Source organism: Martes martes (genome assembly GCF_963455335.1).
Source record: "Martes martes genome assembly, chromosome: 3".
Lineage (NCBI taxonomy): Eukaryota > Metazoa > Chordata > Mammalia > Carnivora > Mustelidae > Martes > Martes martes.
Window position 1 is genome coordinate 57,480,212 of NC_137890.1, and position 72,089 is coordinate 57,552,300.

Sequence of the window (72,089 nt, forward strand, 5' to 3'; positions counted from 1 at the left end):
ATAGTAGAATAAGCCTTACTACCTGTCATTTAATCTTTAACTTCAGAAGGCAGACACTCTTTTCTCATTTAACAGATGAAGAAACTGAGGCAAAAAGAGATTAAGTGATCTGTTCAGGGTCATATAGATAGTGACAAAGGTGGATTTCAAACACTGGCTCCGGAGCCCACAATTTAACTGCTATGCGATAAGTGTCTCTTTGTCCATTATACTAATGTTATTATGTTATTATTATGAAATATATTATTACTTGGAGAAATATAATTTCTGTAACATACCATGACAGAATAATTAGAGTTTTATTCTCTTAAAATATACAAACACACATGAGATCTATCATACCCTGTCCTAAGTGATTAGCTACAATTTTATTTAAAAAAAAAAAAAAAAAAAGAATGATTTGGGAGCACCTGGGTGGCTCAGTGGGTTAAAGCCTCTGCCTTTGGCTCGGGTCGTGATCTCAGGGTCCTGGGATGGAGCCCCGCATCAGGCTCTCTGCTCAGCAGGGAGCCTGCTTCCTCCTCTCTCCTCTCTCTCTGCCTGCCTCTCTGCCTACTTGTGATCTCTGTCTGTCAAATAAATAAATAAAATCTTTAAAAAAAAAAAGAATGATTTGTAAGCTATGTGTCTATCACTAAACAGGAAATAGTATTTTTAAGTTCTGTATTAGTTTAGTAGAACTGCCATAAAAAATCACCCCAGGGGTGCTTGGGTGGCTCTGCTGGTTAAGAATCCAACTCTTGATTTTGGCCCAGGTCATGACCTCAGGGTTGTAAGATGGAGCCTAACTTCAGGTTCATGCTCAGTGCTGAATCTGCTTCTCTTCCTCGCCCTCTAACCCTCGCTACATTTGTGCGTGCTCTCTCTCAAACAAATCTTAAAATCACAAACTGGGTGGCATAAAACAACAGAAATTTTATTTCCTCGCAGTTCTGAAGGTAAGAAGCCCAAAATCAAGATGTTGGCAGGAGTGGTTCATTCTAGAGGTTGTGAGGCAGAATCTGTTCCATCTGTCTGTCATAGCTTCTGAGGGTTAACAGCAATCTATAGTGTTCCTTTGTGGTAGTTAAATCACTCCAGTTATTGCCTCTGTCTTCACATAGGTTGTTTCTGTATGTTCCTCTATGTCCAAATTTCTTTCTTCTTATAAGTGTACCAATCTTTAGCCTAGGCCTTACTCTGATCCAGTATGATTTCATCTTAATCTGATTACATCTGGGAAGACCGTATTTTCAAATAAGGTCATGTTCAAAGATACTGGGGGTTAGGATTTTAATGTGTCTTTTTGGGGAACACAGTTCAACCCCAAATAAGCACCTCTGACCAACTTAAGAGTTTCCAAGTAGTAAGCTTACGATGAGGCTTAGTCTAGGAGCTTAGTGCTGCTGCTTTTAAAAAGCAGCCCATTTAATACCAAACTGTGAAGGAGTAAAAGGTTTCCTTTTTAGTTTGTGGCTTAGTGTGCTTGTGTCTCAGATTTTAAAAGTATCACCTGTTAAGGAGGGCACTTGTATAGATGAGTGCTGTGTATTATATGTAAGTGATGAATCACTGCATTCTGCTCAAGAAAAATGAATGAATGAATGAATGAATGATCTAGGAGCAAGCTAAACCCAAAAGGAGTACTAACCACCATTTTCCTTGTGCTAGCAAATGTCTACTGTGTGCAAACAGTGTTTGTGAAGAATGTACATGTTCTTCAGTCCTCGCTTTGGCCTAACATATATCTAATATTAACTTAGTCCTTATCTAGTGGTTTGCTGAGCACATTTCCATCCATGACTGCTTTTGACCTCAAAATGTAACATATCTCACGAAAAGGAAATTATCCCACTTCACTGTATCTTTAATTATATTGGGTTTTCACAGCATCTATTATTTTACTCTGTTCTCTTCCCCAGTTTTCAAGTCTATTCCTTTCCACTACTAATAATCATTTACCCATTTTTACTTTTTTTCTAAGTGATTACAATTTAGGAAGTCAAATATTTATTCCCACAATTGTCACAGTAAAAAAAAAAAGTAATTTACAAAAATATAGAAAGGACATGACAGTACTAAAGATATTGTCTTGATATATTGCTGTATCTTCTGTGACTATGTATTTTTACATAACTGCGATTCAACTGAATGTAGATGTCTATATCATATACTTATTTAATTTTATCAGCATATCATAACTTGCTACATTTTTAAAAACTCTTAAAAATAATTTTAAGAGCTGAATAGTATTTTTTCATGTAGCTTCACTATTATTTTTTTTTTTAAATGAATAATGAAATAGAAATCTATTCAGCTTTTTTTTTTTTTTTTTTTTTTTTTTAAGATTTATTTATTTATTTATTTGTCAGAGAGAGAGAGAGAGGAGCGAGAGTGAGCACAAGCAGACAGAGTGGCAGGCAAAGGGAGAAGCAGGACCCCTGCTGAGCAAGGAGCCCGATGTGGGACTCGATCCCAGGGCACTGGGATCATGACCTGAGCCGAAGGCAGCTGCTTAACCAACTGAGCCACCCAGGCGTCCCTAGCTTCACTATTATTAAGCATTCTTCCTCTGTTGATGATTTGGAGGGTTTCCAATTTTTATTATAAATACTACTGTGATTACCAGTTTTGAACATAAATAATTGGCTATAATTGTGATTATTTCCCTAATACTTATGCTTAAATGGGGAAATAATCAAAAGGCATGAAAATTTTAGAAGTTCTTGATATATAGTAACTTAGTAAAAGATAGATTTCACCAATTTATATAACCTCAAAAATGAATGAGAGTGTCTCTTTACTACAGCTTCACCTTCATTTAAACCAGTTGTGCAGATGAACAATGCTTTTCATTAACTTTGAGTTAGGATATTAGAAGATGAAAAACATCTTTGCTTCTAAGGGAAAAACAAGGGGAAAAAAAGTAAAATAAACATCATACTTTGTATTAGATTGTCAAAGAGCTGAGGTCTCAAGGAAACGGTGGTGAACGGAATTCTTGAGAAGGAAGAGCACATCATAGCTGAGCAGAGAGCTATGTGAGCACCCATACATGCGATCAGTCACCTGGTCTGAGTAGGTAAAGAAACAAACGCACAATAGGTGCCATTGCAGGAAAAAAATAAAACATACTGAACTTTGAGAATAAGGGTAAGATGGAAGAACAGATTGATATCTAGAAGACCCCAAATGCAAAATATAAATCACTCAGCTTAATAATTCTTTTTCATCTACAAAATTTTACAGAGAAGGCAACAATAAAAAAGATGGCCAAAAGCAGAGAGAATGAATGGTTCTAATGTGCTTAGGTTCTAGAATTCTGCTGGGGTTGAATCCAAAAATTGATCCAACCTATCTGAAACTGCAGCACAATCCCCTTATAGCTCAAATACTCTAGAGAATAAAAAGATCAAAACTTGATATAGTGACGGGAGAGGTTGGAAACTGTGTTAACCAGAGTTGAATCAAATATATTAAAGCTGTGGACTAGTACCAGCTAAACTTGATCCTTTTTGTAATCTTAATAAGCCCTAGTAGTCAGAGAACACAGGTGTACTCTCTAGGAAAAACAAAGCAAAATGAAAACAAACAATTAGAAGTCTAAACTATTCCTTAAAACACAATATCCAGAACAAAACCTAAAAACTGTTGATACACATTTAAAGAAAAAAACAGGAAAATGTAATCCATTACCAAGAGAAAAACAAAAACAAAAACAAAAACAAAACCAGGAAGGAGACATGAACATAATCCAGGTACTGACATTGACAGGTAAATATTTTGAACTATTATGTTTAGGGGTGCCTGGGTGGCTCATTCAGTTGAGCTTCTGACCCTTGGTTTTGGCTCAGGTCATGATTTCAGGATCTTAAGACTGATCCCTGCACCAGGCTCTGCACTCAGCATGGAGTCTGCTGTCCCTCTCCCTGCACCTCTGTTCATCCCCTTGATCACACATGTATGTGTACACACACTCTCTCTCTCAAATAAATAAATAAGGAAAATCTTTAAAAAAATGGGAAAAAAACTATTATGTCTACCAATTTAAAGGAAGATGGAAATAATAGGTAAAAAGGTGGTGATTTTCAAGAGAGAAATAAAAACTTGTAAAAAATGGAAATTACTACTCAACCATAGGAAAGAATGAAACCTTGCCATTTGCAACAACATGGTCTGACCTAGAAGGTATTGTGATAAGTTAAATATGTTAGAGAAAGACAAATACGTGATTTCATTCATGTGGAATTTATGAAACAAAATGAGTGAACAAAGAATAAAAGAGATTAAAAAAAATCAGGGGAGACTTTGTGGCTCAGTTGTTAAGCATCTGCCTTTGGCTCAGGTCATGATTCCAAGGTCCTGGGATCGAGCTCCACATCAGGCTCCCTGCTCAGCAGGAAGCCTGCTTCTCCCTCTCCCACTCCCCTGCCTGTGTTTCCTCTCTTGCTGTGTCTCTGTCAAATAAATAAATAAAGTCTTTAAAAAAAAAAAATCAAACTCTTAAATACAGAGAAAAACTGATGGTTGCCAGAGGGGAGCTGAGTGAGGGATGGGTGAAACAGATAAATGAGATTAAGAGTGCACTTATCTTGATGACACTGAGAAATGTATAGAATTATTGAATCATTATGTTGTACACCTTGACCTAATATAAAACTGTATGTTAATTGTACTCTGATAAAAAAAAGAAACAGGAAAATTGGAAGTTTGAGAACTGAAAATACAATATCTAAAACAAGTGTGCTAAGAGAACAAAATAAAAAATAAAACCAATGTGCTAGATGTCTGCAATGATTACAAAACATGACTGAGACAAACTCAGCAAGATATAAATAAATGAAGATATAAAGTATGTTTATGGATCAGATTACTTATTTTTAAGATATCAATTTTTTTCAAATTGCTGAATGAGAATGAATAAAAATTCCTTAACAAATAGATGAACAACTCAAATTTTGTTTAAAGATTTTATTTGACAGAGCACAAGTAGGCAAGACAGCAGGCACAACAGTGGCCAGAGGGAGAAGGAGAAGCAGACTCCCTGCTGAGCAGAGGGCAAAAGTGGGGCTCAATCCCAGGACCCTGAGCCAAACACAGATGCTTAACCAACTGAGCCACCTAGGTGCCTCTTAACAACTCAATTTTTAAAATGAAATTGGATTCTGTTTTAGAACAGATGTAATAAATGAATTCCTCTTATTCCTCCCACTAAGTTCCACTGGAAAACCTGGACATTACATATAGGAAAATGTTACAGTACTCTAAAAGAGGCCAAGAAGGAGGCACACTGACCAGGGACTTCAGACCTTGAGTAACAACATAGCTGTGAATTCCCAGGGTTTTCTCTCTGCTTCATATACCACAGAATGTGTACTTAAATACTGGAAATGCCAATAGATTCAGTCAGAAAAGACTTAAGAAAAGTGTACTCTTTTAAATCAAAGGATCAAGAGAAATTCAGTGTAGCAAGAGAGGAAATTTTCAGACAATAACTGTCCTATTTTAAGCAAACACTACAGAAAAAACTGTGACTTTGACTAATCACAATCAGCAAAGACCAAGTGAGAAGAACTTGACTTCTATTCTTGTCTGGCTGTGCCTCATTACAGCCAGAGTTGAGTGAGAGAAGTTTGAAGGCAGGGGCGGGGGGTGGACAGGACTTTCATGCTTACTGGGCAGTAACAAGTACTGTCCTCACCTTTCCATATCAGTGAAGGCAATGTGGAGAGAAGTTGTAAGTTGTAATCACTCTCAGGATATAAAAAGGGACCATGTGAGGAACCTGGATTCTTCTCCAAGCCTGACAATAATGAGACAGCAAGGAAAAAAATTGAAGGCAGCAAGAGAAACAATGCCATAACTATAGAGAAAAAATGATTTGAATAACAGGATATCTCATAAGAAATTATTGAGGCCAAAAGAAAGTGACATAAGACTTTTTTTTTTTTTTTAGGATTTATTTATTTATTTGAGAGAGAGAGAAAGAGAGAACAGATAAGTGGGGGGAAGGGCAAAGGGTGAGGGAGAGAATCTTTTTTTTATTATTATGTTCAGTTAACCACTGTATAGTACATGATAAGTTTTTGATGTAGAGAGAGAGAGAGAATCTAAGGCAGACTCCCCATTGAGCAGAGAGCCTTATGTGGGGCTCAGTCCCATGACCCTGAGATCATGACCTGAACCAAAATCAGGAGTTGGATACTTAACTGACTGAGCCCCCCAGGCACCTGGTACAAGATTTTTAAAGGGCTGGAAGCAAGGAACTATCAACCCAGAATTCTGTACCCAATGAAAATACCCTTCAGAAATGAAGAGTAAATCAAGATAATCTCAGATGAAAGAAAATTAAGACAATTTGCATCCAGCACAACTGTCCTAATATAATTGCTAAAGGAAATTCTTGAATATTTATTTTTTTATTTATGTAAGAGAGAGAATGAGTGGGGAGGAGGGGTAGGAAGAGAAGCAGGCTCCCCAATGAGCAGGGAGCCTGATGTGGAACTTGATCCTGGGACTCTGGAATCTTGACCTGAGCAGGTGTTCAACCAACTGAGCCACCTAGGTACCCCAAGAAAATTCTTGAAACAGATAAAATGATGAAAGAATCTTGGAATATCATAAAAAGAGGGGAAAAGAAGAAAAGAGGAAAAACATGGGTGAATATGATGTAATTTTATTGTCATCTTGTATTTCTAAATTATCTTTGATAGTTAAAACAAAAATGGTAACACTGAAATATTTTCAGTGTATGTAGAGAAAATATATAAGATATAAATGGGGAAGAGTAAAAAGACTTTAAAAGGAAGTATGACCTCTAAATTCCATTTAAATTGGTAAAGTGTCAATACAAATAGACTGTAATAAGTTGCATATGCATAACATAACACCTATAGCAACCACTAAAAATGTGTATACAAAAAGATCCAGATATTACAGAAAAAAGTCTACAGAAAAATAAAAATGAAATTCCAAAAATATTCAAGTAACCCACAGGAAGGTAGGAAAAAGAAAAGAGAAGGAAAAATGGAACAAACAGGAAAACAACATAATGTTAGATATGTTATTACATTAAATGTAAATGATTTAAATACAACAATTAAAAGACAAAGATTGTCAGAGTGGGGGGGAAATTATGTCAACAAGAAACTCATCTCAAATATAACAGTATAGGTTAGTTGAAAGTAAGATCATGTAAATATAATGTAAACAGTAAGCAGAAGGAAGCTGAAGCCTCCACAATAATACCAGGTAAAGTGGAATTCATAGCAAAAGAAATTATCAGGAAAGGAAAAGACATTACCTAGTAAGATCAATCTGTGAAGAAATAGAGTTGTAAAATATGTAAAACAAAAACAAAAAACTAAAAGGAGAAATTGATAAGTTTATAACCATAGTTGGAAAAGAGACTTCATCAACATTAACAGAATACAGAGAGAAATCAAAGATTTAGAAGAATTCAACATTATCAGCAACCAATCAATTTTATAGACCACTACACCAAACAATATAAGATTCTCTTCAGGCACTTATAGAACATTTACTATTTGCAATTTACAATAGACTATCAGGCAAATTTAACAAATTTGGAAGAATTCAGTCATACAGAATGTGTTCCCTTACCACAATGTAATCAAACTAGAAATCAATAGCCCGGAAATCTCTAACACTTAGAAACAAAACTGGATACTTCCCATTCATCCATAGATCAAAGGGGAATCCTCAAGAGAAATTTAGAAAATTAAAGTGTATTAAATTAAAAACACATATCAAAATTTGTAGATGCAACTAACATGGTGCCGAAGGCAAAATTATAGTACTAAATGCTTACATTGGAAAAGGGGAAAAGTCTCAAGTCAATAATATCAACATACTAAAAAAAAAAAGAAAACAAAATTAATCCAAAGCAAACAGAAGGAACTAATAAAAGATAATTGCAGTTTTCGTTGAGATAGAATATAGTAAAACAGTAGAGAAAATTGATTAAGGAAAAGTCTGGTCCTTTGAAAAGATCTATAAAATTGGAAAACTTTTATCAAGACAAAAAAAAAAGCCACAAATTACCAATATCAGGAATGAAACAAGATTACAACAGGCAAGAGATAAGATTATAGACATCAAGGGATAATAAAGGAATAATAAGAACCAACTCTGGGGCACTTGGGTGGCTCAATGGGTTAAGCCTCTGCCTTCGGCTCAGGTCCTGGGATCAAGCCCCGCAGGGCTCTCTGCTCTTCAGGGAGCCTGCTTCCTCCTCTCTCTCTGCCTGTCTCTCTGCCTATTTGTGATCTCTCTCTGTCAAAAAAAAAAAAAAAAAAAAAAAAAGAACCAACTCTGTACACATAAATTTAACAACCTACATCTTTCTGTGAATCTACAACTATTTCAAAATAAATAAATAAATGGGAACAACCTTTGAACACTTTACAGCAATAGATATTCAGATGACCATATGACCATGAAGTACATGAAAAGAGGCTCAAAATCATTAGGCATAAGCAAAATGGAAATTGAAGTCACTGTTCATCCAAATGATCCCAAATATGTTTACATTATTTATTTATATTATTATTGAAATGACTTTGAGATTTAAGTAAACTTGTAAATTTTTGTGGATTACTGATAATAGGAAGTTTTGAGGAATATTATTCTTCTCTGTCCAACCACTCCCTCAGCCTTTAATTTCCTAGCTCCCCTCAGCTCCCATTTTTTACATACCCTTTTGGAACGATGGGTTATTATGGATGTCTTACCTAAACTTCTAGCTTAACAACTCTCTAGGAGCCTGCCCTCAGAATCTGATTTAAGGCCTTATGCATGGGGACTCTTGAGGAAGAAGTCTCTGCCTCAACCTCCTGGCAGTTATTCTTAAAACATGGCCACTCTCCACCACTGAAGCCTTCCTTCCATCATTCCTCATGGCCAGCACATCCACAACGGCTAGCATGCACAAGCTTTTAACATATTAAACACTAGGGACATGCTAGTAATTAGTCTGAACCTTCTTATATCTTAAACCAAGAGAAGGAAACAGAAGCAAGGGAGAAAAAAAAAAAAAAAAAAGCCTGGAAGGTAGTTTACGTTTACATCAGAGAACATATGAATATGATACTAAAATGTCTGACATACTCTTAGGAAGTGGGGGACAATGGATTTGTTTTGGAGAATATTATGATTTGGCTTATATTTTAGGACTATAACTCTATGGACAATTCCACCAAATCATGAATAGGCAAGTAATGTTATTTGTGATAACTAAAAAGCATAACCAGATATATTCTGAAATTGATTCAGATTGCTATTCCTAGAGAAGCTTTCCATAAAGAAGTAACTATTCCGATCCAGATGTCTGTGTCATAAGCACATCCATCCTTGATATTTATATCACTGGAAATTATAAGTAAATGATAGACACTTTAAAAGTATCAAGTTAGAAGATTGATAGGAATGATAAAAATTAGGATGGATTTGAAGGAGATATTGTCACAGGAAGGACACATTAGTCTCATCTATAAAATGAATGAATGTGAGAGAATTCTCTCTTCCAGCATTTTCCAAAGCCATTAAGAGCTGAATTAATTGGCTCAGTTTGGGTGGCATATTCTTGCTTTTAACAGTATAACTTGAACAGCAAGATTTAAAATATCCTTACTCTGTGATGTCTCTTGAAAGCAAATGATGGTAAAAATGACATGAAGGTTAGTTTGTAAGTATTTGCTTTGTCATTTGCTTTATTATGGAAGAAAGATTTCAATAGTTGATAAATATATTCACAAACATTTTTCAGGTTCAGAAAAATAAACTCATCTCTTTTCTGTTTGAACTTGGCTTTGAATATTTCCAGCATTAATATATCACTAACATTACTACAAAATTTGGGGGCCTGTTGGGCAAGGGTTTTTCAATCTCAGGACTATTGTCCTCTTGAATCTAATGCTTTTTTGTTGTGGCACCTCCTTGTTCATTGTAATATAGCTAGCAGCATCCTTGGTCTCTAAACTTTAGAAACCACCATCACCCCCTCCCAGTTACGACAACCAAAATTATCTTCCAGTATTGCTCCATGTCTCTCAAGGGACAAAATTTCTCCTAGTTGAGGATCTCTGTGCCTGACCAATCTACTGAGAGTAAGAGAGCCCCAACTAGGACTGAAGTACAGAGAATTGGGTCAGAAGGAGATTTGACCTGAAGAACTCCTTCATGAGAACAGGGATCTTTCTGCCTTCTACATTGCTTTACCCCCAGAGTCTTTTAGTAATGCTTGGTAGCCTGTAAGTGCTCAATAATTATTTGTTGAGTGAATTAATGACCCCTCTCAGAGAAGATGTTGAAAGAGAGGACTGGGTAAAAAAGTGAAATAGTTTTTGTTCATAAATTGATATCAAAATTCTCAGTAGATAATTACTTAGAAGAAAATTAGAGACAATCTAATTTTAAGGTCAGATTGATGAAGAGATTATCAGATGAAGTTTTCATAGGGGAAGTTGAAGTATTTTAACAACTGACCTTTAAAAGTTGGGAATCTTCTTTGCAAACATCCACAGACATCCATGAATAGAGTATGTTCCTACTTATTCACACTTTGAAGGGTTCTGGGATTGTAATCAACTTTCACTGCCAAAAAAGTTGGGGGATAATGTGGATAATCTAATGAGCCTACTTTGTTAGAAAGACTGCCATGGAAGATCCTCATTCTAGTCAATATGTCATGATAAATTAAGAAAGACAAGATGTCCAAAACATAAAGATAGTAATTTCAAAAATCTGCCATGATATGAGGTACATCTGTGCATTCAGATTTTTTCTAGGAACAGGGACCTTCTGTAATTCTTTCCTTAAACAAAAACAAAAACAAAACCTTAATTGCCTTTTAAAATTAATTCCTTGTACCATGTAAATTATTTCCAACCATAGATTTCTCAATGGCACTTTTTTTTTTTTTTTTGAAAAATGCCTTTTTTGTGACTTGAAATGAATGTTATTCTGAAATGATCTAATTCAAAATTCTGGACATTAACAATCATAATGTTATACTCTTCTAAGTCAATCTACTGAATCCAATTAACTGTATGAAATGTGGAGTCCAATATTTAGCATAAAATATATGCTAGACCAAAGTTCATTAGTTCATCCAACCGTATTGATTGCTGCCCAGTCTGTGCTAGGAACTATTCTAGGTGTTTGGAATTCATCAATGAACAAAGAAGACAAAGAATCTAGCCTTGTTTATATTCTTTAAGGAAAGCAAACAATAAAAAAAATCAAAATAAATAATTTATATCGTTTTAATTAATAATAAATTTTGAGAAAAAAAGGAAAAATCAATGAGTGAACCTGGACACAGAAAACAGTAGAGAAAACTAATGATATCAATTCTTGTTCTTTGAAAAGATCAATAAAATTGATGAAATTCTTGTCATAAATAGCAAGAAAAAAAGATATAAATTGCCAATATCAGGAATGAAAGAAGAAATATCACCCAGATCCTCAGACATGTAAAAGCATAGAGAATATGACTAAAAACTTTACATTTACAAATTCAACAACTTAGAGGAAATGGACAAATTTCTTGAAAAATGCAATATTCACAATCTGTTCCAGGAAATAGAATAAGGAAACCCTTCCCAGCATATTTTATGAAGCCAGTATTACCTCGCTACCAAAACTGAACAAAGATATTTTAAGAAGAGACTACAGATCAACATTCCTCTTGAACATTGATACAAAAAAACTTTAACAAAGTATTAGCAAATTGAATCTGGAAATCCATTAAAAATGATATTATCACATCAGACCAAGTAGGATTTATTCCAAGATGCAAATTGGTTCAGTGTTCAAAAATCAATTAATGTATTTTATAGGTTAACAGACTAAAAATAAATCTGATCAACTCAACGTAAAAGCATTTAATAAAATTCAGTATCCATTCATGCTTTAAAAATATATCTCAGCAAACTAGGAATAGGGTGAAACTCCTCCAATACTTGATAAATAGTATTTATGAAAACCAGTAGGTAATATACTTAATCATAAAAAGTTGAATATTTTCCCCATGATATTAGGGAGAAAAAGCAAGGATGCCTCTTCTCTCTGCTGAGCTGGATATTCTATCTAGTACAATAAGGCAAGAAACAGAAATTAAAAAGACATGCAGACTGGAAAGGCAGATGTAGACAGTATGATCACATACATGAAAAAGCCCCCCCCCAAAAAAAACCTACTTAAAATGTTAAGTGATTTTGACAAGGTTGTAGGATTCAAGCTCAATACACAAAACCAATGGTATTTATATAGACTATCAAATAGCAAGAGGAAATAGAAATTTTCAAAATAATCACATTTATCAGAGTATCTGAACCACAGCATACTTAGGGATAAATCTGACAAAAGATGTCCAAGATTTATGTGCTGAGAGCCACAAAACATTGATGAGAGAAATATAAAAAAGCTATTCAATGAAGATTTATTTACGGATCAAAAGACACAATATTGTTAATATGTCTATTTTCCTCAAATTGATCTACAGAACCAACAATGAATCCCAATCAAAATCTCAGAAAACTTTTTTTTAGCTGACAAGCTTATTCTAAATTTTGTAAAGAAAATGCAAAATGCTAGAATAGCCAAAGCAACTTTGAAAAAGAAAAAAAGCTAGAGGACTTACAGTAAAGCTACAGTAATCAGCGCAGCATTGATATAAAAATATACAAATGGATCAATGGAACAAAGTAGGAAGTCCAGAAAAAGATGAACGAATGTATGGTCAATTGATTTTCGACAAATGTGCCAAAACAACTCAATGGTGAAAGGAAGATTCCTCCAACAAATTGCGCTGAATGACCGGGATATCCATATGCAAAAATAGAAATCCTTACCTCTAACAACATACAAAATGCAACTCAAATCGTAGGTCTAAATATAAGAATGAAAGCCATAAAATTTCAGAAGAAAATGTAGGATAAAAACATAATGACCTTGTGCTTAGCAATGATATTTTTTAAGAGTTTGTTTATGTATTTGAGAGAGATAGAGAACTAGAGAGAGAGCATGAGCTGTGGGGAGGGGCAAAGGGAGAGGAAGAAGGAGGCTCCCTGCTCAAATGGCTGGCTTCATCCCAGGACCCTGGGATCATGACCTGAGCTGAAGGCAGATGCTTACCCAACTGAGCCACACAGGCACCTGTGCAATGATTTGTTAAATATGACATAAAAAACAAACGATCAACAAATTGGATTTTATCAAAATTAAAAATATTTGTTCTTCAGAAGACAAGGTTAAGAAAAGGAAAAGACAATCATAGACTTTGAAAAGTATTTCCAAAACATATTATCTGGCAAAGGACTTACACTTTAAATATACAAAGAACTCATAACTCCAAACAAACAAACAACCCAGTGCAAAATGGGCACAAGGTTTAAGTACATTGTCACCAGGAATTGATCTGGGGGTAGAATAGGAGGTAGAAGTCAAGAAATCTTCATGACTTTGGGTTGGGGAAGATTTTGTATCAGAATAGAAAAGAGCACTGGGGCACCTGGGTGGCTCAGTGGGTTAGAGCCTCTGCCTTTGGCTCGGGTCGTGATCCCAGGGTCCTGGGATCGAGCCCCACATCGGGCTCTCTGCTCAGCAGGGAGCCTGCTTCCTCCTCTCTCTGCCTGCCTCTCTGCCTGCTTGCAATCTCTATCTGTCAAATAAATAAATAAAATCTTAAAAAAAAAAAAAGAATAGAAAAGAGCACTAATACTAAAAGAAAAGTTTGACAAATCACATTCAGATTAAGAACTTTTTATCAAAAGACACTATTAATGAACTTAAAGATCAGAGCATTGAATAAGAGAAAATATTTTTGGTACATATACATGTTTAGTAGCAGAGAACACGTTTCCAGAACATGTGAGGAATTCCTATACCTCAATAAGAAAAAGACAACCCTGGGCACCTGGGTAGCTCAGTGGGTTAAAGCCTCTGCCTTCGGCTCAAGTCGTGATCCCAGGGTTCTGGGATTGAGACTCACATGGGGCTCTCTGCTCAGCAGGGAGCCTGCTTCCCCCTCTCTCTCTCTGCATGCCACTCTGCCTACTTGTGATCTCTATCAAATAAATAAAATAAAATCTTAAAAAAAAAAAGAAAAAGAAAAAGACAACCCAATAGGAAAATTTTCAGTAGAGTTGAACAGGCACTTTCAAAACAGAATATCCAAATGGTCAAGCATATAAAAAGGTATTTAAACTAATTAGTGATTATGGAAATAGAACTTAAAATCACAATAATTCACTAAACAGCAAAATGGCTAAAATTAAATATGAACAATACCAAATATTGCCAACAAAAAAATTGGAACTTAAGCCAGTGAGCATGTCAATGTTTGACAGTATACATTAAAGCCCCTGTCCCCCAATGATTCCATTCCTAGAAAGATGTGTATGTGTTCCTTAAAATATGTTCATATGTTTGTTAAACAACATAATGGTCATAACAGCACTATTCCTAGTAACACTAATCTGAAAGCAACTTAATTGTAACAATAAATACATGATAATGTAATCATATAACAGTATTTTATGACAATAGGAATGAATGATTAGTGTATGGATGGATAATTTCCTGCTGTAATGTTGAGCAAAAGAAGATAGACACAAAGTAGTAAGGACTGTATCATTCCATCTATAAGAAGTTTAAAAGAAGTAAAAAGTAATCAATGCTAGTAAAAGACAAGGGACTATTTATTTTTGTAGCGGGAGTGGGATAATAACTAACCAAGAGCACACATAGGGTATCTGGTGCTGCTAAAATTCTCTTTCTTGTGATAATAGGTGGCACTTACATGGGTATATTCACTTCTTGAATATTCATCAAGCTGAACGTTTACAATTTGTTCTCTTCTGTATACAGAACCTATCTGAGAAAGATTGACCTTTCTTTGGAGATGGCAAGGGAGCAGGGGAAACACAGGCATCAACCAGACTTATTGTTTCCTTTCTAGTATCATAGACATCATATTGTTAATCTAGGTCCACTGTACCCCGATCCTTGAAAAGTTGTCAGAATTTCTTTTCCCTGTAGTTTCAGTATATGCTGGCAAATTTATCTCACTCTTTTTTTTAAGATTTTATTTATTTATTTGACAGACAGAGATCACAAGTAGGCAGAGAGGCAGTCAGAGAGGAGGAAGCAGGCTCCCCACAGAGCAGAGAGCACAATGCAGGGCTCAATCCCAGGACCCTGGGATCATGACCCAAGGCGAAGGCAGAGGCTTTAACCCACTGAGCCACCCAGGCACCCCTCTCACTCTGTTTTTAATAATACATACTAACAAGTTGTACTTGAATATGGTCCTCTATGCCATCCCCAGTTCCCAAGTTCCAGGTCCTTGCCTGTGGAGCCTCACATTAACAGTCTCCTCTGGCAGGTTCCTTTCCCTCTCAAGTTCCATCCACCCTAGAACAGTGTCTATAGTGCACTTGTAAGAACCTTATTTTCCTCCTCCTCTCTCCTCCCACACCCATCTGAGTGTTCTTCAGGGAGAACAAGAAACCTTTATTCTTTCCTGCTACCTGCTTTATTCTCTTGGGAGAAATTCCTTCTTTTTCTAAAACATTTCCCTCAGGAATCAGAAATGAATCCTAATTCTTAAACATTGATTACTTACTGAAGTTGCTAGAAGAGTGGACATGGACATTTCTCCTGAGGGGAATTTTTTATTGGAGTGAAATTACTATATGACTCAAAAATGTTTTTGTCTTATTTGGTTTTTCAGAAAAAGGGATGGGGAGGTGGAGAAATACTTATTTGTTCAAATATATGATATAAAGGTTTTGTTCCTGCTTGCTGTTTATATAAATGTAGAGTGATTTGTATGAATGTAATATTGCTCTCAAACCTGAAAGGGAACCTGACCTTCTAGGCAAAGTATATTGGTAAATAAATATTGCTACATCCTACAACTCAATTTAAATGGTGCTCAGATAAGCTCAGAATGTAAAGGTGCTTTCTTTTCTCTTTCTTTTCCCCATCCCTCTTTTCTTTCTCTTTTTTCTACTTCCACCTTTTCTTTTTCTTTGTTTCTCTCCTTTCCTTCTCTCCCTTCCTCCTTTCCTAATATCCAAGCGGACCAATATCTAACGTAGACTCATATATATTTCTGATGAATCAAAGAACCAGATGGACACAGATCAATTTGAGCAACAACCATGTCTACAGGCAGTTTGTTATTTCATTTTGAGTTGAGACCCAAGATCCTGAAATAAAAATGTGAAAACAAATTTCTGTTTAGTATTTGGAGAAGGAGAAATTCAATTTAATTATCTTAAGAATCCATTAGCTAATGCATAGTTTTATCAATATTCCCAGAAAAGTTTGGCTCCAGTGCCCTGGTGGGCAACTGCTCAGTTTCAAAGAGACCAAAGAGGGGGTGTACCAGGAAAGATATGACCTGTAGAAACTTATATTGTGAGTCAGAATATATCATTTGGTGGGGATCAAACACTGGAGAGTTGAGCTGCAGAAAATATGGCCATAAATTCTGCCTGAGCATGAGGCTTCTGAATTTGTAACTCTTAGCTTGGAAAAATGAATGAGTGATTTAATTCATTGAGAAACTGTACAAATTGCATACTTGTGCATAAGAATTGATTGATAAAAGTGGTCTATTTATTGAATCTATAAATGCCTGCTTCTCTAATTTATGCCCTAAGGCTGAGTCATTTGCATCATAAATTCAGAAGGGCAAATTCACAAGTACATAAAATGAGAGTTCAACTATTTCTTCCTCAAAGATGCCTTCCTTGACTTTCTAAGCAATGTAACCCCTTCCTGGCTGCCAGTATACCTTAATAACCTATTTTTTGTTAATCTTCCTTCCTCCATCAGAATGCAGGTTTATTCTGCTTTGGGAGCAGGAACTCAGTTTGTCTTGTATCTCCACAACCTGTACCAGGTTTCACATTAATCATTGGTTTTTAACTGGATGTTGAACACACTAATTGCCAAGCATGCTGAAGGATGGTACAGTAGGAAACAGTGTTCAACAAATGAGCATGATGTGAGTCCTCACCTCAAGAAACTTACAGGACAGTTGATTCTTGACCTTCCACATGGAGTTAATTGTCCACGCCTACATACCACTGTATGCTCCCATTATACCGTCTAATTATCACAGCGCTTACATTCTCACCCAGGACTTCACCTTCATTCCCAGTCCAATGAATCAGCAAAACATCAGCCTTGCTTGGAAATGTTTAGTTCCTCCACATTCCTACCATACACAGGCCATCTTCTGTAGACTGGCATGTAGTAAAGCTTTTTGTTACATTAGCTCTACATTTTTAGTTATATCTGTCTCTCTCCTTATTCTCCAAAGCTGAACCAAATGCTCTAGAACACCCTATATGTTCCTATTTCTGCACTTTCCATGCCACCTCTGTTGCCTAAAATCTTCTTTTCACAGTATCTATTAGACGTGTATCTTTCCCTCAAAGCACAGGCTAAAAACAATTGTCCTCCAGAAGGGGAACCCACCATCAAATTAAGTCAATCAATCTTCCTCTCTTTCTCTCTCTACCTTTTTTGAATTCAGCTATTTATCCATCAGTTTATTCAACAAACATTTACATAGAACTTCTGTGTGCCAGCTATCAGACCGAAAGAAATGATGTCTCTCTCACAGTGCTTACCGTTCAATGAGGGACGCAGAATCGCATAACTAATCTTGAAATGACAACTGTGCTAAAAGTCTCAAAGGAGATATACATAATGCTGTTACAGCACACGGCTCAACGAACTAACCTGCTTAAAAAGGCCAGGGGAGGCTTTCCTGACCGATCTGCCGGTGTTGATGAGAGCTTGGTGAGGCTGAAGACAGGGGATAGTCTAAGGAGAGGCTACAGTCTGTGCATAGCTTCAGTAGCAGCAGTGAGCATGGGGCGTTTTAGGAAATGGAAGAAAGTAGGCATGGCCAGTGCACAGTGAGTGAGGAGCAGCCTGGGGCTAGATAAAACAGGAAAAATGTCAGTGGGGCATCACAGACGGTAGTGTGAATTTGAATGTTTATCCTAAGATGAGTTACTGAAGTATTTTAAGCAGGAAGGTGAGATGATCAGATTTGCAATTCACAAAGATCACTCTATGCAGGGTGGAAATTAATTGTAAATGATAATGACATGAGTGGATGCAACAGCTCATTTGAAGTAGTCTAGGTAGGAGTTGATGGTAGCTTGGATTTGAGGGGTGATTGTGATAGCAGGAGTGAAGAAAGATTAGCAGATTTGAGACTAGTTTAGTAGGTAACATCAATAGGACATAATGCAAGATTACATATGGCGGCTAATGGGAAGAAAGAAGATAAGGACCCTCCTGGCTTTCTGACTTGAATAATAGAATAGAAGAATGGCAGAAACATTCACTGGACGAGGACCCAGGTTTGGTATTCTGGGGAGTGTAAGACACTAATTACTGTGATTACTTTATGTGGTGTCTTTCAGAGTCAACCTTGTGTTGTCATTTCAGTATATGCAGCATCCCTGCTTTCTAGTTTTCACGCACAAGAACTAAATCATAACTCACACATGGTCACTACTCCGTAAAATATTGCTTAAATGACTGAATTCACAGAAATAATGGTAAACCCTTGCCATACTTACAAAACAGATGACATCAGTGCTATAGTGATTTGCAAACAGTGTAAGTACAATAAACAAATCATAAACTTATATCCTTAATCTTTGTGTAAGATTAAAATGGTTGGAATAAAATAAATAAATAAAAGCTCAAATTGTAGGTATTTATTCCATTTTTTAAAGATTTTATTTATTTGAAAGAGAGAACTGAGGGAGTGAGTGGATGAGCAGGGTGGAGGGGCAGAGGCAGGGGGAGAAACAGGCTCCCCACTGAGCAGAGAGCCAGACATGGGCTGGACGCCAGAACCCTGGGACCATGACCTGAGCTGAAGGCAGACACTTAACCAACTGAGCCACCTAGGCGCCCTTGTATTTATTTCAATAATTAAAGTGGTTAATCTGTTTATTTAGCATCTTTAGGGGTTATAATCACTGACAGCTTTTATTTAAATAGGTCGTCTCAGCTGTCAAACTGTGGTATAAATCCTTACAGCTGAAGTTTTATAGTAAGGAGAGCATCTGGCTCCTACAACTTTTGCTCTAGGCCAGACACCGTTTCTAGAAAGTTTATGTCCCAAAGGACTATATTCCACTCTTGGCTTGGGGACATGTCATGTCTTCGTGACACGATACCTTCCTGGGTGTCTGCCTCATGAAATTAGAGAGGCAATTTGGTTACGTGAAGAAAGCTCTGGTCTAAGAGCAGGGAATCATTGTCCTGGCTTTACCACTATTGAATTATCTAACTTCTATTAAGTCAATTAACTTCTTAGATTTTCAGTTTTCTCATATATGAATTGGGTTCACTCCCAATTTAAAGAGATGAATACATGGAAAAAACCTACAAAGATCAAAAGAAATAGGTTCTTACAAACGATGTGTTTGGTGGCTCTGCGTGTTAGAAGTCTTCGTGTTCATGTTTGGGGGTTGGTTTAGTGGAGAGAATTTAGATTTGCATGTAACGATTCCATTACAACTGCATGATACTTAGTATTATCACAGTGAAGATGGTGCTGACCTTAGGAGATGCTGACCCTAAGAGGTAGCAAGTAAAAATTTTACTAGCAGCTCTGTATGATATGGTGTGAGGACACACACACACACATTCAGAAACAAAAACAAAACCTGTCCTCAAAAGCCTTGCCGTCCGAATAGGTAATGGATCTCCAACATGAGAAAGACACAAAAAATATTCTGCAACAAACAAACTAAATGATACCCTATAACAACAACAAACATGACACTTACCATGCAGTAGGAACTACTGAAGCACTTTGCATGCAAGATGGTATTCATCTCCCATTAACAACCTTATGGGATAAACGCTATTATTATCTTTATTTTATAAATTAGAGAAGTAAGGCACAGAGAGGGTAACCTGTCCAAGGTCACAGAGTTAGTGTGGAGTTCCATGCTATCAACCCCTCAATGCCTCTTAATGGGAGGCAGGCCATCTCATCTCATCTGAAAATAGTTTTGTCCTATTTCTTGCTATAATTCTGAGACTAGATTTTATGTGAATTAGAATTCTTACTTCCTATAACTTGATACTACAGAGTTCTTATTTGCCAGACAATTTTTCTAATGATGAATTTACTTTACTTTCTAATGATGAATTTACTTATTAGAAGAAATTTAAATAAAACTTGAGACTAACCATCTTGGTTTTTATTAAAAAAAAAAAAACACAAAATAATTGGATTGATCCAGAAGATTCAGAAATGTATCTTTCAACAATACTATTTTAGGAAAAGGATAGAAATGAAATCTGAAAAATACTACAAATTCCAAAATTCCACTTGTATAAGGCATTCCATTAACCTAGAATACTTTCTTCCTGCCTTTCCTCCTGGTCCTTATTCCCATGAAGATTCATCTAAAACTTCACTTCCTACCAGGATGCCCTACTTGGCCATCACTCTTCTCTCTCCACTCCAGGTGTACTTAGAGTTCCTCCTCTATGTTCTATGCAGTCATGGCACCTATGTGTCCTCTGTCATGATACTTGAACCCCTCTACATGGGTATGTTTTCTGTCTCATCATCTACATTTGAAACCTTTTGAAGAAAAATGCCCTTTATCTTTATAACCTCAGCTTTTAGCATAGAACTGGGATTTTAGCATATGTGTATAGAATGAATGCCCCCAAACATTTTTACTGTTTTTCATGGCAGATTTTATATAAGTGCCGTCAGTCTCTTTGATGGAAGATAGTTAATGCGAGGGATCAATGGTAACATGATACCTGGTCAATTCTGTGGTTATTATAGTTGTGTATTGTCAGAGAAGAGAGGAAGGGAGAGTAATAGAAGACTAGCGAGGTGAAATATATTTTGCTTTCTCAATTTTTGTGAGTCATCCATGAAGACAAGAGAGGCAAACCCATGTCCTTGAACCCTTGCAGCTCTCTCTTCTTGCTGCTGTTTTGGCAGCAATCACCACCAGCCCCCACCCCGACTGGACTCATTAGCCAGAAAATACAGTGCAGCTAGATTACTTTCACTAAGTGTCTTTGTCACCATTAGCAAGTGTTTTGCATTAACAAAAACCACTCTTTATGAAGAGAAATCATAATCCCTCTGGATTTTATGAGAGAAAAATGTGAGAGATTCAAGGCTGAGTGAGATGGACATATACTCTCTTTTTTTTTTAAATTAAATTTTTTATTTATTTTCAGCGTAACAGTATTCATTGTTTTTTCGCCACACCCAGTGCTCCATGCAATCTGTGCCCTCCCCAATACCCACCACCTGGTTCCCCCACCCTCCCACCCCCGCCCCTTCAAAACCCTCAGGTTGTTTTTCAGAGTCCATAGTCTCTCATGGACATATACTCTTTCTTCTGACCACAGTTTGGAGGCCGAGGAAGCTCTTTGAAGTTTAAGATCGCAACTTCTCTAAGCAAGAGATTACTCTGTTCCAAGAAGGGTAGTGCAGGGGCCTACAGTTAACAATTCAAGAATAATCAGTTTGTAAATTATAAAGTGGGCAGATGGGTGATGGGTATTAAGGAGAAAACTTGTTATGATGAGTCCTGGATGTTATATGTAAGAGATGAATCACTGAATTCTATTCCAGAATCCAGTATTACACTGTATGTTAACTACCTAAAATTTAAGTTAAAAAAATAAATGACAATGAACAATAACAAAACAAAGTGCTCTACAGATTTTAATATATTTTTAGTGCCCTCTACAGTTCTGTGTGGCGTAAACACATATGTGTGAGGAAGGATGAATGAAAACTTAATTCTGTTGGAAGAAAAGAGAAAAGGAAGGGAATGTCCAGGGGCCAACTCAATTCAACAAGCACAGAGTGCAGATCAGGCTCCATGTAGGATTCAGGGCATGTACAGATGAGTCAGGAAGCTCTTCTGACCAGTCTATTGGAGGAGGAAATGGGAAATGAGGCCAGACATGCAGAACTCTGGAGAATACATCTATCAGGATATGAAGACAGGACAAGGAAAGGCTTGGGAGAGTTTACTGCATATGGTGACATACACGTAGACTGCAGTGAAATCTTCAAAATTAAGGTTTAATTACTGTAATGATTTAAACCCAAGTAGATCTAGATTCTAATATTTAGATTAGAAGATTAGAACCAATGTCTTGCTATAGCTTTCTCCTCTATCTCCTTCTATATCCTTTTGTGTTCCTAAGGAACAAGGAAATACAGCAAAGGATTATTATTTTTTGGCTTTTTGAAAATTATGCTGTTTTTGGTGAGGTGGGGAATGATCATCTTTCACTATAGACCCCTCATGTGGAGCTTTAATGTGACTCCCTCTGGGTTACAAACTTTGGTTTTTGTATGCTTGTTTTCAAGACCCATATAACAGTGTTTACTCACAAGACACTAGACTGTCTTTTCTTCAATTTTTATTTTTTATATTTTTTACTTTAAATTCAATTAATTAACATATAACATATTATTGGTTTCAGAGGTAGAGGTCAGTGATTCATCTCTGATTCGTCTTACATAACACCCAGTGCTCATTACATCAGATGCCCTCCTTACTGTCCATCACCCAGTTACCCCATCCCCCCACACCCCTCCTCTCCAGCAACCCTCAGTTTGTTTCCTATGATTAAGAGTCTCTTAATGGTTTTTCTCCCTCTCTAGTTTCATCTTGTTTTATTTTTTCCTCTCTTCCCCTATGATCCTCTGTTTTGTTTCTTAAATACCACATATCAGTGGGATCATATAATTGCCTTTCTTTGATTAACATTTCATTTAGCATAATATCTTCTAGTTCTATCCACAACATTGCAAATGGAAAGATTTCATTTTTTGATGGTTGAGTAATATTCCATTATATATATACCACATATTTATCCATTCATCTGTTAATGGGCAACTGGGCTCTTTCCATAGTTTGGCCATTGTGGACATTGCTGCTATAAACATTGGGGTTCAGGTGCCTCTTAAAATCACTACATTTGTATCTTTGGGGTAAATACTCAGTAGCGCAATTGCTAGGTTATGTTAGGTAGCTCTATTTTCTGCTTTTCAAGGAGTCTCCATACTGTTTTACAGAGTAGCTGTACCAGCTTGCATTCCCACCAACAGTGTAGGAGGGTTCCCCTTTCTCTGCATCCTTGCCAAATCTGTCGTTTCCGTACTAGTTAATTTTAGCCACTCTGACTGGTGTGAGGTGGTATCTCATTGAAGACACTAGACTGTCTTAAGATGTTAACTGAGAGGAAATACCTCTTTCTGTCTCTGTGCCTTTATGTCTTTGTCTCTGAGTGTGTCTCATTCTCTCTCTTCCACATACAAATACACTCACATATATGCATGTGCTCACAAAAGATACATGGTCCTGTCTGGTGTCCAAATTTTTATTTCTAAGTACTTCATAGATTTTCATTATTTTAACTAAAATATTTATGGAATCCCTTCTTTGTTCCTCATAATATGTTAGATGCCACAGAAATATACTGATATATAATCTAGTTGAGGAGAAATTTATATATATAGGTTTTAAATGCTTAAGGAAATACTATCTTAGAGTATCTTTTGCTGCTTTTAATGAACTTCTTTAATATGTTATCTACTTTGACCTTCAAGCAACTATTAATATCCTTTTTATAAGGATAAGAGAGCCAATGTAGGGAGTTTAAACCACTCTGCAATCACACAGTTGGTTATGACTGGTCAGGAAGATGAGCCACATATTCTGAAATCTGATCCAGTGTTCCACAATTGCTTCTTTTGTCCTCTGGACAAGACCAGGTAGAGGCAAATGCTCATATTTCAGAACAGAACTCTGGATCACAGAACTGAGAACCAAGCCATTCTCTTAGGAGAGACAAGCAGAGAATCTAAAAATGAATGGGGCACAGGGCCAAAGTAGAAGAATGGCTCAGTGGGAATGAAGCCAAAACAAGAATGAACAATGCTGAGTGGACATGGGAAAGGAACCAGCTGGGGTGTGTGTGGGGGGGTGTAAAATGGATAGCCATATCTGCCAAATTGTTATATGATTGTAACAGGGTGATCAGTAATTGAAAGATGAAATTTTCTTCCAGGAAAAGACTTCACATCTCTGTCTTACCAATAATAAGACACAATAGAGGCCAAATACTAATTAGATGACTGGGTACATGTTGATCTATCTAAACCTTGGGCAAGCCAAGTTTAAGAAAGGAGCGATTTCTTCCTAAATTAATTGAACATAAAAATCTATGAAAATGCCAGCAGAAATCAAGAAACTAATTCAAACATTTATATGGAAATATAGAGAACCCAGATTAGGCAAACAAACTTGAAAAGAGAATAAAGTTGGATTTTCACTTTCAAATTTTAAAAATAACTATAAAACTACAGTAATCAAAACAGTATGGTGCTGGCCTAAGGATAGACAAGTAGATCAATAGAACAAAATTGAGAGTCCAGAAATAAGCCCTTATATTTAAAATAAATTGCCATAACAATTTATTAGGAGAGTGGATAATCCTTTCAACAAATGGCATGGGAACAATTAAATATCTACATACAAAAATATTAATTTAGATCCTTACCTCACACCACACACAGAACTCGAAAGTGATCATGGACCTAAATGTGGGAGATAAATTTATAAACTTTTTAGGTGAAAAGAGCAGGGTGGAGTTAAGATGGAGGAAGAGTAGGAGGACTCTGAGCTTGTCATGTCCCTCTAACACAGGTGGATAGTCATGAAATTGTTCTGAACACCCAAGAAGTCAATCAGAGGTGTGAAGGAACAAAAATTGCAAGGCTACAAGTAGAAAAGCAAACATCTTTGGAAGGTAGGAGTTGTGGAAGTTCACTTGCGGGGATACATAGCTGTGGACGCAGTGGTGGGGAAGGAGCCTGCTTACGGAGTCTACTGCAGAGTGTTAGAAGCAACAGAGCACAAATCTGAACTTCTAAGTTTGCTACCATGGAGGATGTACCTGGATTAAAGGTGCTCATGTTGTCAGAGAGGGACAGAATCCCAGTAGTGACAGGGTGGTCTGATGATCCCCTGGGTCATAGGAAGAATGGGTAGTGCCAGCGTGCCTCACTGTTTCTAAGCATAGGAGCTGGGAATCCAGCAGAGAGTATTGGGTGTTGGTTACAGCTTTCTGCTGTAAACTGCGAACCTCTTTGTGGTCACACTACCGCTTTCCTGGGACAGGATGGCAAACATGGTGAGAACCTCTCCTGGAGGAATAGCATGGGTCCAAACTTCTGGCATCCCTAAAATTTGGAGTTTTGAAACTCATTCAAGCACCTTAGATAAAAAGGCTGGTCATGGGCAGGGTGAACAGGATTCAGATGGACCTGGAAAACAAATAGGGTGATTGATTGCTTTTCTCTGAGGACTCAATGAAGAGTAAGGGGCATGAACTTACAGCTCTGAGGCTAGAGAGCAGGGAGCAGCCATTTTCATCTTGCTCATCGCTGAAAGCCTTGGTGAGCAAAACAGTGCCACCTAGTGGAGGCTGTTGCCATGTACACCAAGCCCCACCCCCCTGTGCCCAGTAGAAGCATTCCACTGAAACAAGTTAGCCTGATAATCAACCCAGCAGACCCCTCCCCCAGAAGACCAGCACAATCAATGCACTAAGACCAAGTTTATTAATCATAGAGTGCCACAGAGCTTCAGCTCTAGGGAAAATCGGATTGAGTTTCCACTTTACTTTAATCCTTTATTTCTTTTATTTTTCATTATTCATTTATTTTCTTATATTTTCCAATTCCTTTTTAAAATTTTTTTCTTTTTTAACATATATGTATATACACACTTTTCATATATATATATGTGTGTGTGTGTATATATATATATATATATATATGTATATATATATAATCTTTTGTCTACTTTTATTTTGGGATCTAGATTCTTTTACAAAGCAGACCAAAACATACCCAGGAGCTAATTTTTTGGGGGGAGGGGAGGGTGGAGTCTTGTTTTATGTTTTTTTTCTTATTTTTTGTTCTTTTTGTTTTTTGTTGTTGTTTTTGCTGTTCTTTTATCTCTTCTTTTTTTTTTCTGGGCAAAATAACAAGATGGAGGAATTCATCCCAAAAGAAAAAATATGAGGTAGAGCTCATGATCATGGATTTAATCAATACAGATGTAAGTAAGATGTCTGAATTAGATTTTAAGACAACAATTATAAGAATACTAGCTGGGCTTTAAAAAAGCATAGAAGACAATAGAGAATCCCTTACTACAGAGATAAAGTAACTAGAATCTAGTCAGGCAGAAATTAGAAATGCTATAACCAAGATGCAAATCCAAATGGGGTCCACAAAAATGAAGATGGAAGAAACAGAGGAGTGAATCAGTGATATAGAAGATAAAATTATGAAACTGAAAAGAAGAGGGAAAGAAAAGTAATGGACCATGAAGATAGACTTAGAGAACTCAGCAGCTTAGTAAAATATAATAACATTTGTGTCATAGGAGTCCCAGATGATGAAGAGAGAGATAAAGGGTGGAAGACTTATTCAATCAAATTGTAGCTGAAAACTTCTCTAATATGGGGAAAGGACACAAACACCAAAATCCAAGAAGCACAGAGAACTCCCATTAAATCCAACAAAAGCTGGCTATTGCCAATGCATATCATAGTCAAATTCACAAAATACACAGACAAGGAAAGAATCCTGAAAGCAGCAAGGGAAAAAAAGTCCCCTACCTACAAGGGAAGACAGATCAGGTTCACAGGGGATCTGTCCATGGAGACCTGCAGGCCAGAAAGGAGTAGAAGGAAATACTGAACATGCTGAATGAGAAAAATATGCAGCCAAAAATTTTTTATCTAGTAAGGCTGTCATTCAAAATAGTAGAGATAAAGGAGTTTCCCAGACAAACAAAAACTAAAGGCGTTCATGACCACTAAACCAGCCCTGCAAGAAATTTTAAGTAGGACTCTGAGTGGAGGAAAAAAAAGACCAAAAGCAACAAAGACAAGAAAGAACCAGAGAACATCACCAGAAACACCAACTCTGTAGGTAACACAATGGCACTAATTCATATCTCCCTATAATCACTCTTAATGTAAATTGACTAAATGCAGCAATCAAAACATAGGAGAGGCACCTGGGTGGCTCAGTGGGTTAAGCCTCTGCCTTCAGCTCAGGTCATGATCTCCGGGTCCTGGGATCGATCTCCACATCGGGCTCTCTGCTAGGCAGGGAGCCTGCTTTCCCCTCTCTCTGCCTGCCTCTCTGCCTACTTGTGATCTCTCTCTCTCTCTCTGTCAAATAAATAAATAAAATCTTAAAAAAAAAAAAACAAGACATAGGAATCAGAATGCATAAAAAAAGAAAAAAACAAGATCTATTTATATGCTGCCTACAAGAACTTATTTTAGACCTAAAGACATATGCTGATTGAAAGTGAGGGGATAGAGAACCATCTATCATCCAAATGGACATCAAAAGAAAACCTGAATAGCCATGTTTATATCAGACAAACTAGATTTTAAACCAAAGACTGTAACAAGAGATGAAGAAGGGCATTATATCATAACCAAGGAGTCTATCCATTAAGAAGATCTAATATTGTAAATATTTATGACCCCAACTTGGGAGCACTCAAATATATAAATCAATTAATAACACACATAAATTCATTGATTATAATAAAATAATAGGGTACTTCTATACCCCACTTACAACAAAGGACAGATCATCTAAGGAGAAAATCAACAAGGAAATAAAGGCTTGGAATGACACAGTGGACCAGATGGACTTAATAGATATATAGTCAGAACATTTCATCCTAAAGCAGCAGATTACACATTCTTCTCCAGTGCACATGGAACATTCTTCAGAATAGATCACATACTTAGTCACAAATCAGCCCTCAACAAGTATAAAAAAAGATCATACTATGCATGTTTTCCGATCATGATGCTATGAAACTGGAAGACAACCATAAGAAAAAATTTGGGAAGACCTCAAATACATAGAGGTTAAAGAACATTCTACTAAATAATGAAGGGATTAACCAGGAAATTAAAGAAGAATTTAAAAATAATACATGGAAGCAAATGAAAATGAAAGCATGACAGCCCAAAATCTTTGGGGTACAGCAAAAGCAATCCTAAGAGGGAAGTATATTGTACAGGCCTACCTCAAGAAGCAAGAAGAGTCTCATATATGCAAGTTTACCTTACACCTAAAGGAGCTATAAAAGAAATAGCAAATAAAGCCTAAAGTCACCAAAAGAGGGAAATAATAAAGATTAGAGCAGAAATCAATGATATAGAAACAATAACCTCCCCCCCCCCAAAAATGTAGCAGGTTAATGAAACTAAGCTGGTTTTCTGAAAGAATTAATAAAATTGATAAACTCCAGCCAGACTTTTCAAAGAGGAAAAGAGAAAGGAACCAAATAGATAAAATCATGAATGGTAGAGGAGAGATCACAACCAATACCACAGAGATAAAAACAATTATAAGAGAGTGCTATGAAAAATTTATATGCCAACAAACTAGGCAACCTCAAAGAAATGGACAAATTCCTAGAAACTTACAAACTACCAAAACTGAGACAGGAAGAAATAGAAAATTTGAACAGACCTATAATCAATAAAGAAAATGAATTAGTAATCAAAAATCTCCCAACAGGGGAGCCTTGGTGGCACAGTTGATTAAGCATCTGACTGTTGGTTTTGGCTCAGGTTGTGATCTCAAGGTCATGAGATTGAGCCCCATGCCAGGCTCCACATCAGTGCAGAGTTTGCTGTCTCTCTCTCAAATAAATAAATCTTTAAAAAAAAAAAAAAACTCTCCCAACAAATAAAGTCCTGAGTCAGATAGCTTCCCAGGGAAATTCTACCTTCTATATAGCTTCTACATAGAAAAATAACTAAATAGTTATTCTTCTCAAACTTTTCCAAAACCTAAAAACGGTAGGAGAACTTCCAAACTCATTCTATAAATCCAGCATCACCTTAATTTCAAAACCAGACTAAGACCCCACTAACAAGGAGAATAACAGGCCAATATCTGTGATGAAAACGGATGCAAAAATTCTCAATAAAATACTAGCAAATTGAATTCAACATTATATTAAAGGAGTGATTCACCACAATCAGTTGGGATTTATTCCTGGATTGCTGGGATGGTTCAGTATTCACAAATCAATCAACATGATATACCGTATTAATGAAAGAAAGAATAAGAACCATATGATCCTGTCAGTAGATGCAGAAAAAGCATGTGACAAAATAATGCATCCTTTCCTGAAAAACAAAAAAAAAAAACCAAAAAAAAAACAAAAAACAACAACAAAAAAAAAACCCTCAACAAAATAGGGATAGATGAAACCTAACTCAACATTGTAAAGGCCACATGCAAAAGACCCACAGCTAATATGATCCTCAGTGAGGAGGAACTGAAAGCATTTCCCTTACGGTCAAGAACAAGACGAGGATGTCCACTCTCCCCATTACTATTTAACATAGTACTGGAAGTCTTAGCCTCAGCAATCAGATAATACAAAGAAATAAAAGGCAACCAGGGGTGCCTGGGTGGCTCAGTCTTTTAAGATCTGCCATCAGCTCGGGTCATGATCTCAGGGTCCTGGGATTGAGCCCTGCATCAGGCTCCCTGCCCAGTGGGGAGGCTGCTTCTCCCTCTCCCCCACACTCTGCTCATTCTTTCTCTCTCTCTCTCTCTCTCAAATGAATAAATAAAATCTTAAAAAAAAAAAAAAAAGAAAGAAAAGGCATCCAAATCAGCAAGGAAGAAGTCAAACTTTCACTATTTACAGATGTAGAAAACCTGGAAGACTCAACCAAAAAATTGCTAGAACTAGTACATGAATTCAGAAAAATTGCAAGATATATACTCAATGTGCAGAAATCTGTTGCATTTCTGTACACAAGTAATGAAGCAGCAGAAAAAGAAGTCAAGGAATTGATCCCATTTGCAATTGCACCAAAAACAATAAGACACCTAGAAATAATTCTAACTAAAGAAGTAAAAGATGAACGTATTGCGTGGAGCACTGGGTGTGGTGCATAAACAATGAATCTTGGAACACTGATAAAACAAAAATAAAAAAGATGTATGCTCTGAAAACAATAGAACACTTAACAAAATAAAATTAAGGAGGACACAAAAAGAAAGAAAAGCATTCCATCCTCATTAATTGGAAGAACAAACATTGTTAAAATGTCTATACTACCCAAAGTAATCTACACATTTAATGCAATCCCCAATCCCCATGAAAATACCACCAGCATTTTTTTTTATAGAGCTAGAACAAACAATTCTAAAATTCTAAAATTTGTAGGGAACCACAGAAGATACCAAATATGCAAAGCAATTCTGAAAAGGAATATGTATATGTATATGTACACACACACACACACACACACACACACTGGAATATATATATACTTGATGAAGTATCAGTAGTTTTGGTTACTTTTGTTTCCCTTGCCTGTGGTGAGATGTCTTATAAAAAGTTGCTATGGTAGGAATGCAGGTGGTCTGTAGAAGCTGGAAGAGACCTAGAGCCTCCAGAAGGAAACCGCCCTTCTGACAACTTGCCATTAGTCCAGTGAGGCTGATTTTGGACTTCTGACTTCTAGAATTATAAGATAATACATTTTCCTAATTTTAAGCCACACTTTGTGATCATTTGTTATAACAGCCATAAGAAACTACTACAATTACCATTGTCAGTAATTGGAATTACTGAGTGTAATTACTGGTAATTACTGGTCCAGATCAGAGGATGAACAAAAAGATTACTGACACAAAAAGGTTTCCATTCATTCAATATACACCAGTTCTCTCTTCTGTCTTTACAGCACTGCTTAAATAGAATCCAAAAGTACGAGATGAAGCTCATTCTGTTTCCTTCCTAGTTCATGTTTTTAGTGTCATATCAAGAATATTTTGCCTAACCCAATGTCATAAACATTTTAGGGACTTAACATACAGTGCAATATTGGTTTCTGGTGTAGAATTCAATGATTCATCACTTACATGCAACACCCAGTGCTCATCACACAAGTGCCCTCCTTAATACCCATCACCCTTTGTAACCCATCCCCACCCACCTCCTTTCAGCAACCCTCAGTTTGTTCTCTATTGTTAAGAGTCCCTTATGGCTTGTTCTATCTCTCCTTCTTTTCTTTTCCCGCTTCCCATGTTTTCATCTGTTTTCTTTCTTAAATTCCACATATGAGTGAGATAATATGGTATTTGTCTTTCTCTGACTAATTTCACTTAGTATAATATACTCTAACTCCATTCATGTCATTGCAAGTGGCAAGAATTCATTCTTTTTGAAGCCTGAGTAATATTCCATTGTATGTGTGTACATATGTATGAGCATGTGTGTGTGTGTGTGTGTGTGTGTGTGTGTATGTGTTTGTGTATTCATCAAGATAAAAAGCTTCTGTGCAGCAAAAGAAACAATCAACAAACCTAAAAGGCAGCCTACAGAATGGGAGAAGATATTTGCAAATGATATATTTGATAAAGTGTTAGTATCCAAAATCTACAAAGAACTTACCAAATTCAACACCCAAAAAACAAATAACACAGTTAAGAGATGGGCAAAAGATGTGAGTAGACATTTTTCCAAAGAAGACATACAGATGGCCAACAGACACATGAAGAGACCCTCCACATCACTCATCATCAGGGAAATAGAAATCAAAACCATGATGAGATACCATCTCACACCTTGTCAGGGTAGCTAAAATTAACAACACAAGAAACAACAGGTATTGGCGACAATGTGGAGAAAGAGAACCCTCTTACACTGTTGGTGGGAATGCAAACTGGGCGCCCCCTCTGGGGAACAGTATGGAGTTTCCTCAAAACGTTAAAAATAGAACTATGCTATAAATCCAGCAATTGCACTACTAGGTATTTACCCAAAGGATATAAAAATATAGATTTGAAGGGGTACATGCACCCTGATGTTTTGGGTAGCATTATCAACAATAGCCAAACTCTGATGAGAGCCCAAATGTCCATCAATTAATAAATGGATCAAGAAGATGTGGTACACACACATACACACACGCACACATTTACAAGGTCCTTTTTGTCATGTAAAGTAATATTTTACAGGTTCAGGGGTTAGGAATGGGCATCTCTAGGGGATTACTCTCCAGCCTACTACAGTAATTAACAGTATCATCAAAAATATTAATTATGAAATTATGTAGTATATTGATTCTTTTGGAAGATACAATGAAACCAAATATAATAACATTTTAGATATGTTTTAATCCTAATAAAATTTTCTGTTTTGAAGCAATAGTGTGTGTGTGTGTGTGTGTGTGTGTGTGTATGAAGGTATCTGTCAGATTTCAAAGTTGACTCTGCACTTTTACTTTGATACTAAAAATACCACCAAATGCAAAATAAAGATATAGGGATCATGGTATGAGCAGACCATCACATTCCCAGTCTTCAGTGTGTTCAGGAAAGGGTACATTTTCGGATAATTGAAGGACACAAGCTGGTAGACTGTTTAGAAGGACGTCTTTAATTTTTATGGTTTCCTTAAACACTTGGTCTCTTCTAGTAGATTTACAGTCAGAGAACTTTAATTTTCTTTTTAGTTCTTAAAATAATTACTCTTGTCATACTTTTGCAGTTTCTGCTTGATTTCTCAGCTAAGTGTTGAGATTATTTTAAATCCAAGTGTTAGATTTTGTGACTGTCTCTAATGTAGTAGGATCCAACAGTATTGACATTTCCCCCACATTAATAATTTCACAGTTTCTTATTGAACAGAATAGGATTTACCTTAGAAAGATGACATTTATCCTGATTTGAGAAATTTGATATTTTAACATCTGTATCCTGGTATTCTACTCTATAGTTCTTATTTTCCAAGGGAAGATATATCATCTATTCATTCTTATTTGTGTTTTGCTTTGTTCTATAAAGGCTTTATGAAATTTTGTTCATTTGAAAATAATGTGTCTGCAAAAACTTAATGTATAAATCTCAATGGCATTTAAAAGTTTCCCCTTGAAACTCTCCAACTCAGTTGTGAGAAAAGCATCCAGGATTCTTTTGAGCCCTATTTTTAATTCAGGGGTCTATAATCCATCTCAGATGGTGGACTGGAGTTGGCACACCAATAGCTAATACCATGGAGTGCTCTCCTGGATACATGCCTAGGACAGTGTAAACTCCCTCCACTGTCCCTGAAATCTGATTTGTGTCCTAATATGCTTAGTGTCCCAGGTAAGTCTCTGGTTAGGGTGGGTGCATGTGCCCCTAGTTGGGTAAACTTGTTCAGCCAGGTGCTGAAAGGTTGATACATACTCTGTTATTGGGGATCCCATGTGGCTCAGGTGTGAACTTCGTTCTCGTGTTGAAGCAGTTTACTTAAAGTATTGTCTTGGTTAATTAATCTCATAACATTCATAGGAAGTACAAATCATAGTTATCCCAATTTTATCGGTGAGGATGCTGAGATCAGAAAAATAATTCTTCCATCTTCTCTGTTCCTTTGGCACTTGTTCTGTCTATAGTTTAAGATATTGTTTAAAAGGTATTGCTTAAAAGCCTCGACTTAGGGGGTCAATCAGAATTTAAATCCTAGGCTTAGTACTTATTAGCTTAGTAACCTTAAGCCAGATAGTTAACTTCTCTGTTCCTCAGTTTCCCTACCTGTGAAACAAAAGGAGTATCAGTGCCTTTCTCAAGGGGTGACCACAAGATCACCTGATACAGGATCTATAAATTATTTGCAACAACGCCTGCCACGAGTAGATATTAACTAAATCTCAGTTCTTTTTTTTTTTTTAATGTTTTTGTTTCATTCTTTGTATTACAGCATTTTGTATGTAATTTTTTCCTCTGTTAGAGTAAGCTCTTTCCCCAAAGAGTAAGCTCTTTGGGGTCACCTGGGTGGCTCAGTCACTTAAGCTTCTGATTCTTGGTTTCAGCTCAAGTCATGATCGCATGATCTTATGTTCCTGGGTTTGTGCCCCACATTGAGCTCTGTACTTGGTGCAGTGTCTGCTTCAGATTCTCTCTCCCTCTCCCTCCAGCTTACTCACTCTCTCTTTCTCTCAAATAAATAAATAAAATCTTTTAAAATAAGGAAGCTCTTTCCAGAAAAGCTTACTTCCCTGCTTTAGTCATCTTTTTAAAAATTTTATTTTTTTTTATTTAATTTTATTTTTTTCAGTGTTTCAAGATTCATTTTTTATGCACCATACCCAGTGCTACAAGCAATATGGGCCCTCCTTAATAACCACCACCAGGCTCACCCAACCCCAACCCCCCCATCCCTCCGCTCTGAAACCCTCATTTTGTTTCTCAGAGTCCACAGTCTCTCATGGTTCATCCCCCCCTCTGATTTCCCCCAACTCACTTCTCCTCTCTTTTATTCATCTTGATTCCCTTGGAGTACCTAACAGAATAGTCCCTCAATAGTTATTCAGTTTGTGATTTACTTAAACACAATTGCTGTCTATATTTATTGTCATCAGAAAAGGTCCAAACTTGTTTTCATACAGCAGGGAGACCAAATTAAATGATGTGGTAACTGTTAGACAAATAGACACATAGTGCTAGTACTGATGGCTAGCGTGAACAGTTTCCACAGGAAGAAGGGACTATTTCTCTTGTGACTTGCTTTTATTCACTCCTGCTATTGCTGGTTACACTTCTCTTGCATAATGAATGCTCACTAATTATATCCAAAGAACATTTCTTTTTCTCCTTAGCTGCTATTTCATTAATTTGTGTGGAATTCCTTTTTCAAAATCTGTCTTAGGCAAAAGAAAATAAGATTTGAGGAAAATTGCAAAGTAATTAAGGCCTTGTTGAAACAGCTTGGTGTTAGAGGCAGAATACATTGAAAATGTTTAGATATATGGATTGCCACATCTGAAGAGTGTATATATATCCAAAGAACCCATGCCAATTCAACTAGTTAATCAAGTTACTGCTTGTTGTTTTCTAAGGTCAACAAACAATTAGAAAAGTGAGAAGTGTTTTTAGCATTTGAAAGAACTCAAATCCAGTGCATAGCTGTACCCAAGAAAAGGTTGATCCGAGTAACTTGTTCAATAAGTTTTAGCATGAGGGTTTTTGGAACCTCCCATTTGGTTTGTACACTGGAATAAGATTTCATCCTTCATATGCAAAGTATTATTATTAATGGAAGAAATCAGCTCATAAACTCCAACAATGATAAAACTGATATTATGGACATGTTTAAGTTCATCAAGATTAAGTGGGCAACTTACATAAGCTCTTATAACCTGTGAATCTATAACCACTTGTGCTCGTAATAATAGCAGTAGTCATCATTTGTTGAATGCTTACTATGGACTGGTTTCTTTATATTTCATATCTGACTTAATATTTACTGCATTTCTAAGAATTCTGATTTCCATTTCATAGGTTAAGAGAGATTAATTGGCTTGTTCAAGATCACACAGCTCATTAAGAGGTCTGTGTCTCTTAGACTTTCAGCCCATCTCTAGTTGACTCTGGAACCTTGCTCTTGACTTTAAACCACAGTCTGCCCTGTTTTCTGTACTGCCTCCCACAGAGATTCTTACTTTCCTGGAATCCTGGTGCCATCCTTAGCCTTCTGTATTTCTTGTACACTCTCACTTTCAGTACTTTACAGTGTGTTTAGGGGAATCAAAATGATCTGAAGAATATGACTCTTTTAAGTACATGATAAAGTATAATGATGCAAGTTCTTCAAAACTCAGTAATTCTGGTATCATTACACAAAAGGATGATATGAGCAATAACCATACTCTGCTCTCATGGTAGTGGATCCTCAAGGGTTAATGGGAAAGCAATATTTGATGTGCTATGATACCCTCAGGCCACCTCCTTATTCTCTGAAAATAAACATCCTATTCTTCTTCTCAAAAGACATCAATAACTATTGCCATATTTGTTATTTTTCATAAGACACAGATGTCTTACTTGAGTACTTAAAAGAATCTTAAAGATCAGGATAACCTTGTTCATTTTAAAGACAAGGCCCAGAAGAGTTGTAACAATACAGGTGTATTCATGTGCACCTGCATCGAGCAAGCACAGCTACAGTATGATTCCTATTCATGCACACATTCCTTTATTCATTGGTTCCATAAATACTTACTAATCACTGACAGAGTGTCATGCACTGGGTGAATTCCTGAGGAGTCATTGTCTCATTCTTAAAATACCTAGAGTCCAAGGAATGGATGCTGACAAGAAAACAGACAATATCAAATCTGGGCAGAAGTCGTAAGCAGGGAAGGATAGGGTCCTTGTGGAGTATACTGGAGGAGCATCTTACCCACCTAGAGGAGGTGATGTCAAAGCTGGACTTGAAGAATAAGTGGAAGGTGGTCAGGAGAGTAAATTCATGTGTCCCAATTCCCATGATGATAACTGACTCAGAGAAGAGGAAGTGCTCATTTCAGGCTTCCAACCTTGAGAGACGTGCAGAAAGGAATGCTTGTCCACTGAGAATGTGGATTTTGGTAAAAATATATATTTCTTGAAAGGCATAGTAGGAGTTACATCATTAATTTTGAGATGGAAGGAATCCAGGTGAGAAAAGCTTCATGGACTTAGGCGGATACTTCTAGCAGGTGGGTAACTGATGAGAGTAGATGTTTTAAGGGTTACTTCTGAGACAGGGAGCAGCATCCTAGTTTTAGCTGAGGGTATAAGATCTTTTGGTAAGACTGACTCCTCGGGATTCACAGCAGTCAAAAGTAACAGTGAGACCCTCACAACGGGAGGCAAAAGTTATCTTCACTAGGAGATAGTCTCCCATCCTTGGTACATTTTTCTGTGGTGAATGTGCTGGTGAAACTTGCACATTTGGCCCACCCTCAGATGCATTTTCTTCCCCTAGCGGGCTTATTCTTACTAGCTGTACCATCTGAACTCCCTTTCTTTCTGTCTTCTGATCTAATTCAGTGAAAGAAAATATTGCTAGGTGATTGCTAGAGTGAGAAGAGAAGAGTGTTTGGGGTACCCTCCCCCCGCCCCCACCACTCTCTCCCAGCCTTAGCTCTTTTGTGTTCCTCTGTGGGCAGCATCTGCTGGGGAACACTTCCTCTATCGCTCTGGCTCCCACTGAGCTTCTGGAACACTATTTCTTCCCACTACTGCATCAGTCTCAAGTTGGCAATGCTTTCCTAGGGTTATTAGTCTTTGGTTCTTCCACATCTGCTGTTTTCCCCTTATGACTGTCCATATCTCTATAGCTAGTCCATCATTAAAATCTGTATTTTCTGCCAGGCCCCTCATTGATACAATGACTCAACAGTGTTAACTATGCTTTCTGTTTTATTTTGAGGAGTGGGAACATGTAATTCTCAGCACAAAATACCCAATAGCTGTGAAGATTTTACACAACAATATGCCTGTAATCTGAATCACAATTCAGTTTTGATCTTCTAGAAGAGAAGAGAAACAGACTGGGTCCCTAGTACCAGGTGCTGTAATAGGTATAAAGAGTTAGCTTTTGCCACAATACCATGCTGTCCCTTGCACCCATTGTATAGATTATTATAGGGTTGGAGAAAATTAGAAAATTTGCTTAATATCACAGATACCTGGTAAATGACACAGCTGGGTTTTAAATTGGTTCTGTCTGACTCCAAAGCCTATGTTCTTTTATATGAACTCTTCCCACTTCATTTACAGACAGACTTTTCTGACTTGAAATACTCCTTGCTTTCAATTCATGTGATTACCTGTATCTGAATATTTCTCTGTCACCTCAAGGTCAAATCTCTTGCTCGCACTCTCCCCTTTTTTCTCTACCCCAGTGTCCCAATCCAGCAAGGGTTTCAGGTCATTTGTTCCATGACCTCAGAAGCTCAGAGAGCCACTCATCTCTCCCCTTAATGAAACTCTCCATACACAATGAATCACAAAATGTAGCATGGTCTCAGCATGCTGTGAAATCTGAAATGAGATTAGAGAGCTAGGGAGCCAGGATGAAGACAATAAAAAAGGTTTTCAGACAAATAAAACCTAAGGAAATTTGTTGCCAACAGGTCTACACTATAAGAAAGACAAGAACAGGTTCTTCAAGTGGATGATGCCAAATGGAAACTCAAATCTGTGAGAAGGGATGATGAGCATTACGTTTAGTTAATACATGGGTAGTTTTTTTTCTTTTTTAATTTCTACATAATTTATTTAAAAGTCTTTAAGTGCTTAAAGCAAAATTTACAAAAATAGTTTGGGAATTTAAAATAGAAGTAGAAGTATAGAATAACAATATAAGGTAAAGGATAAAGGGGGTTATATTTTTGGATAGTTCTTATAAACCATGATAAGTTAGAAGTGTTTATTATAATATCTATACCTATATAATATCTATGCCTAGCTACCATAAAAGAAGCCAGTAAAAAGATTGATCAAAGGGTTATAACTAGCTTGTAGAAAAGAGTAACAAAATGGACCCAAGGCTGTTTGGTACCCTGTTAGAAGGTGGAGGAGGGCCAGTAAAATATCCTCCAGACTGAGAAGATAGTTAAATACGGAAAATGAAGCAAGCCACTCCATACTCCCTTTACACAGAGACTTATTTAGGGTAACTTATTAATGGGGGGATCTGGCAGACAGATGATCCAGACAGTGTATAGCTATTCTCTGGCCCCCTTTCTCTGCTGCATTAGGAGCTTAATCTCCAGCTCTTAGAAAGTGAAAGGCATGATCATGTTGTCACAAGGTAGTTATCTAAAGTGGGGCCATCTGTGCACCAGAGAATCTCTATTGCTTATTTAGAGTGACACCTTTTGTCTGCCACTTTAGGGAAAATCAGAACAAGCGTTCCCTCATTCCAATAAGAGCATACATTAACCTCCATGGGACCTAGAACATGTAGCCCAGACGGAGATCATTGTATGGACATGAACAGGATAGAAGTCCAAAGATAGAGACAGTATTGTCAGCATTCATACATACCTTTAGAAAGTCCTGCTTGCAAGTTTGGCCCTTGGCTTGTCTTGGAATTTGGATTTTGTTGGCATTCTCACTGTTCCCTGAGAGTGAAAAACAAGGTTTATGCTGAACAGTTGCCTTTCTTCTGGGAATCTAGAGTTTTGGAACACATCAGGCAGAAGGTGCCTACATAACCTGATCCCAGTAAAATGCTTTGGTACTGAGACTCTAAAGAACTTCCATGGTAGACAGCATTTCAGAAGTGTTGTTACATTGCATTGCTGAAAGAATTAAATGCCTTTTATGTGACTCTACTGACAGAGAACTTGCCCTATTCAAACATCACTCCATATATCTTTTGCCTTGCTGACTTTATATGGTATCCCTTCACTTCAGTAAATCATAGCTATGAATATGACTAATGACTATATGGTAAGTCTTATGAGTTTTCCTAGCAAATTGTCAGACATATGGTGGTCTTGGGGACCCTAACACAACCAGTAAGGCAATAGTGAAATTTAAAAAAAAAATAAAATGCTTGATTAATATAAAAGAAAACTTAAGGGAAGAACAATTGACTAAAAGTATATAGGTGAGATATTAAAGAGTAAGATTATAGACTTAAACCCAATATCCATAATTTTATGAAATATAAATGGAAGAAACACTTCATTAAAAACAGATTCAAAATTTCTGGGACTAGGACTATACTTTTTTCTCATTCTGAATTTTTCAATGTGGCATAAAAGATGTTTACTGGTGTCTTAAATTTGTTTGTAGTAAGAAAGCAAAAGTGAATAAGCCTGTGTTCAGTGATGTTTCATTATTTCCTCTTATTTAGAATTGATCTAGATAGTCAATGACAATCCATAATTTTACTTAGCAAAACTCTCAAACTTCAGTTTCTAATATCACTCATTTTACTCTCCATAGTAGGGATAGAGGGAACATACCTCAATATCATAAAAGCAATTTACAGGGCACCTGCATGGCTCAGTGGGTTAAGCTTCTGTCTTTAGCTCGCATCATGATCTCAGGGTCCTGGGATTGAGCCCCACATCGGGCTCTCTGCTCAGTGGGGAGCCTGCTTCCCCTTCTCTTTCTACCTGCCTCTCTGCCTACTTGTGCTCTCTCTGTCAAATAAATAAATAAGTAAAATCTTTTTTAAAAAGTGATTTACAAAAAGTCTGCAGTAAATATCATTTTCAATTTCCCCATTCTCAATGGGGAAAAACTGAGAGCTTTTCTCTTAAGTTCAGAAACATGAAAGGGATGCCTACTCTCACCACTGTTATTCAACACAGTACTAGAAGTCCTAGCCTCAGCAATCAGACAACAACAAAAAAAAATACAAGGCATTCAAATTGGCAAAGAAGAAGTCAAACTATCACTCTTCACAGATGACATGATACTTTATGTGGAAAACCCAAAAGGCTCCACCCCCAAATTTCTAGAACTCATATAGGAATTCAGAAATATGACAGGATACAAGATCAGTGCACAGAAATCAGTTGCATTTCTATACACCAACAAGATAGAAGAAAGAGAAATTAAGGAGTAGATTCCATTTACAATTGCACCCAAAACCATAAGATACCTAGGAATAAATCTAACCAAAGGGCAAAGAATTTGTACTCAGAAACTATAGAATACTCATGAAAGAAATTGAGGAAGACACAAAGAAATGGAAAAACGTTCTATGCTCATGAATTGGAAGAACAAATATTGTGAAAATGTTTATGCTACCTAGAGCAATCTACACATTTAATGCAATCCCTAGCAAAATACCATCAACTTTTTCAAATAAATGGAAAAAATAATCCTAAAATTTGTATGGAACCAGAAAACACCCCAAATAGCCAGAGGAAATGTTGAAAAAGAAAACCAAAGCTGGTGGCATCACAAACCATATTTCAATCATCAGGACATTATGGTACTGGCACAGAAACACACACATAGATCAATGGAACAGAATACAGAACCCAGAAATGGACCCTCAACTCTATGGTCAACTAATCTTTGACAAAGCAGAAAAGAATATCCAGTAGAAAAAAAAGACACTCTCTTTAATAAACAGTGTTGTGAAAATTGGACAGCCACATGTAGAAGAATGAAACTGGACCTTTCTTTACACCATACACAAAGATAAACTCAAAATGAGTGAAAGGCCTAAATGTAAGACAAGAATCCATCAAAATCCAAGAGGAGAACATAGGCAGAAATCTCTTGGACCTCAGCCATAGCAACTTCCTGCTTTCTTGCTAGACAGCTCTCCAGAGGCAAGGGAAACAAAAACAAAAATGAACTATTGTGACATCATCAAGATAAAAAGCTTCTGCACAGCAAAGGAAACAGTCAACAAAACTAAAAGGCAACCTATAGATTGGGAGAAGATATTTTCAAATGACATCAGATAAAGGGCTAGTATCCAAAACCTATAAATTAGAACTTATCAAACTCAACATCCAAAAAACAAACAATCTAGTCAAGAAATGGACAGAAGACATGGGCAGACGTTTCTCCAAAGAAGACATCCAAATGGCCAACAGACACATGAAAAAATGCTCTATATCATGTGACATCAGAGAAATACAAATCAAAACCACAATGAGCTACCACCTCACACCAGTCAGAATCGCTAAAATTAACAAGTCAGGAAACAACAAATGTTGGCAGTGATGTGGAGAAAGGGGAACACTCATCCACTGTTGGTGGGAATGTAAGCTGGCACAGCCACTCTGGAAAACAGTATGGAAGTTCCTCAATAAGTTAAAAATAGAGCTATTCTATGACCCAGCAATTGCACTACTAGGTATTTACCCCAAAGGTATAAATGTAGTGAGCCAAAGGTGCACCTGCACCCCATTGTTCATAGCAGCAATGTCAATACCCAAACTGTGGAAAGAGCTGAGCTGTCCGTCAACAGATGAATGGATAAAGAAGATGTTGTATATATATATACACTGGAATGTTACTCACCCATCAGAAAGGATGAACACTACCAGTTACATTCATGTGGATGGAAGTAGAAGGTATTATGCTGTGTGAAATAAGTCAAACAGAGAAAGATAATTATCATATGGTTTCACTCATATGTGGATTGTAAGAAACAGCTAGAGGATCATAGGAAAAGGGAGAGAAAACTGAATGGGAAGTCATCAGAGAGGGAGAAAAACCATGAGAAAAACCATTCTTAACTTTAGGAAACAAATTGAGCATTGCTGTAGGGGAGATGGGTGGAGAGATGGGGTATTTGTGTGATGGGCATTAAGTAGGGCATGTGATGTGATGAGCACTGAATATTATACACAACTGATAAATTGTTGAACACTACATCTGAACTAATGATGTAGATATGTTGGCTAATTGAATTTAAATAAAAAATAAAAATAAGAATAAAATTAAATAAATCACGTGTTTTAAACATATTTAGATTACTCATGAAGTAAGTCATGCTGAAAAAGAAATATTGAGAAATATTTCTGAAAAAGAAATGATCTCACTCATGTGTGAAATAAAAAATAAAAAATCCATGTTCATAGAAACAGAATGGTAGTTGCCAGGGTCTGAGGGGTGGAGAAATGAGAAGATGTTGGCCAAAGGGTATAAACTTCCAGTTACAAGAGGAGTAAGTTCTGGGAACATAATGTACAGCATGGTAATTATAGTTAACAATACTCTACTATATGTGTGAACATTAAGAGAGTAGATCTTAAATATTGTGCCCCCATACAAAACATTGTAATTATGTGAAGTGATAGATTGTTGACTATTTTGGAATTGTTTCTCAATAAATTAATTATATCTCAATAAAGCTGGGGGAGAAAATTAAAAAATAGCTGAAGGTATACTTTTGTGAGGCAGATTATGCATTAACTAATATAGCAGAATTCATTGTCATTTTATTGTTAACTATTTCCAATTCATCTGCTATAAAATTTTCAGTATTTTAGTTTTCTAGTCAATACGTGTAGTTGGTCCACCAAATATTTAGATTAAGTCTCCATTTTATGAACCTGAATTTTGAATAGTTGTTATTGAAAATGATTTGTATAGGAAGGAGAAACACTATAACCCTCCAAAGTAACATAAGTGGAGATATAACAGATCCCTAGATTTGTGTGTTTCTGTGTTTATCATGAAAGCCTACATTCAAGAAAGCTACCCAGATTCCTATTTTTTCACACTTTGTTATGTATTTAAATAGTCCATATGTTAATAAAGAAGCAAAATTATTACCTATTTTTAATTGACAATCACCAAATATTAATTGAACACATATTCCAGGCCCTGTATAAGCCTGTACACCAAGTGTTGAAGAAACAATTTCTTAAATCTTTTTCAAAGTCATCAGCTCCAAAAACTTTGGAATAAAAAAAATTATAATATCTATTATTTGGTGACCTAATGCTCTACACTGTGCATCATTTTCTGTAACAGAAGGGAATCTAGTTATGTTGTCAATAGCAAACAATACAACAAAAACAACATTCTGGCTAGCAGGCTGGAGTCATGCCTGAAGAGACAACTTAATGATTAAGAGCAAACAAATCCTAGACTGTATTGTTAAGATTGTTCATTTGAAGAGGATGGGTGGCAAGAAGATCATAAAGGCAATTCTAGAATACCAATCTATATAAAGAGAGTGAGGGGAGGTTGGGGGAAGGGAAGGGAAGTTAATTAGGGAAATGCCATTGAAGCAGAACTTGAAATCCTAAAACATAGCTGTCAGTCATCACTTACAAGACAGGAAGGCACAGTTGTTATAGGATTCAATAGTTCTGTTTATGTGAAGCCTTATAGCATTTTAACACTGAGTCACTAAGTTAGACACATATTTAAGTAACAGTCGTTGTCCTTTAGACAGTGCAACCAGGGATGGTGAACTCTGTCTGAAGCAGCCAGTTGTCTCTTCAGGCATGACTCCAGCCTGCTAGCCAGAATACCTAGATTCCCTTCTGTTACAGAAAATGATGCACAGTCTAGAGCATTAGGTCACCAAATAAGAGATATTATAATTTTTTTTATTCCAAAATTTTCAGTACTCCAGGTCCAGTGGCAGCTCCTGCTTAGAGACCCCTTGAATTTAGGAAAGTCGTAGCTGGCATTTTAAGTACATCTTCACCATTTGACAGAGTGGGAGTCCAACAACACAACTCCCAATCTGAGCACCCTGGGGTGGAGTCTATGTTTACCATAAGTGGAAGCTCAATTCTTAGCACAGAATTATAAAACGTTCTGGGGATGTGGTTAATAAGACTAGATCTATATATAAAGTTAAATTCTATTTTAACATTATGCCTGTGGGTAAAATTCACTTTAAGAACGTCAAATGATTGTCCTCCAAGCAGGCAAATGAAAATTATGTTCTATTCTTCATAAAGCTGACAAGAGGAGAATGTGTCTCTGAGCCATAGAATATGAACAAAAGCAGGATTGGCTATGATTGCCAACCTGCCTGTCTTTTGAGAGACTGACAGTGCTGATGCTGAGAGTTTAAAAATCAAATCTGAGAGATGGCATACACATGAATAAATCAGCATACCTTAATACCTCTTTAATTCAGCACCCTGAACCCCATTTCCTCTTGAAAAAAATAAAACCTAGATCATTTACTTGGGTAGGTTCTAAGTGTTGTAATTATTCATTTAAAATCTAAAAGAGGCTTCTTGTTAAATATTAATATTTGGTGATAATGGAGAGAATTATGCCAGTTTAACAAGCTCACAGCAGTGCTATAAGCAAGAAGGTATTCAATAGATGGTTTTGATTAGGGTTATAATAATGAGCTACTTATTTTGTAGATGAAAATGAAGAGCCAAACAACTTAGCCAATATGATGGTTATTATTTCTACAGTGGTAAACATTCTGATTTTTCTATATTATCAAGATGTAGATAATTACCAGCTCTTTCTATGTTTGTGAATTTTGTCTTAGAAATCTTCTCCAAAAGTTTAATATTACTATGGACAACCAACTTATCTCCTAGAGAAAATAAACAGATTAATAAAGTTTCTGAAAGTGTTCAGAGCCCTTCAGAAATATTTGCTCTGAGTATGTAAATGCTATGAGTTTACATAAGTGATTTCAAAAATGAGGAGATAAATTAATAGGCAAGGCTCACTTTCCTATGACCAATTTGTAATTCTTAAAGTCAGATTCCATTATAATTCAAGTCCTCAGAGTTATTCATTTGACTCTGTTGTTGGTAGAGCTAGGAGATTCATTCAAGTGTGAAAATTGCTGGTAGATTATAATGGGCTGAAGAACCAGAGTAAACTGTTCATTAACTTAGCATCATATCACCACAGACAACCCAGGACATTAAACTGATGTGTTTTACCAGGATTCATATCCCTTACAGAGGATTATATGCTAATAGCACATGTAAACCAATCCTGGTATCATAGAATGAATGCCATTAGCCTGGTCTCCCCACTGAGGAGACCAAATGATTGACTCACTGGGCACAAAAAATCAAGGAGAATAGGCCCCAAATCATGGAATCAGTCCATAAATAGCTTTTTTTTTTCTTTTCGCTTGCCCAGTCTACATTCAGTAAGAGGAGTACTTTTTATTTCCTTTGAAAAAATACTTTCCCATTGCATGCAGTATTGATGGGGTTGATAATTACAGAGCCTCTTACCCTACCTACCCTGGACATGTGACCCAAGCTCACACACTAAGCCTCTCCTTCTTGGTAATGAAATATTTGAGAAAAGTGTTCTTCCTAAAATCTGATTATACAGCCTTTCAAGTTGTCTTGGTTATTCCGTTTCTTCCCAATAAAGCTCTACTTTGTTTAAATTAATGGGGGCAGGGACCTTAATGGAAACAACCAAACAACTAAACAAATGTAGAAAGCCCAAGGAAATATGGAAACATGAAAGAGATCATGTGAGAGAAATCCACAAGCCACATTAGGCTGGATACACAGTCCTTAGAAATAACAAAGGAGAGCCTGAGATTGGTGTAGTGACATGCACATTGGAGCAAGAGGCAAGAAACCTGAGATAAATTCATTTATTTCACAGAAAAAGTCATGGAAACTCAGAACTTACTGAAGTTATTTACTGTAGAACCAGCACTTCAGTTGACGTGTCCTGAATTCCAATTCCAATTCGCTATATTTATTTTTGCTATATTTATGTCATATTCTAACTTTTGCTTACTCACTTTTTAGGCTTTTGATGTATACTAAATCTATGGCTGCTTCCAGAATTAGACTATATACTCTGAGTAATCAGATATATTTTCCAAAAGCTGAACTTAAATTGAACATAAGAAACTGGAATATGCTTTTCTCTGACTTGCACTTCCATCCCACCTTTGCATCCCATTCATTTTCAATTTCATTCTCACATTGCAGTTTTTTTCTTACTTCAGACTTTTCTACTTTATCTCTGTCCCAACGGAAATGATTGATCCTGGAAAAAGTAACCTGGCCTTCTGGCTGATGCAGTTAAGCCTATGACTCATGAAGTCAGACCTGTTGGCAAAGAAGATAGGAATAAAGCAGATTAGACAAGATACTGGACATTTATTCTAGTTTGGTAGTTGAATTGAAAATCAAATCTAACCGGAGTCAGTAGGTACTTATAGAATATCTAATATGTTTCCAGCACTGTTCTAGACTTTCTGAGAACTAGAAAAACAAAAACTATTCTTCAAAGAAATGAAGAATAGTTTTTTATATTTTATATTTATATACAATATATATTTATATTTATATATTATAAATTATATATAATAAATTATATATTAATATATTATATATTTTATATTTATATTTTCTATATAAATGAAGAAAGATTTTTATAAGGAAAACTTGACTATATGCTAACAACAAAAGGCACCATGTAAGTAAGAGGTAGGTTGTATTTGGCATGCCATAGTTTTATATTCTCTCTGAGAAAGTACTTCTCTAATCCATTGGTCATGAAACCTCAGTCACAAAATGAAAACCATTAAAAATTAAAGTTGGCCATACTCCAGTGCTTATGAGTATCCACCATGGAATTTAAAACAAAACAAGAATTGAAGGAAAACAAAACAAACAAATAAAAACTAAAGCCAAAAAGAAGTCATGAAAGCTCCACATCTGATTTCCTTCTAAGAAACTTGAAGTCATTTAGAAATAATCTTTTACTTTTCCAATCCATTTCTCTGAGAGAGAATTGAGGTAAAATTCTGAATTCATACTTTATCCCACCCCCAGACTATAAATGGGAGAGGTTAATTGTGAGTTTAAAAATGTTTGAGACAGTATAATGAAATATAGTTTCATGGACCCTTGCAAGGCCATGGAAGAATTTAAGTACAAAAGTTGGAACATTAATACTTTCTTCTAGTCTGGCTGAGAACCCATTGTTCTCCAAGTAGAGTAGTAAAACCGAAGGAAGACCACTCCCATAGCAAATTCATCCACTTTGTCCAATCGCAGACATAATTTTAGCAGAAATAAAAGCCAGTACATCAGTAGGCTGTATCTTGAAATCAGGAAGTGTGATCGCCTCAGTTTCTTCTTGCTCAAAATATTTTGGTTATGCAGTGTTTTTTTGTGGTTCCATATGATTTTTTAAAATTTCTTTTCTATTTCTATAAAAATGCCATTGGAGTTGATAGGAATTGTATGGGATCAGTAGATAACTTTGGGTAGTATGAACATTGCAATGATATTAATTCTTCCAATTATTGAACATGGGATATCTTTTTACTAATTTGTGTCTTCTTCAGTTTCTTCCAACAGTGTTTTATACTTACCAGTATACAGATCTTTACATCTGTGGCTAAATTTATTGTGAAGTATTTTGTCCTTTTTTGATGCTATCATAAATAAGATTGTTTTTTTAATTCCTTTTTGAATAGTTTGTTGTGGGTGCATAGGAACAACATAGAAACTACGTTGATTTTGTTATCCTGCAACGTTTCTGAATTTGTTTATTCTAACAGTTTTTGGTCAAATATCATGTCATCTACAAACAGATTTCACTTTTTTCTCTCCATTCGGAATGCTTTTTGATCCTTTCATGCCTAATTGCTCTAGCTACAACTTCTGCTCCTATGTTGAATAGAAGTGGTGAGAATGGCATTCTTGTCTTATAACTGATCTTAGATGAGGACTTTTGAGCTTTTCAGCATTGAGTGTAATGTTGCCTGTGAGCTTGTCATATATGCCTTACCTGTAAGCTTGTTGTATATGACCTTTATTATATTGAGGTGCGTTCCTTCTATGCCTCCTTTTTTTAGTTTTTATCATAAAAGGATATTGAATTTTGTCAGTTATTCTACATCTGTTGATATGACCATGTGATGTAATGTATATGCTTCATTCAGTTAATATGGTATATCACACTTACTGATTTATGTTGAATCATCTTTGTATCCCAGAAATAAATCTCATTGATCATGGTGTATGATTCTTTTAATGTACTGTTGAATTGGTTTATTAGTACTTTGTTGAGAGTTTCTACATCTTTGTTAATCAGGGATATTGGCCTGTAATTTTATTCTTGTGGAATCTTGTCTGGTTTTGGTGTCAGGGTAATGGTGGTCTTAAAAGATGATCTTGGAGGCATTCCCTCCTTTTCAATTTTTCAAATGAGTTTGAGAAGGACTGGTATTAATTCTTCTTTACATGTTTGATAGAATCACCAGTGTAACCATCTGCTCACATGTTTGTTTGTTTTTTCTTTTTGGGGAAGTTTTTGATTACTAATTCAATCTCCTTACTAGTAATAGGTCTGTTCATATTTTCTAATTTTTCATGAATTTGTTTTAGTAAGTCATAAAGCCTTAGGAATTTATCCATTTCTTCCAGGATATCATATCCACTTGTTGATATATAATTATTTATGGTACCTTCATATTATCCTTTGTATTTCTGCAGTATAAATTGTTATATCTCCCCTTTCATTTATAATTTTATTTGAGTGATTATTCTTTTCTTTAAAGATTTTGTTTATTTATTTGAAAGTGAGAGAGTGCATACTAGTGGGGGAAGGGGCAGAGGGAAGAGAGAGAACTGGGCTTCACTGAGCAGGGAGCCCAATGTGGGGCTCAATCCCAGGACCTTGGGATCATGACCGGAACTGAAGGCAGATGCTTAACCTACTATGCTACCCAGGTGCCCCTTGGGTGATTATTCTTTTTGTAGTGATTAATCTTATTAAAGGTTTGTCAATTGTTTGTATTTTCAAAAAATTAGCTCCTACTTTTAATAATCTTTTCTATTGTTTTCTAGTCTACTTCATTTATTTCTGCTATAATACTTACTGCTCCTTTTTTCCCCTGACTTTGGGCTTAGTTTGTTTTCTTTCTCAAGTTTCTTAAGTGCAAAGTTGGATTATTCCTTTGAGATCTTTCTTAATGCATTTATCACAAAACCTTCCATCTCAGAATTACTTTTGCTGCATTCCATAAGTTTTGGTATGTTGTACTTCCATTTTCTTTTGTTTCAAGATATATTTTTATTTTCCTTTTTTTATATGTATATAATTCTTTTTTTTTACCAAGATATCATTAACATACATCATATTAGTTTTAGACATAAAACATAATGATTTGATATTTGTATGTAACCAAATGATCCCCACCATAAGTCTAGTTAACATCTATTACCGTACATAGTTAGGTAAAATTATTTTTTCCTTGGGATGAGAACTTTTTTTTTTAAAGATTTATTTATTTATTTATCAGACAGAGAGAGAGAGAGAGAGTACACAAGTAGGCAGAGCGACGCAGAGAGGGGAGTGGGGGGAGGGGAAGCAGGCTCTCGGCTGAGCAGAGAGCCCGATGTGGGGCTCGATCCCAGGACCCTGAGGTCACGACCCGAGCCAAAGGCAGAGGCCCAACCCACTGAGCCACCCAGGCTTCCCGGGATGAGAACTTTTAACATTTGTTCTATTTCCCTTTTGATTCCTTCTTTGACTCATTGGTTATTCAAGAGTATGTTTTTTAATTTTGTATTTAATAATTTTGTATTATTCCTCCGTTAATGACTTCTAGTTGTATACCATTCTGGTTGGGAAAGATATATGAACTTATTTTAATTTTCTTAAATTTATTAAGACTTGCTTTTTTCCTAACATATGATCCATTCCATGTTTGGTTAAGAAGAATGTGTATTCTACTACATACACTCCATATACCCCTCATATATCCATAGCCTCCTCCATTACTAAAATTACTCACCAGAATAGTACTTGTGTGGTCAAGGATAAAACTACATGAAGACCTCTTAATCCTCAAAAGACCATAGTTTGTCTAGGGTTTTGTATGCTTTATGGATTTGAACAAATGTATAGTGATATAACTATCATTAAAATATCATACAAGATAATTTTACTAACCCAAATTGCTCTGTGCTCTCCCTATTCATTCTTTCCCCATCCCCACACCTGGTTACCACTGATTTTATTGTTTCCATGGTTTTGGCTTTTCCATAATGTCATAGTTAATATCATACAGTATGTAGCCTTTTCAGATTGGCTTCTTTTATTAGTAATATGTATTTTAGGTTCCTCCTTGTCTTCTCATAGCTTAAGAGCTCATTTTTTGAGCTCTTAATAATATTTTATACCTGTATATACTACAATTTACTTATTCGTTCACCTACTGAAGGACATTTTGGTTGCTTCTAAGTTTTGGCAAAGATAAATAAGATGTTATTAACGTTTACATGTAGGTTTTTTTTTTTTTTAAAGATTTTATTTATTTATTTGACAGACAGAGAGAGATCACAAGTAGGCAGAGAGGCAGACAGAGAGAGAGGAGGAAGCGGGCTCCCTGCTGAGCAGAGAGCCTGATGCGGGGCTTGATCCCAGGACCCTGAGATCATGACCTGAGCTGAAGGCAGAGGCTTAACCCACTGAGCCACCCAGGTGCCCCTACATGTAGGTTTTTGTGTAGATACAAGTTTTCAACACCTTTGATAAATAACAAGAAACATGATTGCTAGATTGCTTGGTAAGAATATATTTAGTTTTGTAAGAAATCACCAAACTGTCTTCTAAAGTGGCTGTATCAGTTTTCATTCCCAGTAGCAATGTATGAGTGTCCCCATTTCTTCACATCCTCACCAACTTTTGTGTCTTTTATTTTTGACATTTTGACCATATCTTGGTGAAAATCTTTTAATATTCAGATTAGTCTGGGTACTTCAGGTATCATGAGTCTGTATATTTATTTCCCTTTCAGCTTTGGAAAGCTTCTGTCATTATTTCTTTGAATAAACTTTCTGCCCTTTCCTGCTCCTTCTGGGACCCACATAATACATATACTATTGTTTTTCAATGTGCCAAAAGCCTCATAGGCTCCCTTCAGTCTGTTTCATTCTTGTTTGTTTGTTTTTTTTCCTTCTTCTGATTGGATAATTTCAAATGATCCCTTTGAGTTTGCTGACTATTTCTTCTACTTGATCAAGTCTGTTGTTGAAGCTCTCTGTTGATTTTTTTCAGTTAAGTAATTGTGTTCTTTAGCTCCAGAATTTCTCTTGAGTTCTTTTTATAGTTTCTATCTCTTTGTTGAAATTTTCATTTTGTTTATGTATCGTTTTCCTGATTTGTTTTTAGTTTTCTTTGTTCCTTGTAGCCGAGTTTAAGACAATTATTTTGATTTCTTTGTAGAGCAATTGGTAGATCTCCTTTTCATTGGGGTCAGATAGTGGAGCTTAATTTTGTTCCTTTGTGGTGTTATGTTCCTTGATTCCTCATATTCCTTGAAGTCTTGTGTTACTTCTTCACATTTGAAGAAGTAATATATTCCACTGGTCTGCTGACTGGCTTTAAGAGAGAAAGAACTTCAGCAGCCAACTTAGCTAAAGATTTTGTGGTCTTTCTTATGGATATTCCCACCCTACTCTTCCTCTTTTCTATCAGGTAAGAAGTCCTAGGATTGCACACCATCTCTTGATCCCACAGAATCAGGCCTATGCACAAAGCCTCTCATTTATATTCCCCATGGCATTGTTCAAGGTGCCTTCTCTCCCATTCTTCAGAGTCAAGCCAGCTACTGATGTCCATGTGATATCTCTGCAGACTTTGATGTGCCTTTTGTGGAGGTTCATGCTCACCATCTGTTGAGGATCACATATCTTATCTACAAGAAAACAAGAAGACTTTCTGTGGAGATTCATATGTATGATCCTGGGGTACATTTAGAGAGCTATAGGTATGTGTCTGCCAGTTGTGGGTGAGGAGCTACAAGTAAGGTTTCCCATGGGTTAATGGGTGGACCTCTTGATGAAGTCTATAAGCTGTCAGTGGGATCTGTGGCCAGTTTTTGAAATATGTACATGATTGGTCTGAGTTCCTGCTACTTTTACTGCTCCTAGCTCCCCCAGACTACTGAGACATGCTGATCCCCTCCATGATCTGGGTGAGACAAGAGAGAAATGGACCTCTTAGGCAATGTTCCACAAGCCTGGAAAAGCTGGCCATTCAACATACTCTTGCTTTCCTCTGTGGGAGAAATCATGGGCTGAAAGGGGTCTCTCTCACTGATTATAGGGTGCGGATGACATGGGAAAGGTGAAACCATTTTTTTTTTTTTTTTTTTACCCTCTTCAGTGCATCTGTTTTCAGGTCTTTTTGCTGATACAGAGTGCTAGAACCACCACTGAACTCCCAGATTGTCACAGAGGTATTCCCATCTATGTTCTGAGTACTAGATGTGCTCATTATTACTGGCATATTATTACTTCTAGGCACTCTCACTCTCTCACTGACATAACAAAGAAATTATGTATTTATATTAACTCCTGTATACACATACATATGTTGTTTTGTTTTGTTTTGGTTTTTGGTTTTGGTTTTTGTTTTTTGAGAGAAAATGCATGAACAGGAAGGGGCAGAGAGAGAAGGAGAGAGAGAATCTGAAGCAGGCTACTTGCTCAGTGCAGAGCTTGATGTGGGGCTTCTTCTCACAGCCCTGAAATCATGACCTGAGCTGAAATCAAGAGTTGGACACTTAACTGACTGAGCCACCTAAGTGCCCCTACACACATGTATTTCTGTATGTGGTGATCTGTATCTCTATTAAGCTAAACAAGAGTTCATACTGTCTGCAACTCTAATCCATTACCGTATTGATCTTTTCAACTTCTCCGTCTATTTATCTATAATCTTTCACTTCAACAGTGAGAAATATCTGGCTTCTGCCATAACTATACATTTGCTTAATTTTTCAGTTTCACTGTGCATGTACAATGGTTTCAAAATTGTTAACCCATACCACCATGAGAAACAACTTTAAAGAGGACAGTGCTGATGTGCAGTTCCTTTTGCCTTTAGTTATGCAGAATACATTCATTTCCAGAGCTTCCAGATAGCTTCTTTTTTTTTCCCACCCTTTTTCTTTTCCAACTTTTTTCAGTGAAGTTGTTTCGTACATGCATCATAGTTAGATTCTTTGCTTACATTCTATGTTCCATCCCAAGATCCCTGAACCAACTCAGTGAGTTTTTAAAATTTCTATAGATTGTTTATTCTTGCTGCTATAGAGCTCTTGGGTTTTAACAAACATATGATGCCATATGATGCCATATATCCATCATTATAGTATCACAGGGAATAGTTTTGCCCATAAAAAAAAGAAAAAAATCCCCTGTGCTTCACCTATTCAATCCTCCCTCCCAACCCTTGACTCCTCGTAAGTACTTCTCTGTTTACTATCTCTCTAGTTTTTCCTTTTTACAGAATATCATATAATTAGAATCTTTCAGTATATAGCCTTTACAGATAGGTTTCTTTCACTTAACAAAATTCATTTAAAATTAATCTATGTCCTCATGTGGTATGAGAGCTCTTTTTTCTTTTATCATTGAATAGTATTCTGTGTATGACCTCAGGTCCACATACCTATTAAGGGACATTTGGTTACTTCTTGTTTTTAAGGATATGAATAAAACTGTTATAAACATGTATGTGCAGGTTTTTGTGTGAAAATAAATTTTTAAATCACTTGGATACTAGGAGCTCAATTATCAGATTATAGGGGAAGATACTAGAGATCTCCATATAAAACTAAATTACAAACATTCAAGGTTTGTAGTAGAGAAAAGCATGTAAAGCAGCGCTTAAGAAACACTGCAGGGAGAACTAAATAAAGCATGCTGTGGAAACCTTGGAGAAGGGTAAAGGTATTTATTCCATTAAAATCATAACCTGTCTTGGTATGAAAAGGAGGAATGAAAGGCCAAACTTATTTGAGAAAATTGTTAAATTTCATTTGGTTCTTGAGTTCCACAGAGGGCTAAAAAATCTAAATATGAATGATATTAATAATGTTCAACAAGGACAGGATAAACTGGAAAATTCAATTTTTACATAAGCAATTTTTTTATTTTACATTTTCTTTTCTATAATATACATTCAGATTAGCTACTTGAGTAATAAAATATTTAAAACTACATTCTAAAAATATCATTTTCAATTCCTATAGTATCATTTTCATTTTCTTTATTTTGTAGGGACTATGTATTTCCCACTTATATGAACAATAATTTTTGTATTCAAGATTTCTAAATGTGTGTGTTTTTTAAAGCTTAAACAATTGCACATAGCATTCAGTTTTCAAATACACACAGGTCCACTGCTGATGCATCTGGCTTACTCTTTGACAGTAATGGACAGATGGTCTAGAAGTACAATACAGTATTCTGAAGAAGGAATGGAAGAGCAAACAGGAAAGTGGGGGAGCCTGGTGAAATTTCAATAGTGAAATAAATTGTCAAAGCACATATTCTGCAGCTAATCAGAATATTTAAGTTAGCAGTGTAGTGTCATAAAACTGACTCAGTTTTAGGGTTAGATCTCAGTTCAGAATCTGCTCTGCTACTGTGTAGGCTTGGGCAAGTTACCCTGAGTTTCACCTGTAAATTGGGATAGTAGCTGAAATATGTAGAGTACTTATGGGCCAGGCACATACCAAGCATTTCACTTAGATTAGCTTTTATTAACCTTAATATCAGCTCTGCAAAATACATGCTAATATTTTCCTCATTATGTAGATGAGAACCATGCCGTGCAGAAAAAGATCAAGAGATTCGGCCAAGATACAGAACTGGTAGGTGGTTGCATCATGGCCATCTGGACAGTGGTCACGTGATTCTAGTTCTAACCTGCTTCAGTGTTTTCTCAATAATGGGAACTCTTCTCATGCCTTCAAGAATTCCAAAGGCTTTGAGCAAAGCTTGGTGGAGTTCCCTGCACATATTATGGGTCTTCCTGTCATCGCAAAGACTGATGAGAGGACAGTTACATTCAAGCTGTGTTCAAACAAAATAAACATAGAGAACCACTGCTCTATCTGTTTCTCCTCTCTTCATTCCCTATCTCTTCCCATGACACTTTGCTTCAGTAAAGCACTTACTTTTCCTACCAGAAAGAGGATTACCCTTAATATCCTTCCCACAGCAGCCACTTTTTCAGCCAGAAAGCAGCATTAGATCCAGGAAGAAATGAAGAGAGATGAGGACACATTAAAAAACCAGGACACCGTTGAACTTGGAGAGAAATTTATGATCAGCAATAGGTATTTTGTAAACCAGATCGGAGAGGCACAAATTCAACCATAATGCAGATGGAGTAATCAAAAATATTCTTGAAACAGTTTGACTCAATCACTGAAGTGGCCATCCCAGTGCAACTATATGTTCTAAGAGAGCAACATGTGGCATAGATAAGATCAGTAGCCTCTGGAGTACTCCAGATGAGAGCTACAGACCAGACCACTACAGAAATATGTGCTTGGCTAAAGTTTTTACACATTTCTGGCAAAGAGGAATTGGAAGCTTATAACACAGCACATACTTTTACACAGTTGTTGCAACTCCTCAAAATAAGCCTTTTTATGGAAGTGTATAGATAGAAAATAAAAGAACTGGGATTTGAACTCAGAAATGCTGTACATCAAATATATGTTTGTTTGTTTTTTAATACAACCCCTTGTTGTGGCTCTTAATTTACTCTTTTAGTAGTCTTTTTAAAAAAATTGTTTAAATTCAGTTAGCCAACATATAGTATATCATTAGTTTTTGATGTAGTGTTCCATGATTCATTAGTTGCATCTAAGAGCCAGTGCTCATCACAACTTTGTAAAGTGTTGGGTTAAGAATTCCCCAAGTACTGTTATAAATATCTAGGCTGTATGTACCCTAATTAAATACTACAGTAAAAATGCTAGTGTCCAGAGTAGGCAATGCAGGTAAGAAATGCTTCTTATAAAAGATAAATTCCAGAATTAGTTCTCATTGCAAAGGCCTCTGTCTCTCTAAATTTATCCTTCACTTGCTGTATATAAATATTCTGCAGCGGTTAGGCTCTCTGTGTAACGTGTTTAAAATACTGTCAGCTATAATTTTGGTCATGCTTTCCCCCTTATCCATAATGTTCATTTTCCTGCATTCTTTTTGTTCGTATCTTACAAAGGAGTCCTCTTCTGCCACTGCGAGACATAATTGTCATGTATCTTTGGCACTGTTTACCTGCATTGTCCATATGACAGAAAACACAAATCCTTTTTCATTGGTATTTGCCCTTTTTAAAATATGTATGCCCTGGCTCCTCAGTTAGATTGTCTATATCTGAAGAGCCATTTTATACTTGTTGCTTTTTCCAGTATATTCCCCATGTCTGGTTCTCAACAAGCCTTCAATTAATGTCGGAGGTTGAGGATAGTGAAGGATGATGATACTAAAGAGGGTGACTATGATATTTATGTTGACTAATGTCTTCAAAACCCACCTGTCCACATAATTGGATGATAGAATGAAAATAAAAATAGAAGGATAACATTGAATATTTGTTAGATGTTAAGCACCATTCCATTCTTATTTAACTCTTTCCCAAATCTTATAGGTACTATTAATCTTCCCATTTTAATGAGTGTAGAGGGCCTAAAAAACTTTTCCAAGGTCACACACAATAAGTAGCAGTGCAAAATTCTGGTCCATCTGGGTCCCAAATCTCTGTTCTTCCACAGCGAGCTAAAGTATCATCGGAGCTGAAAAGCCTCCATGAGAAAACCAGCTGGGGGCATCAGGGCCCAGCCCGGGTATGATGGGCCAATGACTGCCATCTGGCAGTACAAATTTGCTTTTGAGAGCCTGTAGTCATTGACATTCAAACCGGTATTTTGAAGGCATTGTAACTTTTCAACCGATCCTTTGTTACACCTCAGTGTATATGCCACTTAAGCTCTGGAAGTGTACGCAGGCACAACTTAATTTCATAAAAGACCTTGGTCCTGGTAAGTACAGCCCTATGCAGGATAATGAGTCACATCAGGAGGATAGGAAAGGATATTATATCCTAAGAATTTTGGGATTTTTACAAAAGAAAGAAGATACAATTAACAAATATAAAACGTTGTTTTAAAAAATGTTCTTCTCTTGATTCCAAATTATTTTTTCTTCCAAGATGATGGAAATTTTGCCCTTTCTCTTTTGTCACCAGAAGTCTCCAGCAACCTTTTTGACCAGAAGAAATGTCAGCTTGGGATATAATAAACCCCAGGCACTTGGCTTCTCTGTATTGCCACAAGTTCCTTGGGACATGGTTTGCTTTCTCTTGGCTTGTTTTTTCTCAATTTTGATGAAAACAAGTTAAACATACTACTATAGAAATAAATTTTTATTATTCTGTATTTTTCACTGTGATAGGTCATTACTGATAATTGGAAACTCTGAACATCTGAAGACTACATCTTTTGCAATGAAAATAATAAAAGAAGCGCGTACATTCAGTGGTCTCTGGGCTATTTAGGAGTTACGCCCTCAGCTGAAATAGAATGAAGATAACTTTGAGGAAAAAACAATATTTTCTATATAGCAGAAACATGCAAAATGGTTACTCAAAAACTAAGGAGGTTTGATTCGCTAGATAATGCTTTACCTATATTTTATTTGATTTCTTAGTTGTTGAATAGAACACCCCCAAATCTAATTGAAACCCTCCTTGTCTCTACCTGTGTAATTACTGTAGCAAATGAGGTACCCATGCCAACCAAAAGTTTCAAAACAATAGCCTGCCGTTGTCTTTACTTTCTAAAGACCTATTCATCTCACAGGCCACTCCAATGAAACTGCTCTTGCTGAGGTCATTAATGATCTGATAATTGTATAACTTGATGAGCATGTTTTAGTCTTATTCTCACTAGACAATTATGATATTACTGTGATTTTTTTGGCATAGTTTACCTTTTTCACATCTTAAAACCCTCTCTTCCTTGGATGTCTCTTGTTCATCTTATACCTCTTTTTCTTTCCTATCGTCTTTGTGTGTTTCTCTTATTTTTCCTATCTTTACTTGTTGGTGTTACTTAAATTTAATCTTTGGCTCACAGCTCTTTGATGTCATGTGTGTGTGTGTGTGTGTGTGTGTGTGTTTACTCTTGCTTCATCCTGTGTGATCCACATTTTTTTTCTCTCCCTCTTTTTAAGATTTATTTATTTGAGAGAGAGTGGGTGCAAGCACATATGTAGAGATCAAAAGTGAGAGAGCATGCATGAGAGAGAGAGAGAGAGAGAGCAAGAGAGATCGAGCGCATAATCACAGGGAGGGGCAGAGGTAGAGAGAGAAGGAGACTCTCTGCTGAGCAAGGAGCCCTATTCTGGGCTGGATCCCAGGATCCTAGGATCATGACCTGAGCAGAAGGCAGATGATTAACCAACTGGCGCCACCTAAGCTCCCCAGTCATGTAACTTTTTATGGTTAGAATTGCTACCGATATCCTGATGTCTCCAGGACCTACATTTTCAGCTAAAAGAACATCCCCATCCAAGAGCTTCAGACTCATAAATCCAAATACGTTTTAACTGTTTCATAAAAATATCAAACTCATCATGGCCAAACTAAATTTGTCATACTCTCCTCTAAACCTGCTTTTCTGTCTCCATATTTATTTTACTGTCACTAGTGCTTATCTAGTCACTCAAGCTAGAAACCCAAAAAGTAATCTGTGATTCTTCCCTTTTACATCTTAGACTCAATAGATATTTGGCCAGTTTTACCACACAAATCCATTTCCTCACCTTTTACTTGACCCATTTACCACACCATATTTCAGACCCTTGTTGTTTCTGGTCTACACTATGATAACAAACTCCCAACTCATATCTCCATATTTGTTGCTTTTCCCAAGCTTTGTAGTGACCCACTTAAAAGGGACAAAGATGTCCCTTCCATGGCTCCTCTTTCCCTCTAAGATAAACCAGAAGTTCCACTATTTTACCTATGAGACATTCATGATTTGAACCTTTTTATACCTCTCCAACTTCACCTCTTGTGCCTCCCTCCACCTTCCTCTTTAAATGAACTGTCTATTCCTTCAATATTAAGTTTTCTGGAAGACAAAGGCTTTACTGTTCTTGATCTTTTCTTGGAAGGGGACAATTGAGAAAAATAATTCTTTCTTTTGTACTAAATACATAAAGTATGTATTTTAAAAAGCAAGGATTAGTTTTCCAGGGGAAAATTAGCCATAATTTGGGATTATTGAAACTTTAAAAATACATGTGGGGTGCCTAGGTGGCTCAGTCAGTTTGGTGTCTGCCTGCAGGGTCAGGTCATGATCTTGGGGTCCTGGGATCCAGCCCTGTGTCAGGCTCCCTGCTCAGTGGGGAGTCTGCTTCTCCCTCCTCCTCTGCCCCTCCCCCCATGCATGAGCACTCTCACTCTCTCTCTGTATCTCAAATAAGTTTTATATAATATTATAATATGTATAATTTATATATGATATATATAAATTATGTATATTTTGTGGAGTGTGTGTGTATAGGCTGGCTGTGTTGTCTTCAAGATAATCAGGAAAGTAGCTTTTATCTTTTATTTCCAATTCCTCTGCAGGGTGGTCTTTTAAAGGTATCTATTGTATTCACTGACCTTTTAATAAGAAATAGAATATGCACATGTGTATTTGTGTGCATATGTACAGGCATCATGACACATGAGTAACAGTGGGCTCGAAGGTTTTTGTGTAGGGTGATGACAAACATTGATTGAGTTTCATGGACTATGATGTGTGAGCTACTTCACTGTTTTTGAAAGAAATTGGTTATAAAACAAGAGCTTTTAATGCTTAGTTCTGTAATTATTATGATGTCCTTTCTAGGAGGTACATTTTCTATGTGTATTTTTAGCAGGAGTGCTTATAAAAGCAGAACTACATGTCCTTCTGCCCAAAGCCCTCTTTACCTGTATCTGTGAATTTTCCTGTCTTAGTCACCCAATAAACAGTCATCCCACTTACCTCGTAGTGAAGTGTTGATTTTAAGGGAATTTATTTTAGATGGCTGGATATACTTGCCTTTTCATACTAAAACCACTTCTGGACAAGTGTTGCATGGATATTTGAATTTTAATGGATATTCAATGTGATGGATATATTTAGGATTATATTGCTAGGAGACATCCGATGTCACCAAGTTTTCTTAAGGGCCTTCACTTCATCCCTGCCAACCTAGTCCCACTTATTCATCCATCAAGCATTTATAAGATACCCATTTGCATAAGAAATAAAGTCATGAGTCATTCCCTCACTGTGATACAGTGTTGTATAGTGTAGTGGGGAAGGCAGAAAGCCCACTGAAATTGTAAGATATTATATGGTGAATACCACTGTGTAGTTGTAGAGTACTAAGGGAGCCAAAAGGAAGGTACTTAATGCCCATGGAAGAAGGGTCAGAGGAGGCTACCTGGTGGAGGAACCATATGGGTAGAGTGTTTTGAAATCATCACTGTTCTTATCACCTGATGCTCCATTCAACCTATCCTTTCCAAAGTTAGTTCCACATGTTTCCATAACTCCCAAATGATTGCTTAATTCTGTCATATTGAGTTCTGTATTAATTCTGTTTTGTCATGTTTTACTTTAAAAGAAAAGTTAATAATAGTTATCCAATAAACATTTACTGAGCACCTGTTGTATGCCAAGTATCATGCTAAGTGTCTGGGATATAAAAATAAATAAGACAAAGTTCCTGTACTGAGAAACTAAAACAAAACAAAACAAAATATAAATGCTTCAAATAATTAGTAATTAGTCATTTCCATTCTGGAATGTCCTCTATACTGCTCCTTCTACCAGGAACTCTCTTAGCTTCTCTCTTCATCTAGTTCGCTTATACTCATTTCCCAAGCCTCAGATCAAATGCTGCTTTATCCAGAAATCATTCCTGACCACTTCATCCATATTAATTTCTTCCTGTTTTTTTTAATAGAAAACCATTCTTTTACTTCATTGCACTTATACAATTTCTACCTATGCAGTTTTTTGCTATTTGTCTCCACCACTAGTGCCCTGTTCTATTAGGGGAAGAACTTGTGTCTGTTTTACTCATTCTCATATGTCTAGGGTCTAGCATAGTTCTAAGTAGTAAGTTCTCTACAAATATTTGTTGAATTGGAAGGTTTTTTAAAATTTAAATTCATTTAGCCCACATCAATAGATTTTGTTATAGTGTTCAATGATTCATTAGTTGCGTATAACAACCGGTGCTCATCACATCGCGTGCCCTCCTTAATGCCCATTATGTATGAGGAAACTTGTTCTCTGAGAATTTATATGATTTTGCTTATGCATTAAAACTTTGAGGTAATCATACAGTGTTTTAATTATAGTTGAATGGTGTAAGGATTTTGAGAAATTTTCATTACACAAATCAATAAAGTCAAAGATTTACATTACTCCACAAGACCCAGCTGGATCCTGGCTGTTAAAAATTACCCTCTTTAGCTCTTGTTCTATGGGTTTCCATCCCTACAAGGAAGCTTCATTCAGACTAGGCAGCTTTGGCCAGTCCTGCCCCAAGACTTTTGGGTCATTTAAGCCTTAGAGCACAAGACATACTTGGAGGAGATCTATTGCTATCCCCACCAACAACACCATTAGATTCCACTGGTTTTTTTTTAAAGTTATTAATTAAATTCTAGTTTGTTAACATATAGAGTAATGTTAGTTTCATGTGTACAATATAGTGATTCAACATTTCCACACGTCGTGGAAATCACACCACCCCATGCTCATCACAAGTACACTCCTTAATCCCTACCACCTACATCACCCATCCCTCCACTTACCTCCCTTCTGATAACCGTCACTTTGTTCTCTCTAGTTCAGTGTCTGTTTCTTGGTTTGCCTTCCCTCTCTTTTTTTTTTCCCCTTTGCTCATTTGTTTTGTTTCTTAAATTTCACATAAGTGAAATCATATGATATTCGTCTTTCTTTGACTGAATTATTTCACTTAGCATAGTATTCTGTAGCTCCATCCATGGTGCAAATGACAAGATTTCATTTTTATGGCTGAATAATATTCCATTGTGTGTGTGTGTGTGTGTGTGTGTGTGTGTGTATGTGTGTATACACACACATACTATGTCTTCTTTATCCATTCATCAGTTAGTGGACACTTGGGCAGCTTACATAATTTGCCTATTGAAAATACTACTACTATAAATGCCTGGGTGTACATATCCATTTGAATTAATGTTGTTGTATTCTTTGGGTAAATAGCCAGTAGTGTGACTGCTGGATCATGGGGTCATTCTATTTTTATCTTTTTGAGGACCCTCCATACTGTTTTCCACAGTGGCTGTACCAGTTTGTATTTCCCCCAACAGTGCAAGAGGGTTCCCCTTTCTTCACATCCTCACCAACACCTGTTATTTCTTGTGCTGTTAATTTTAGCCATTCTGACAGGTGTGAGGTGTTATCTTACTGTAGTTTTGATTTGCATTTCCCTGACGAAAGTGATGTTGAGCATTTTTTGATATGTCTGTTGGCCATCTGTATGTCTTCCTTGGAAAAATGTCTCTTCATATCTTCTGCCCATTTTAATTGGATTATTTGGTTTTGGAGTGTTGAGTTTTTAAGTTCTTTATATATTTTGGATACTAACCTTTTATCAGATATGTGATTTACAAATATATTCTTCCATCCTGTGGGTTGCCTTTTAGTTTGTTGACGATTTCCTTTGCTGTGCAGAACCTTTTAATTTCGATGAGGCCCAATTATTTTTGCTTTTGTTTCCCTTGCCTCAGGAGGCATAACTAGAAAGAAATAACTATGGCTGATGTCAAAGAATTTACTGTCTGCTTTTTCTTCTCTTTTTATTTTAATTTTTTATTTAAATTCAATTTAGTTAAAATATAGTGTATTATTAGTTTCAGGGGTAGAATTTAGTGATTCATCAGTTGCATGTAACACCCAGGGCTTATTGTATCAAGTGGTCTCCTTAATGTCCATCACCCTATTTCCCCATCCCCCCACACACCCCTCCAGCAACCCTCAATTTGTTTCCTAGCGTTAAGAGCCTCTTATGGTTTACCTTCCTCTCTGTTTTCATCTTATTTTATTTTCTCTTCCCTTTCCCTATATTCACTGTTTTGTTTCTTAAATTCCACATATGAGTAAAATATGGTATTTGTCTTTCTCTGACTTAATTTTGCTCAGCATGATATGTTCCAGTTCCACCCACATCATTGCAACTGGCAAGATTTCATTCTTTTTGATGGCTGAGTAATATTCCATTGTATATGTATATAAATATATTAAATTAATTACTTAACTATTAATGAATAAGTACATTTGGTAGAGATTGCATAAATATAGACACTACCCCTTCTTTATCCATCCATCTGTCAATGGATATCTGGGCTCTATCCATATTTTGGCTATTATGGACATTTCTGCTATAAACATTGGGGTGCATGGGCCCCTTTGAATCACTATGTTTGTATCCTTTAGATAAATACCTAGTAGTGCAATTGCTGGGTCATAGGGTAGTTCTATTTTTAACCTTTTGAGGAACCTCCATATTATTTTCCAGAGTAGCTGCACCAGTTTGCTTTCCCACCAACAGTGTAGGAGGATTCCTTTTTCTCCACATCCTCACCAGCATCCATTGTTTCCCAAGTTCTTTATGATTTTGGGGTCTCACATTTAGGTCTTTAATCCATTTTGAATTTTTGTGTATGGCATAAGAAAGTGGTACATATAGTTTTATTATTTTGCATGCTGTTATCCAGTTTTCCCAACACCATTTGTTAAAGAGGCATTCTTTTTCCTATTGGATATTCTTTCCTTCTTTGTTGAAGATTAATTGACCATATAATTACAGGTTTATTTCTGGGTTTTCTATTTTATTCCATTAATCTATTTTTGTACCAGTACCATACTGTTTTGATTACTATAGTTTTGTCATATAACTTGAAGTTGGAATTGTGATGCCTCCAGCTTTGCCTTTCCTTTTCAAGATTGCTTTGCCTATTCAGGGTCTTTGGTGGCTCCATACAAATTTTAGGATTCTAGCTCTGTGAAAGATGCTCTTGGTATTTTGATAGAGATTGTATTAAATGTGTAGATTGCTTTGGGTATTTTGGGGTAACAGTATTTTTTCTTCCAGTCCATGTACATGGCATGTCTTTCCATTACATGGCATCATTTTTAATTTCTTTCATCAGTGTTTTATTGTTTTCAGAGTGCAGTCTTTTACATTTTTGGTTAGGTTATTGCTGGTTATCTTATTGTTTTGGGAGCAATTGTAAATGGGATTGATAACTTAATTTCTCTTCTAATGCTTCATTACTGGTGTATAGAAATGCAACCTGAGGGGTACAGTCAGTTGAGTGCCCAACTCTTGGTTTCAGCTCAGGTTATGATCTTGGGGTCATGACATTGAGCCCTGTGTCCAGCTCCATGCTCAGCATGGAGTCTTCTTGAGAATTTATCTACCTCTCCCTATTTCTCACCCTCAGTTCCTTCCACTCATTCTTCCCCAACCCTGCAAATAAATAAATAAATCTTAAAAAAAATAAAAAGGAAAGAAATGCAACAGATTTCTGTATGTTGATTTTGTATCCTATGACTTTACTGAATTCATTTATCAGTTCTAGCAGATTTTTGTGGAGTCCTTTGGGCTAGCAGATTTTTGTGGAGTCCTTTGGGGTTTTCCACATAGAGTATCTTGTCAAATAGAAAGAGTGAAAATTTTCCTTCTTCCTCGCTGATTTAGATGGCCTTTATTTCTTTTTGTCTGGTTTGCTGTGGGTAGGACTTCTAGTACAATGTTGAATAAAAGGGGTGAGAGTGGATGTTGCTGTCTTGTCCTTGACTTTGGAGGAAAAGCTCTTCAGTTTTTGCCCACCTAGGATGACATTAGATGTAGGTTTTTTATACGTGGCCTTTATTATGTTGAGGTATAGTCCCTCTAAATCTACTTTGTTGAAGGTTTTCATCATGAATGATGTTGTACTTAGTCAAATGCTTTTTCTGCAAATTAGATTCCATCTTTGAGTCAGAACGTACTGATTCTAAGAAGGCAACAAGGAAAACTCTTCTATACTATAAAACTTAAAAGACATTAACATGAACAATACCACTGTTATTTTACTATGGCATTCTCTTACAGGGAGAAAGAGACACTTAAGAAGCTAAAACAAAAACCAGCATTTAAAAATGGAGAAGGGAGTTGAGGGAAATTGTAGGGGGGGTGAACCATGAGAGACTATGGACTCTGAAAAACAACCTGAGGGTTTTGAAGAGGCAGGGGGTGGGAAGTTGGGGGAGCCAGGTGGTGGGTATTAAGGAGGGCACACATTGCATGGAGCACTGGGTGTGGTGCAAAAACAATGAATTCTGTTACGCTGAAAAGAAATAAAAAAAAAATAAATAAAAATCTACTTTTTCTTTTTTTTTTTTTTTTTTTGGCACGGGAAGTAGGACAGAAGAAAACTGTAAAAGAAGTTAAAAGAGCAGACTTTCAAATTATTTTTTATCTTGGCGGGAAAGAAAAAAATCCCTGGGAGCTTTTTCAATATAGGAAGTGTGGATATTCTTGGCCTAATTCCTGTCTAGCACTTGTCTGTACCGTTCCTCTCTCTGACACACCTCCCCCAGCCCCTCTGCTAAGGAGTGCTCATTTGCATAATTAAAGTGCTTGACAGGGATGCTGAGAAAGTTGAACAGCCAAGCACAGAGCCAAGTATTCTTCAAATACCATCCTTACCCACGTCCCCACTCTTCAAAGGAAACTGTTAAACTATTTGAAGAGAAAGTGGAAGCTGTATACTGATATTCAAAATGTCAAAAACAAAACAAAACAAGATAAAAACAAAATGTCCATGGCATACACTTTATGAAATGAAGAATTTTATCATGGGCCTCCTGGCCCAAGGGCAGAAAAAAATGGCGTTCCACCAAGGAGGAAATAAATATGTGAAAACTGAAATGGAAAATTTAAATGTGTTTTGCATCTTGCAGATGGTCAAGGCTAACCCCATATATGTGAAGGGTGAATGCTCTCCATGGTAGGCATGGCACACCCCACAAAATTTCAGGCACTAGAGTCAAGAGTTTGCTTAAATTACCTTCAGGATTCTAAGATGCACATAGGTTATCTGATGGTTGATGACTACTAACAAGCATACATGGCTACAAGAATTGAAGAATTTTTTTTTTTTCCAAGAACAACGATGAATAAGACTAAGGGCTATTTCTCAGTAGGGGAGAATATTGGAGAATAAAAAAGAAAGCCTCAAACTGGTTAAGTTTGACTTGAAATGATACTGTTACATGATGACTCTGCCGTGAAGGTTAGATGTAGGAAGGAAGCAGGAATTTTGCCTTTCTTTGAGTTTTGCCTAAGGCTATCTCTGCTGTTGCTTCCAGTCACCAGATGTTTAACTATTATTAATAATGTTAACTGGGAAAATAAATTAAAATACTTATGAGTTGAAGCATATGTGGGTTTTGGTATATCTTAGCTAAAGACTGAATGAAGGTGTTGGCCAGAATCCAGGACACCAGATTTCTTTTTTTTTTTAATTTTTTATTTATTTTCAGCATAAAAGTATTCATTGTTTTTTCACTACACCCAGTGCTCCATGCAATCTGTGCCCTCCCTAATACCCACCACCTGGTTCCCCCAACCTTCCACCCCCCGCCCCTTCAAAACCCTCAGGTTGTTTTTCAGAGTCCATAGTCTCTCATGGTTCACCTCCCCTTCCAATTTCCCTCAACTCCCTTCTCCTCTCCATCTACCCTTGTCCTCTATATTATTTGTTATGCTCCACAAATAAGTGAAACCATATGATACTTGACTCTCTCTGCTTGACTTATTTCACTCAGCATAATCTTCTCCAGTCCTGTCCATGTTGCTACAAAAGTTGGGTATTCGTCCTTTCTGATGGAGGCATAATACTCCATAGTGTATATGGACCACATCTTCCTTATCCATTCATCCGTTGAAGGGCATCTTGGTTCTTTCCACAGTTTGGCGACCATGGCCATTGCTGCTATAAACTTTGGGGTACAGATGCCCCTTCTTTTCACTACATCTGTGACTGTGGGGTAAATACCCAGTAGTGCAATTGCAGGGTCATAGGGAAGCTCTATTTTTAACCTCTTGAGGAATCTCCACACTGTTCTCCAAAGTGGCTGCACCAGCTTGCATTCCCACCAACAGTGTAAGAGGGTTCCCCTTTCTCCACATCCTCTCCAACACACGTTGTTTCCTGTCTTGCTAATCAGTGCCTTTCTTATACACTAACAATAAAAATACAGAAAGGCAAATTAGAGAGTCGATTCCATTTACTATAGCATCAAGAACCATAAGATACCTCGGAATAAACCTAACCAAAGAGGTTAAGGAACTGTACTCGAGGAACTACAGAACACTCCTAAAAGAAATTGAAGAAGACACAAAAAGATGGAAGACCCTTCCATGCTCTTGGATCGGAAGAATAAACATTGTTAAAATGTCTATACTGCCCAGAGCAATCTATACTTTTAATGCCATTCTGATCAAAATTCCACTGGTATTTTTCAAAGAGCTGGAGCAAATAATCCTAAAATTTGTAAGGAATCAGAAGAGACCCCGAATCGCTAAGGAAATGTTGAAAAACAAAAATAAAACCGGCGGCATCACGTTACCTGATTTCAAGCTTTACTACAAAGCTGTGATCACCAAGACAGCATGGTACTGGCATAAAAACAGACACATAGACCAGTGGAACAGAGTAGAGAGCCCAGATATGGACCCTCAACTCTATGGTCAAATAATCTTCGACAAAACAGGAAAAAATATCCAGTGGAAAAAAGACAGTCTCTTCAATAAATGGTGCTGGGAAAACTGGACAGCTATATGTAGAAGAATGAAACTCGACCATTCTCTTACACCGTACACAAAGATAAACTCAAAATGGATAAAAGACCTCAACGTGAGACAGGAATCCATCAGAATCCTCGAGGAGAACATAGGCAGTAACCTCTTTTATATCAGCCACAGCAACTTCTTTCAAGATATGTCTCCAAAGGCGAAGGAAACAAAAGCGAAAATGAACTTTTGGGACTTCATCAAGATCAAAAGCTTCTGCACAGCAAAAGAAACAGTCAACAAAACAAAGAGGCAACCCACGGTATGGGAGAAGATATTTGCAAATGACAGTACAGACAAAAGGTTGATATCCAGGATCTATAAAGAAGTCCTCAAACTCAACACACACAAAACAGACAATCATATTAAAAAATGGGCAGAAGATATGAACAGACACTTCTCCAATGAAGACATACAAATGGCTATCAGACACATGAAAAAAATGTTCATCATCACTAGCCATCAGGGAGATTCAAATAAAAACCACATTGAGATACCACCTTACACCAGTTAGAATGGCCAAAATTAGCAAGGACACCAGATTTCTTGCTGAAAGTTGCTAGAACTTCCACTACAGCACGAACTCAACTCCAACCATGGCATGCATCTCTCTTGAGCAACATCTGCTGGCCAGAGATATTTTAGTCCACCACCTCCTGGGGTTTAATGTTAGTCATACAATGTGGGGTGAACCTCAGCATCCAAGGGCCATTATTAGTCCAGGCTAAGGGCCCTCCTGAGGAATATAACTTTATGATAGCAGGAACTTTATCTGACTTATTTATTGCTATGATTCCGGTATCTTAGCCAGCGCCTGTTATATGATAGGTGCTAAATAAATATTGATCAACAAATGAATGAAAGATAAAACAAGAAGCTAAATCAGAAGTTTAGTAGCATGACTTACTTGAGTGTTTTATAACCAGGGAATCTTCTCAGTCCCAGGCAACCAGGATGGTTGCTCATTCTAATGTCCAACCATATGGGTGAGAACCACATTGTGGGCATGAGAGATTATTCAGCCAACAAATGTTTTTTGAGCATGTAATCTGTGCCAGACACTGTTCTAGGTGCTATAATTAGGGCAGGGAACAGGATACAAAATGCCTACTCAAATGGAACTTAACATTCTGATGTGACAGTCCTTAAATATACAGACCAACAGATACACAGATAATATAAGGTTAGGGGGAGAGATGTTCTATGAAGAATGTAAGACATCATAAAGAGAGACATACTAGGGGCACTGTGTGAGATATGGTGATCAGCAAGATATGTGTGAGATATCCTGACTGGAGAACTATCCTGAATAAAGTAAGGGAGTTACCTTTGAGGATGTGTGGGGAATGTGGTCTAAGAAGAGGAAAAGCAAAGGCAGGTATAGGTCCTGACACAGGAAGATGGTATGCCTGTTGGAGAAATCAAACTGCTGTTGTTTGAACCACCCTCTGGAGTTTAAAGCTACAGGAAAACAAATCTGTATGACCACTTCTTTTCATTGGTGCATTCATTTATTCATTCACTTATTTCAATAACATTTCTCTAGTTGCCTCCTGTATACCAGGGGCTACACCATATACAAAGATGACATTGCCCCATTCTTTTTGTTTTTATTGAAGTATAGTTGATACACAATGCTACATTAGTTTCAGGTGTGCAAAATAGTTATTGGACAACCCTATACATTGTGTTATGCTCACCACAGCATAGCATTTATGACCATCTGTCACCATACAGTATGAGGGAGTATGATTGATTATAAATACCTATGCTCTGCCTTTTATCCCCATGATTTATTCATTCCATAACTGAAGGCCTGTTCTCTACTCCCCTTCACCAATATTGCCCATAACTCCACTGTCCTACCCTCTGGCAACATTCAGTTTATTTGCCATAGTTAGGGGTCTGTTTCTGCTTTTTGTTTCATTTGTTCATTTGTTTAGATTTTTGGATTCCACATACAAGTGAAACCATTTGGTATTTGTCTTTCTTTATCAGACTTATTTCTCTTAGCATAATACCCTCTATGTCTATCCATGTTGTCACAAATGGGAAGATCTCATTCTTTTTTATGGCCAAGTAATGTTCTATTTTACGTATATATCATATCTTCTGCATCCATCCATCTATTGATAGAGATTTTGGTGGCTTCCATATCTTAGCTATTGTAAATAATGCTATAGTAAACACAGGAGTGCATATGTATTTTTTCAAATTATTTACCTTTGGGTAAATACCCATAGTGGAATTAGTGCATTAGATGGTATTTCTACTTTTATTTTTTGAGGAAATGCCAACCGGCTGCACCAGTTTGTATTCCCACCAACAGTGCATAAGTTTCCTTTTTCTATATATCCTCACCAACACTTACCATTTCTTGGGTTTTTTTTTTTTTATGTGTTTTAATTTTTATTTCCCTGATTAGTGATATTGAGCATCTCTTCTTGTGTCTACTGGTCATCTGTATGTCTTCTTTGGAAAAATGTTTATTCATGCCATCTGCTCATTTTTACATCAGATTTTTTGGTGTTTGAGGTGTATAAATTCTTTTTTTTTTTTTAAAGATTATTTCTTTATTTATTTGACAGACAGAGATTACAAGTAGGCAGAGAGGTAGGCAGAGAGAGTGGAAGAGAAGCAGACTCCCTGCTGAGCAGAGAGCCTGGATGTGGGGCTCAATTGCAGGACCCTGGGATGATGACCTGAGCCGAAGACAGAGGCTTAACCCACTGAGCCACCCAGGTACCCCATCTTTCTGCTATTTTGATATTAGTGTGGAAACACAATTGATTTCTGTGTATTCGTGTTGCATCTGGCAGCCTTACTGAATTCATTTATTCTAGTAGTTTTTGGTGGAGTCTTTAGCATTTTCTGTGAAATAGAAATGTCACTATGTAAATAGTGACCGTTTAACATCTTCTTTAACAATATGGATATCTCTTACTTCTAATTCTTGTCTGACTGCTATGACTACAACTTCCAGTACTATGTTGAATTGAATAAAAATGACTAGAGTAGACATCTTGTCTTGATCTTAGAAAAAAAGCTCTGTTTTTCACCATTGACTATGACGTTAACCATGGGCTTTTCATATTGTGCCTTTATTATGTTGTGGTATGTTCCCTCCAACCCCACATTGTTGAAAGTTTTTATCATGAATGAATGTTGAATTTCATCATATGCTTTACTTGTACCTATCAAGATGATAATGTGATTTTTATCCTTTGTTTTGTTAACGTGTTTTATCACGTTGATTGATTAGTGAATATTGAACCATGCTTGCATCCTTGACAGAAATCCCACATGATTGAGGTGAATAATCTCTTTAATGTATTGTCAAATGTAGATTGTTATATTTTGTTGAGGAATTTTCCATCTATGTTCATCAGAGGTATTTTCCGGAGTTTTGTTGTTATGGTTGTTGTTTTGTTTTTTTAGCATCTTTGTCTGGTTTTCGTATCAGCATAATGCAGACCTCTTAGAATATATTTGGAAGCTCTCTTTTCTTTTTTATCTTCTGGAATAGTTTGATGAAAATTGGTGTCAGTTTTTCTTTAGATGTTTGGTAGAATTAACCTGTGATTCCATTTGGTTCTAGGCTTTTATTTGTTGGGGATTTTTTGGTTACCAATTCAATTTCATTACTAATAATTCATCTGTTCAGATTTCCTATTTCTTCCTGATTCAGTTTTTAAAGATTTTGTGTTTCTAGGAATAATCCATTTCTTCCTGGTTGTCCAGTTTGTTGGCATGTAATTTTTCATAGTAGTCTCCTATAATTTTTTTTGTATTTTTGTCATGTTGTTATTTCTCCTCTTTTATTACTGATTTTATTTATTTGGGTCATTTTTTTACTTGATGAGTCTGGCAAAAGGTTTATCAATTTTGTTTATCTTTTCAAAGGATAAGCTCTTGATTTCACTGATCTTTTCTATTGTTTTCTTAGTCTTTATTCCATT